We start from the raw sequence: 72089 nt of genomic DNA, 5'->3' as shown, positions 1-72089 counted from the left end.
CAAGAACACCAAATCAAATAACCTAAGTCCATGTTAGCTTCATCATAAGATCCATTGCCTTTGGACGTCGGCTAGAACTTGCACGCGCTCTCTTAGCCATATGCATAAATAAGACCATTAACAAATTTTAGTGTAAATAAAATAAGCACGTCATGTTTAACTCAACATAGGCTGTGCTCATTTCCAGCAATATTAATCCAAATTTACACTGAGTACAACCATGTTCATAACTAGCACGCCCATACTAACAAAAATCAAAATCTCTAAATTTAGTTGAACACGATAGTAATAAACTCATGCACAGTCGTGTTCAACGAACAAAACTTTGGAGAAAGGTACAAAATTCAATATTAAAGGCAAAGTAAAGCATTATGAGAGGTTCCAAACTATCCTAACAATTTATTACAATGTCTAGAAAAGTTACATTCACAATTTCTACCCGAATAAAATAACTTACATGTGAAACAAGTAGGACACATTTGAAAAACGTAAAGATTTGTAAAGGAATCAAAAAGTATTTACCCAATTTGTTAATTGGATAAATGACCACTTAGTTTGTATATTGTTGAAGACGAGGATCATCAAATTACACTGCCTTATCAGTATGATGGAGTATAATGTAAGGGTAATCGTTCCTTATTCCATTACGAGTAGTTGTAACTACGACTCGAGCACACCTCGTGTCATCATTATTAAGCATAATTGCGCTTAATAAAAAGGCACAAATGTGTTAATTTAAATTAAATATATTTTAACTAAATTTAAGAGGTCGTTTTACAAGTTTGCACGACCTAGGTGAAGAACTTGTCTATTAAGCACACATATGCTTGACACATGCACGCATAACAACTTATATTTTAGTTTTTCAACAAGCACAACTCATAAGTCGTACATACCTAAAATACTTATGTATAAATAAGAAGTCGTACCAAGGTTTAACGACTTTCAATCGAGCACATGCTCACTATTAGCATGGGGTGTGCTTGATCCAGTCTAGTTAATATAGAAAATTCGCTTAAGAAAATTTTTCATCCTTTCCAGCCATCTTCCATCTGCATCCATTTCTCTCCAAGTTGATAGAATAGCCCAAAATTATGCAGAACTGCAACGGTCTTTCACATTGCCACAAAGCTCAAACTCTAATGGGAACAAATCAACAAATCTGGTATTGTAATGGAATACACACTTCGGATTGGTCAAACACCCTACCCATATCATATCAAATGCATCAAAATCTGAGTATGAATTGAGACTCCTAACAAAAAGTGAGTGGAAAAATGATAAGATGGCTCATCACTGCAAATGTTGACTTTTCCTTTGAGTTGAGATTCTAGTAGCCGTACGATGATGAATTTCTGAGGTTCCAGCACCGCTTTCTATCTCATTCAAAATCTTTAGGTACAAAAAGGGTGTTTTGGAATTTGAAGAATACGGTAATATTTGAGTGTAGAGAAGAGAGGAATAAATAATAGATGTGGGTATACACTGTGAGCATCATATTGAGTATGACGTTGGAGGTTGAAGAGCGAACGACCATGGAAATGAGCTTTGGGAAATGTTGTATGCACTGGTGTGTTGGGAAGATGTTGTAAGGAGTTCTAAGTGCTTAAGCAAATTTTTCATATTTTTATTTTGTTATTCAGCTTATATTCATTTAAGTAAGGCTAAATTTGCTTTAAAAGAATTTAAAATTGGAGGTTCAGTTTTCGCGTTAACTGAATTGAATTGAATTCAGATATATGCTTGAGTATAATTCAATCAAACCTGATATGACTCGTAAAATTTACAAAATATTTTAATTTTGTGCAATTTATGTTTTAAGTTGAATTGAGATATTTTTAAAGTTTTTTTTTTATTTTAAATAAATAAATCCTGAAATTGATGTTGATTTTTTTTCTTTCTTTCGAGGAAGCTTGTCTATTTGTCATCGTTACGAAACACTAGTTTGCGAGAGTCAAACTGCAAGTGTAAGGGTTAGTGCTCAATTCTTTAGATGTGATGTGGGGAAAAATAAACATTCCAAAAAATGTGGTATTTCATAAAGAAACTGAGGAAATTTAATGAAATATTTTAAAATTTAGATTTAATATATAATTCTATCTTTTATATTGTATTTGGATGAAGAATTTAAATTTTTTTAAAATATAATAAATAATAAAATTATTTAAAGTGAAAATTAAGTATATAAGAAAGGAAGTATAAATAATTAATATAAAAAGTCAAGCATAATACAAAAAAAATTAAATTCTCTATGAAGAATAATCATTTAAAATTATTTTATTTGACATAAAAACTATCTAATTAAAATAATATAATATTTTAAAATTAATTTCTTTTTATCTAAATACATAAAATAAAATGTAAAGTTTTTAAATTACTCCGTCCAAACACAATCCTAAAGTATTTCTTTAATCTTCAAAAGTGTGCATCTCTACAAATTGGTCTGGCAAAGTTAATCATTCCATCCGATTAGTATCTTTAAGTTGTACGTGAAATGCTAACATGAAACACTAACTACACAGTATAATAATTGCCATTAGGTAGCCTATTGGGATGCAATGCATTAACCATACAAAAAGGTAAATTTTACCCTAATTTTCTACTGAAAATACACCTCCATTTTTTACCAGTATCCACCTACCCTTAACTTTCTACTATTGGAAATTTCCAATTTGAATAAACATTCATTTTAGGGTGAACACGTGTGCAAATTTCAATATTTTTCTAATGTTTTAGAGATGACATTATTATGGGATTTCACATAGGAAATTTAATTGGCAAATAATTTCATGCACCTATACTTGCACATCAACGTTTTTGTTACATATAATAACATCGATGCTCACTTCTTAGGAATACTTGTATCGATGCAAACTTTAGAAACTTAAATAACCCGAGTTATCACTTTGGGACCAAATAATATATTAACTTTAACTTAATGGATTTGTTAAGCACGACAAAAGAATTGTATTATAATTAAAGTTGTTTAGAGGTTATATCACATTTTCATTGGCCTCATAAAATTTTAAGGATTTTGAAATATGTCTTGCATTATTTTTTAAATTTAAAAAGTAATGACACTATACAAATTATATAAGCTTGTATTAATATTTCAAACAATAAAAGATGGATTAAAAATAAGATAAAATTTACAGTACCCTTTATAATTGAGAAAGTTTAATACATTCTTTTATACATAAAATAATCATCATCATTAATTTTATGCTAATAAATAGTAGAATAAATAGTTTAATTAAAAAAAACATATTAATACCTTTAATCTTTAAGACATTAGATGAATCTCAACAGTTAATTTATAAAAGAATATAAAATATTCTCTTAAGTTTACGAGTATCATAATAAATACCTAAAAATAAATAGAAATAATCTTAATCTTTATCGGGTCTAGATATATGTAAATTAATATGCTTATAATATTTTGTATTTATCTAAAATTATTTTATATTCTGTTGATACATCTTAAAACCAATACAACATGCTTTAAAAGTTCATAGTTTTTTCAGTTGCCCCATCCCTCCCCCCCCTCCCCCCCTCTTTTTTTTCAATTTAATCCCACAAAAGTCGTTTTTCATTTTTATTTAGTTAATGTATTAGCTATTTATTAACTTGTTCCGTTGCTTACTCACGTGACATTCCTTATGACTTAAATAATTTGACTTAAATATAACATGGAAACATGTCATTATTAACATTTTAAAATTGAAATTTGAGAGTATAAAAAGAATAAAATGTAAATGTCGCATAATTATTTATATCAATTTTACATCGTATTATATAAGTCAAGTTGGATGTCATAAATAAACAATAAAAAATAATAAATCACAAATATAAAAATCACATGGGATAAAAATAGGAAAAATATTTTTTAAAAAACTTAAAATAAAGGATCAAATAAAAAAATTATAATTTTTTAAGAGATTAAAAACTTGTCAAATCCAATATAAAACTATAAATAGTTTGATTGTATACTATTGTAAATTGTTTTAAAAAAAAATTAACGTCGAAATCATCTAGGTAGTTATAATTTAAAGAACGAAATAAACACAGTTGATATTATATAAAAAGTTGTTGAGGTATGTTTATATATGACTTTCGCACTAATATCAACATGATTTATAATGTTTATACCATAAACGTGTTAAATTTTATAGCAGTGTCAAATCTTATAAAGTGATAATCTTTTAATAATTTAAATTCAAACTCATACCATACTCATCATGTACATTATATAACACCCTAACCCCAATATAACTTTCTAAATAATCTATATTACGCGCATACTTCATTATTGCATGTACGTTTTACCTTAAATTCTATAAATTGTGTTATACTTTCCTTATCGAGAATGGATGTGCACAAGCTTACCAGGTAGTGGCATGAGTTCCTCCACTCAGAGTGAAAGGGATGTATGTCCAACCTACTCTTACTCGGATGAGGAAAAGATGAAGTCTTTCTTGTTTCGTTAATCGGTGAGTTGAATTTACTGTATATTACTGTAACAGTCATGATATTTGACATCTTTTGATGGTAAGTATCGGTAGACTTTTTTAATCTATGAATATTTGACAAATAAAGCAAGAAAAACGCATATTAATCTATGAACTTTTAAAATAGTTAAAAATTTATCAAAATTTATAAATGTTTTAATTAAATATCTGACTAAGATTTAGTCAAATACAAAACCCAAATGAAAATGATCGAATAATTTAAAGATTTACTAAATAATAAACTAACCATTTAATTCCTAAACTATTTGAAAATTTTCAATTTTGGACAGAACCCTAATGAAACTCAGCAAGGGGGCCCCATAAGTTTAAAAACTCAAATCACAAATATTTAAAGTATATAAACTTATTTAAAAATCTCCAAATAGTTCAGGAACTATGAGATTAATTTTACCGATTGTAATTTTGATTCTTAAAACAAATTATCGCATGCAGCACCACAATGAAGTACAAGAGAGAAAAACAGACAGTAATACAAGCAGGATTGCCTCCACTCAATGAACTAACTAAACAAAATGTAAATGCCACCAACCTTGAGGTAAGATAAGACATTGAAGCATTGATATCATTGAATTAAAGAATGACTTCCCAAGGTAAACTGATTGCTTGCCTACCCTTCCTTGGGGAGTCACCTCAAAATCTGGTAGAGTTGTCATAAGGATACAATATTTAACAAAGGGAAGTTTATAATACATGCACGAAGAATGTAATAACACGGGAACAAGTCCTAATACCACAAAATCCAGGTACTGTCTAGGAAATTTTTGTCATGGAGTTTGCAGCTCCATTCAATTACCCAAAACCGGCGGAAAGCTCCACAGTATAACATGCTTAATCAGAATCTGCATACACTTCTCCATCGTCGGATAACTCGTCAAATGATCTGATGTCAAGCTGGTAGCGAAGGATACCCCCAATACCACCAAACCCTCTGCAAAATTGAGATCCTTCTTGAGATTTGTTGGTCACAAATTCCAGCGAGCATCCAAATCGTTTGTACTCATTGGCAAACCACTCAAGCAAGGACATCTTTTCCTGAACCTCTAACTCTGCAGAGGTGGCTAAATCTCTGAAGTTACTTTGATTAGCCTCTTGTTCCTTATTCAAGTGTTTTATGACAATCTCACCAGTAGTGCTATTTTTCAGTACATATCTATTAACATCCAAATTTTCCCACACAATTAGTGTTTCGACAGCACCCATCTCCAGAGCCTTCAATGTGTCATCAACCCCAAAGACGTATTTCCCAGTGTCCTGGCTGATTTCTTCAAAATATTTTCCTATCAAGCGTTTCTCTTGTATGAACTTTACATTAGATAACAGTTCTGCGGATAACTCAATAGCTTGATTAAAGCCATTTTCCCCACCATAGGAAACATCAACCACATTTAATATTTTTGCTTGGAGACGAGGATCAAACATATCTGACTGACTCAGCTCAGTTTTGAAGTCAGCTGAACCAGCAAGTATAAGTCCTGAAACATTAGGCTGACTAGTAGCAGGATTGATGAAAAACTGGGTAGCAAGTTCTGCAGTCTTCCTAACATAATTGTGCCGCTTTTCCATTCGAAGACGAGCAAAACGCAAAGCTGACTGACCTCCTCTGCCATGTTTCTTCGGTAGATCAACAGTAAATTTATGAAGCACTTCCCGAGTATTTCCACTTAAAGTCCCAAAAAGGGTGCCATTACCATCCATAATAATAAAACCAAACTTGTCATCACTCTCTAAAAGTTCATTTAGAGCTTCTGTGTGAAACTTGTTATCACAGAGGTAAAGTGATGCATTGATAGGCTTGAAAGGTTCAAAATCAATTGTCACCTTTTTTTCCTTGCCATCTTCAGTGACAGTAGTGCCAGTATAAAGAACCAAACCATTTGGAGGAACCTTGTTATACAGTTTCAACCTCTGTTGAGCAGAAGTAATGGCAGCCAACACTGACTGCCGGTTCACCCTGCTTTTGATATTTGAAGCAGTTCCAAATTCATCTCCCAACATCTTAGTTACACGAGATATTTGATCACGTGGAGGCATAATCAGAGAAATCATACTGGTACCATTTCCTCTAGCAGACTCCAATGCTTTGATCAATTTCTTGATCTTCCATATCTCAATGTTCTTGTCTGATTCATGACCATCAGCCATTGTTGGAAATAACAGGAAGAGTGGCCTAGAAACAGAACCAAATAAAAGCAAATTTAGTAATATGGCAAGACAATTAATATACATGCAAATTGCACACGACAAAATGACATAGACGATACATCAACATAATCAATTTTCTTTTTAAGTAACAAAAGATTGCTTCAAAATGACAATAGAATATGTTTTTCCATTGCAAAGGAGAAGTAATAAATAGATGGTGCTTCGGGTCAAAGCATAGAAGGAAGAAACTAAGTTAAATGGCATTTTTCTTAGCATAGAAGTTCTTCTCAAAGACCATGAGAATAGAAATTTCAGAAGCAAGGCAAGAACGATGCAAAAACAGCATAAATGTACATATTAACAGAATGTTTTGGAATGAAATTATCTCCATTCCCCATAAGCTAAACTGAAGCATAAATAATTATCTTTCATGTTAAAGGCCCTACTCTTTGCAGCAATGGCCCAAAGATGACAACTTACAGGTAAATATCCAGTTAAAGCTTGCATATTATAGATGTTATATATTATAGCTAGAAGAATGATTAGATAAGTAGGTGCATCACACCAAACACCTTGCCAGCCAAACAAATGGAATGATATTCTTTTCACATTTAGTAAATAACCACAGAATATAACTGCAATACTTCCCCCCCCCCCCCCCAACAAAATGATTAAAACATGGAATATATAGAGTTGATGGTAAAAAAAAATGAACCATTAAAAAAAGAAAAGAAAAGAAAATGGCTTGCACAAAAAGCAATCCCATAAGTAGATAGGCAATTGCATCGAACCTTTTAAAGACAAGTACAACAGCAAAACGTTATCCCACTGGGTCAAGTTGACTACATTGATCACACGACCCTACCGGTGTCAGCCAAAAACCAATTAAAACATAGCCTTAAAGACAGATAAAATAAAATTAACTACGGGTAAATGAATATGATGAAAATTATTAGTCTAAAAGCTTCAAACACACAAAGTCCATCCAAGTCAATCACAGTCAACATTTTCCCCTTTCTTCTCCATTTCCTTTCAGAAGACCCAAAATTTGTTAGACCCATCTTCAGTATTCTCATTGTCCTCAGTTAAAGAAATAGAAAAGGAGTAGTTTGTAGTCAAACGCCGAAAATTCAAGTAAAATTGCAGTCCCAGATGCACTTGCTAACACTAATACCTACCAACGGTACCCAGAAACAATCAAATCAAATTTGAAGGGAGTGAAGGGAAAGTACCTTCGCGTGTGTGATGAATGAGAGTCTATCTGGGCTTAGGGTAGTCGCTTCTGCTTCCGTAACAGAAATGGTGAACGGGAAATTTTTTATATCGGAATTTTTGTATTGGAACTGTTGGCTTTCATTAGAGCTGGATGGGGCTCCAGTGCATAGCCAAGCCCACCTACTACTGCCATTTTTTTTTTTATTATTTACTTTAACTTTAAGCTCCAATTTATAAAAAAAAGGTGGACTAAGAAAAAAGTTAAAGCTAGGTTAATTCATTTTTTTATCAAAGTAATTAATAATTATTATAATATTTTTTATTAAGAGATAAATATTTTTTATTATTTTTATAAATTTATTTTATTTATAATTAATTAAAATTATATTTTAAATATGAAAAATATATTTTAAAAAATTGTAGAATTAGTGTGTCTCAATCTAAATATGCCAAAATAATTAGTAGTGTTATGTATTTTATGAACTATACTAGACCTTATATTGCATATATTATACGTTGAGTATATATACTCATAACTCAGTGGTAGACATTAAAATGTCCTTTATCAAATTATTTAAGTACTTAAAAGGGATAATGGATTAATGTTTACATTTCTCTAACTTTCCTGTTGTCTTAGAAGGATTTTATGAGGCAAATTGAGTTTTAGACAATGATGAGGTAAGTCCTACTTACAAGTAGCGGTTTATCTTAGGAGGTGGAGCAATATCTTAGAAATTAGGTAAACAAATATGCATAGAAAGATCTAAAATGGAATCATAATTCATAGCTCTTGAACTTGTGGTCAAGAAGTAGAATGGCTAAGAGGCCTAATGACAAATGTACCATTGTGGAGGAGACCTATACCTCTTATCTCTCCTTATTGTGATTCTTAAGTTGCTATTAGTGTAGTTAATAATAGTGCTTATAGTGGCAAAAGAAAACACATGCATAGGTCACAACGTTGTCAGACACTTCATAAAAAATAGTGTTATATCACTTGACCCAAAATATTTGTGTAAACATGTCATCGCGCAGCTATTACAATTTTAAAGTTAAAGTGCATGTTGTGAGGGTTTTATCCCGAGTCCATTAAATTCAATAATAATTCACTTTTTAGATTTAAGGTGTTGCCTCACTTCACTGTGTGTTAATTCAATCCTAAGGATATTAACACTTGAGCACAAAATTCTTTCTTTTTGTCCAAAGATTATAGTCACTTTGATGCCATTAGTGGAGGATTGTAAAGATAATGACATTCAAGTGCCATAAATTTAGTAACTATTTAAGATAAAATTTCATAGATATTACATTTTTGTTGCCATTATTCTTATAATTAGTCATGTTTTTTAATTAGTAATTATTTTGAATACTATTTAAAAGAAACAATTTCAAAGATTGACATCATTCATGTAAAATTTCAATTTTTGTAATAATTAATTGACTTTAAATAGTATTTATGGTACTATTGCCAAACGGAAGAGTATCGAGACATCTATTTGAGGATAATGCAACTTAAGCATTGGAGAAGGAAAAATTCACTCTTTTTACAATTCTTTTATTTTTATTTTCTTCTCTATTTTTCTTTTGGATAATTGTTTGTGTGGTTTCATAGTGTTCTGTCCTTGAGTGCACAAGTGATAAGTCTATATTTTAATATGTTTTTACAGCCTATATTTACGTACTCGACCCTTATTTGATTATGATTTTATATTGATTTTTATATTAATTGTAAAATTTAGCATGAGAAAGTCATAATTAGATTTTGAAAGCATTTTGAGCTCAAATTGGTAAAAAATAGCAACGAGCACATCCATGCTTCAACAATTAGCATAAAAATGCTTTAAAGCATATGCACAACCATGTATATTGGTGTGCATAGTCGTGCTTCTTGTCTAAATATTTAAATTTGATGAAATATTAGTGTTTCGAAACCTTATAAAAAAGAACCCTTGAGGGATGCAAATGAGAACATCTTGGTTTTGCCTGGCCATTGACAACTTTTGCAGCTTTGAGAAGCATGTCTTAGGATTAAGAACTCTCTTCATTTCTTCTCTATTATGAACTTATCTACTTTGTGTTTACTCTTTGAATGATTATGGATTAATTTTTTATTATTTTAATTTTCTATTACATTATGTCTAGATATATCTATAACTAGGGCTATTATAGATCATTTGCATAACTCTATGTGTTCTCTATGATTAATGATAATTTTAGTTTTCTTTTTTTTTATTAGTATTTATCCTATTGCACTATATTTGTATGCTCAGAATTGACTACTCTTAAACAAATTATAGTTAATTATATTGTAGGTGATTGTATTACATATAGTTAATGAATCTATAAGATAAAATAAGATAAAAAAATTAGGTAAACTAAATCTAGTTTTTCTATTTCAATCGTTATTAAATTAATAGTTCGTAGGCTCTTTATATTTTCTCTTTCTTTTGCTTTGCATGACCATTGAAAGTGATAGCTTAGAGAAAATAATGTTAACATTGTATGATCATTATATATTAATAAATTTAGTATGAGTGGTTGACAATCATAAGTAAACTAAAATTGAAATTAATCTAAAATTGAACATAGAGAAGCGTAAAGGTGAAAATATATGCCCTAAAATTCATCTCAAATATTGTATTGTTATAGGTTGTGCTACTTTCTTTATTCTCTAATTTCTCTTTAATTTAAATCTTTATTTTATTTAATTTCATATTCTTTAAGTTCAAACAATTGAATTAAGATGTTATTAATACTTAAAAATATTATAAGATGGTATTTTAAGAACTCATTTTATTACTATTTGATGAATATACTTATCTATGAACAATAAATTCATACACTTGTTGTGTGAACCTTAAAGAACAAAGCGAAGAATCGAATTATAGCGAAAGTCCGTCATAATTTACTTATAGAGCCATAACTATTACAACATTTTACTTTTTTCTCTCTCTTTTTTTTATTAACTGTCGTTTAGGTTATTTTAATTACTAGAGAACTATAAACAGTTTATATTAGTAATATGAAATTTTTCCTTTTTAAATTTTTTTTGCATAATTAAATTAAAATAAAGTCTTATAAAAGACTAAAACTTCAATACATTTAATTTGAACAATTGATAGTGGGTTGATTGTGAAATAATAATGTGAATATTTTTTAATAATTAATATATATATATATATATATATATATATATATATATATATAAAACTTAGCTAACATGTTTATTTTTATAATTGAAAAAAATTATACAAATTGGTTTGAAAAAGTTTCAAAAATAAAAAATAAGCAGTAAAGAAACAAAATGAACAGAGTGAAATAATTGTAGTTTGTTACAATAATAATAAAAATATTATTAAGGGTTTTTGTTAGCCTAAGGGTTAAATTTAAGCATTTATAAATAAAATATTTGTATAGAAAAAAATATGTATTTATGATGTTAAATTTAAAAAAAATATAACAAATGTTTATCTTTTTAACTATTATTAGTTGTTGCTCTTAGGGTTGAAGTTAATATTTTTTAATTTAATTATAAATAAAGATAAAAAAAATGAAGTTGTAATAATATTAAAGATGTAATAAATACTTTCTTATGTTAAAATAATAATTTTTACTACGCACAATTTTTGTCATCATTGTTACATGAATTCTAAATTTTAAAAAATAAACATGAAACAATTTATTTCATAAATATTGTTACTCATTTAAGTTATAGTATATTATGCACGGTTGAGATGAATATTTAAAGATAAAAAGCTTGTACATTCTTTGGTTGGAATAAAGAATAAGTAAAATTTGATGAAAATTAACGAGAGAAGAAAACAAAAACACTCTCTTATTTTTATATTAGTTGTCATCTATAATATGCACATATCTTAAGGAAAATATTTAGTTCCACTAATAATTATGTAGAAAAAATTAATTTTACTGAAAGACTCATGGTAAATGTGCTGAAGTCATTGCAGTTTTAAAGTTATTTTAGTTGTTAGTAGACAAATTTTTAATAAATAAGGTCATTATTAGAAAAAAAGTAATAAATGTTTTCTGGATATTCCAAAATGACAAATAACAATTTAAGACAAATAAAAATTCTCAAATAACAACTAATATAAAACAAAGAGGTAATATTTTGTCGGGCGGATAATAATAACCTAGTAAAATTATAAATCCATTCGTGCAATTCAAAACATACATATAAATATTAGAAAATGAAAAGAAATTAATAGTCTAAAAATATTAACTGCATGAATAATTAAAAACATAGTATAAAATAATGATAAATTATTATAAAAAAAATAGCAAGCTTCATTTTTCATTTGCCTAACAAAATTCACTATTATGCCTTTGTTCTGCTAACAACCATTAAAAATTATTAACATTTAATAAAACCAATCATTTACTGAATTTTTTCTATTTTTTGAGTTGATCCAAATTTTTAAATAAAACTATTACTGATACTACTAAATAACAATGATTATTTAATAATAGAAGAAAATATTTTATAATTTAAATGCAAATATTAATACATTATTATAAAAATTTGCCATCAATGTGATTCAGAATTTATAAATTAAATTATAATTACAAAGTTATTTTAAAGGGTATATGTTTTTATTTTGTTATCATTAAAAATTGCCTAAGATGAGAAAAGAAAAAAAAATCACAAACGAATTGTTCCGATTCAACTATTTAAAATTCAGTGTAAAAATAATCTAAAAGTTGGATGAAATATGAAAGAAGCATTGCACCCATGTAAAAGAAAGAAAGTATAAGTTTTAATGAAAGTTACTTTAAATAACTATTAGGAATGAAAAATACCCTTTCTTATATTTTAACTTGAAAAAATAACATAACTTGCAACCAAATTCAAGTTAAGTAATTAAAAGACTTTTAAGTTTAATATAAGAGTTTGAGTTTATTATTATAAAAAGAAAATTTTTATTAACTGCTCTTTTAGGGTTTCTTCAAGAAATGGCTCTCAACTTTTAAAGAATGAGGGTAGGTTTCCTTAGGGTTCTCACCCTAGCTTCTTGAGCAAGCACAAGCCTAAGTAAGTCTAGAAAAGTTGCAGAGGTTTTAAAAGGTTGATGTAAGTCCTCACTCTTGCAAGTCTTAAGGGATGAAGTGAAATGAAGGAGAAAAGAGATCTAAGGAAAAACTAGACTTGATGGATTGAAGCACAAAGAAGGTGAAGTTAGGCTCAGACGCCTCATTTGAACCAGTGGAAGGGTACATGCAAGAAGATCTCAGATCTGCAGATCAAATACTAGACTAGATGCTTTCTAAGTCTAGATTTCCTGAATCTTATTTAGATAAGGATAAAAATTTTGGTTCAAAGGACCTAGATTTAGTCTTGAATGATAATGGAATCATTAAATTGGTGTTAGAAGATTTTAATATAATATATGAACCTGAAAATAATGAAGACATATTGTGTAAAACTTATATCCTGACATCAAGATTCCTTTAGATGATTATGAGGAATGATGTGTCCTTTGGAGGTTTACTCTAATAATAAGGCTCATAGGTAAATTTGTTAGTTTTAGCTACTTGAATCAAAAACTAAATAGTATATGGGGAAAACAACAGTTTCCTATCATTTTTAAATTTAAATAATGAATTCTTTTTAGTAAAGTTTGAAAATATAGAAGACTACAAGTTGACCCTGTTTGAGGGGCCATGGCTTATTTTGGACCACTACCTTGTAGTTTAGAGGTGGAGACCTTTATTTAGGTGTAAAAATTATAACCTTAAGAAAATTGTTGTCTAGATTAGGATTCCTGACTTGCCCTTTGAACTATATAACAATAAAATTTTCTGGCAAGTTAGGGCTTACTTGGGGTCTAGTTAAAGGTGGGCCCCTATACATTCTTATAGTCTAGGGGAAAATTTGCTAGAATCTGTATAGAAATAAACCTTAGGAGGAAATTGGTCCCTGCTTTTAAAGCACTAGGTTAGGAATTAAAAGTAGAATATGCAGGATTATATTTGATATGTTTTAATTGTGATAAATATGGACATCGTCAGGAACAATCTGTTAAGAATATTAAACCTTGTCAAAGGGTTAGGTTAACTGAGGTTAATATGCCCAAGGTTTAGTAGGAAATGAGGATTTAATGGAGATTGTTTCCAATTTGAGTAAGGATATGGTTATTGACTGTACTAATAATGAGGTTGGTGCAAAAGAGGATCAATTTAGACCCTGGATGCTGGCTAAAAAACAAGTCATGAAAAAACCTAGCCCTTCCTTAAATAGTGGGCTAGCTTCCAAAAATGGGAAACCTAAGGAATTTTTTTCAAGGTCTAGATTTGTTATCTTAGGAATCCTTTATCAAGATCTGGAATAGGAAGCAGAATTTAACAACCATAATACCTCAGGTCCTTCTTAGAATAAAGTCTCTAACCATAAAGTTCATGTATCTAATAAGCAATCTAGTAAGCCTTAGGTTTGGCCTTTCAGTCTGATAAGCCTATCAGTAACAATAATGAGCAGGTACACTAGAAGAGGGACCTTAGTTAGGAGAATAAACAAATCCTTCTATTAATGAATCTTATCAATAAACCTTAAAGAAAAATAGAACTTGGGACATTCTGTTCAAGATCTCATAGGTCTTAATTTTGAGCTTTCTTGGAAGCGAGACAAATAGTTTTGAATTTGACTTTTTGGAGCATTGTCACTTAAGCAAGATAAGTCTTGGTCAAGCGAGATAAGATAAAGTTGTCTCAACTGTCCCCTCGCTTAGACGAAAAGGGGTCTTGCTCAGGCGAGAAGCAGCTCGACTAGGCGAGATGGAGCTTGCCCAGGCAAGGAGTTGCAGGAAAAACAGTTAGTTCTTTTTACCCATTCTCGCCTATGCGAGGATGGTCTTGCCTAGGCGAAAGTTAAGCTTGGTTAAGTGAGAACGTGCAGGTTTGAATAGTATTTAAGGGAAATCGTGTTAAGAAATTTCATTTTTCCTCCAAAACTACTTCTCGCTCTGTTTCTCTTCGTTCTCTTCCTCTCCCTTCTAAGAGAAAGCCTCCAATAACTCTGAATCTCTCTTAGACCTAAGCTTAAACGTCTATTCCACTCGAATCTAAGAAGAACTCTAGTCCTTGGGTAGTATTTTTGGTCAAGACCTGGAGTTTCTCTCTAGAGCTCATGAAGAACTTAGTTGTAGAGATTCATTTCTAGGTAAGAGGAGTAATGTATGAACCCTAGATTCTATTTTATATTGATCTTGAAAGAACTAAGTTACCTTATTCTAAATAGCAAATTCATAGATTTTTCTTGAAACTATATGATGAAAATAGATTTTTATGAAAAAAAAAAGGAGTTTTAGGACAAAGTTTACCATAAAAAGTCACGAGTAAGAAAGAGTTTTAAGAAGTTTTTATAGACAAGTTACTCAATATATATATATATATATATATATATATATATATGTATGTATGTATGTATGTATGTATAGCCAATATTGCAAGTTATTATTTTTGAATAATGTGTTAAATGATGAAAAAGTTAAAAATGCAAAATTTAGGCTAGAAGACTATATTAAGACAGAGAGAGTGTGATTTCCAACAGTATATTCCTGGACTGTATGATTTGAACTGAGTTCAAGGGTGTCACGACCCTCAGCATATTGGGTTGATTGGTATGATAATGTATTAGTGTTTTATGAATAAGTGTTGAAATGAAGAACTTGATTTAGTATGAACTTGACGAAAGTTATTTAGTTATTTAAATAAAGAAAGAGATGAAGAAAAATGTGATAGTGAATAGAGATGTATGACATTGATGTATGTGTGTATATATATATGAAAGTGGCTAATGAATGAAACTGGTGGGAATATATGAAAGTGCTAAGAATATATGAGAAAAATAAAAGGATGGCTAATGTGTATGATTAAATGATGAATGATGTATATAGATAATATTGTCTAGTTAAATTTGTTAAGAATGAAATGTTGCTACTTTTGTTACATGTTGTATTAGAAAATGTTTCTACATTATTTTGATTATTTTATAAAATAAGAATGTTTCTACACACAGGTGCGCCACTGCACCATTATCAATCCACACACACACACACACACACATGTGCATTCACTGCACGTAGCCACGCTCACTGTGGTACTGTGATCACAGTTGCAGACCATGGATGGTCGCTGGTTAGCCCCCGCCTCACGGATACAACGTGTGTAGTCACGAGCCTCTCGACAAAGGTGTTAGTCAGCGGCCGAGTCAAGAGGAGAGTGTGTGGCCTATGGTGTACCCACGTTCACTGTTGATGTCACCACCACCCTTTCTTCCCTAAGGTATTTCTACTGTCCCCATCTTCCACACCCCAGTGTATCCTTGAACCATTCATAGTTTCCAACATATCCACAATCGCATATAACATGCAATTCACACACATTTACAGCCACATTCTCAATCATAAATAGAATTCATGTTCACACACAGCACATAGCCCACACACTACCAGAAAAGCGCCATTTACAGATGATCGTTATAGACAGATTTTTATCCTTCTGTAATACAGACGGCTTTACAGACAAATTTGTGAATTTTTTTTTAAAATTTTCTGAAAAATCTGTCTGTATTACAAAAGAATTATGTAGTTTGCCCTCCATTTGACGCGAAATAATAGAGACAGGATTACAGACGAAATTTTCTGTCTATAATTTGAAAATGAGAGAGAAATTTGGAGCGGGAGTTACAGACGGAAAACTCTATTTGTAAATATTGCCCTTTTTGACTGACTTTTCATCTGGCGATTTACAGGCAGATTTTTTAGTCTGTAACTAGACTTGACAAATTTACAGACGAAAAAATTCATTTGTAAATAAACCTTTAATCGTTTAGTTTTTTTTTATTTTATTTTTGATGTATTTTAGAGACTTAAAATTTCTAAGATAGATTTGTAGGATTGAAGATTGTATGACTGGGGGGAAGGGCGTAGAGGTCCTTCTCCGAACCTGATTATTGTGTGCTGTGGGATTCTTTGTGTTTGCGGAGTTTGTAGAATATGCATGTTGTGGAGTTATAAGGGGATGTTGTAACATCCCTACTTTATTAATTATTAATTTTATACTTGATGTGAGTTATTAATGCATGCTGCTTGAAATTAGGAGAGTTTTAGATGGGTGAGTTGCAGGATTTTTCGCTGTAGCGAGAAATCAGCATCAAAATCAGACATTTTGGTGTTCTCTCGCTATAGCGAGGAGCTCTCGCTATAGCTAGAATGACAAACAACAAAGTGCAATTTTGTTTGGATGGCACTGTACGAGGCATTATATGGGAGAAAGTGTAGGACACCTTTATGTTGGTATGAGTCTGGAGAAGCAATTCTACATGCAACCGACTTAGTCCAAAAGGCAAAACGATTATATCAAGATAATCAAGGAGAAGATCAATATCTCTCAAGACAGACAGAAGAGTTACTACGATAACCGGAGAAAACCATTAGAATTTTTTGTGGGAGATCATGCGTTCTTGAGAGTCTCACCCATTATTGGAGTTGGTAAAGCGTTGAAAACCCGAAAACTATCTCCCAAATTCATTGGACCATTTGAAATATTGAGTAGAATTGGCCCTGTAGCATATGAGATTGCACTACCTCAAAATCTGTCTAATTTGCATCCAATTTTCCATGTATCTCAACTCAAGAAATACATTCCAGATCCCTCTCATGTAATTGAACTTGATCCAGTCCAAGTTCAAGAAAATCTCTCATGAAGTATTTCCGGTGAAGATTACTGATCGCCGAGTCAAACAGTTGAGGGGCAAAGAAATATCTCTAGTGAAAGTGATATGGAGTACAAATGATGAAGGAGATGCTACTTAGGAACTTGAGGATCAAATGAGAGAAGCTTACCCCCATCTCTTTCTGAGCTAGTGAGATGCTACTTGGGAACTTGAGGATCAAATGAGGATTTTCCGCTGTAGCAAGATGTTTCTCGTTGTAGCGATAAATCAGCATCAAAATCAGGCATTCCGGTGCTCTCTTCGCTGTAACGAGGATCTTCTCGCTATAGCTGTAGCGAGGAGCTCTTGCTGTAACTAGAATGACAGACAGCAAAGTGCAATTTTGTCTGGTTTTTTTGCTGTAGCGAGAGAATGTCTCGCTGTAGCAAGAATTAGCTCGCTATAGCGAGAATGTCGCGAGTTGATGGGTATTTAAGGGTTTCCAAGTTAAGAAACTTGAATTATAATCCAAGTCACGACTCTCATGCATTCTCTTTGACTTTTCTCCTTATTTTCTCAGCAAATCTTTGAAAAACCCCAATTTTTTTTTGATCAAAGTCTCAAAGATCACTTTCCTTGCTCTTTGGTAAGTTTTTGAAGCTTGGTTCTCCATTCTTTTGGTTATTTTCTTGATTCTCCTTCTCTAAATGTGGTCTCTTGTGATATTTAGGAAGAACCTCACGTTTTGAGCAAGAATCCTTAAAAACCCTTTACAAAACCTCTATTTCAAGGTAAAGAGAGCTCTATTTTGTTACCAATAAATTGTTATGTTTGTATTCATGAAAAGGTTGGGATGAAATGCATGATTTTGAGTGTATTTTGGATGAGAACGTATTTTTGTTATGTTTGAAACATGTTTTGTAGTGTTTGATGAAGTGTATGATCATTGATTTGAGTGTATATGCATGTATGTGGTGGACTGAGTCCGAGGGGACTAACTCTCGGCAATAATTGAATGATGTATGATATCATAATAAAACTAGAATAAAATAGAGAGATAAAAGTGTGAATAAAATATTAGTAAACAGAGAATGGAAAATATAGATAAAGGGAATATGATAAAGACGAGTATAAATAGTTCAGAGGTACACTGAGAGTGTGAAAGATGGAGAAGACTGAGAAGTTTTGGGAAAATGAGGGTGGTGAATGCTCCTCTTGAATTGCGCAACACAAATAAGAGTAGGAGCACCACATGCCTCACACTTATTTCCTGACTAATACTCCTGACCATGCTTTTGCTAAAAGGGGCCGGGTCGACACACGTTGTATCCGTGTAGCTGCGGCTATCCAACGACTATCTATGCTAAGGAAGACCTCAAGGGATCCCAGGGGCAGTGGAAATGACAATGTAATTGAGAATAGAATTGAATATGGAAATGAGTATTGAAAGGATAAATAGAGATAAACATAATTTGGATGCATAACTGAATTGTTATATGATGCATGTTGAATGTTTTATCTGTATTATTGAATTCTCTGTGTATGTATGCTTGGTAATTAATGTAGAGACTCATCCTTACGTAACCATTTCAAGAAATCTAGATGACAACACCCATACAGGGAATGAGAGTAGTAGATAGTTCAGTAATAGATAATGTTAATTATGTATTTGGCGAGTACCAGAGACTTAGTTACTTTAAAATTCTTGTTTATGATAGTGAGGTACCTAGTGAGGTAGTTATGATGGAGTTGGAGTTAGCTTTTAGCATCTCTTTTGATTTGTCTGTGTATCGAATCCATCATACCCTCTGTATTAATATCTTTTCTGGCATTGAGAGAACCCCAGCAGCAGTAACATATCTGGTCACGTACCATTATCATGACCATTCCAAAATACCATCGCGATGGACGATCGAGCAGATTACGGGTACTTAGGTCACTGCCGATCCGGGTGATCTGTACCTTAACTCAGATGACGAGCTGGATTCTAAAGACCTAGCGATGATAGAAGGTTGGCATGGGGATGACTAGTGCCACTTAGTCATTGGTGGGCAAACTGCTCATTAGGACCAGTACTATTTTGAGTATTTGTAAATGTAAATGAATGGTTCTAATGCATTTTGATAACTCTTATGTATATTTAGAAGTACTAATATCTACTGTACATTATGAAAACAAATATGACCATATTATTTGATGTTCTCTTAATCAGTTTTAAAGGCTAATGTCTTATTATTCAAGTTTTTTTTTTATTTAAATTTCTGTTATTTAGAGTTTTCTCTGATTTTATATTATTATTACGTTAATTAAGAATAAGGATGTTACAGATGTGCTCTAGAGCGGTTTAGGATTATAATGTGTATGTTTTTGATGCATTGATTAATAGATTGTTACATAATATATAGATTATGTGTAAAGAAAATTTAGATTTTTATATTAAGTACGTGTAAACAAATGTAAGGAAATATTCATATATTAGGAGATATTCTGCCAAAATTTACATTAAAAATTTGTTGTATTAAGTGTAAACAAATATAAGAAAATATTCATATATTACAGGAGATTTTGCCAAAATTTATATTAGAAATTTGTTGTATTAAGTGTAAACAAATATAATGAAATATTCATATATTAGAGGAAATTCTGTCAAAATTTACATTAGAAATTTGTGTAATGTGTAATAAAAGGTTGATACAATATTGTGTATTTGGTCTCTAAATATGTATTATATTTGATTCAGATTTGCCAGGTAAAGGTAAAAAAAAGTGTTGCTCAGCGTTCTAATCGTGGCAACACTCCTTCACCCACTGCTCTCACTTCCACCTCCACACCAGCTACTATGCAAACCTCGCAGGATAGGGGACAAAAGCAGTTTATCATGGTGCCTAACCCTGGATATGTTGCTCCTCCCCCTTCACTACCGACTACACATGTCACACAACCTCCTTCTACACAGGGCATAGGTGAGAGATCTACTGCTGTCCCAGTTATAATTGGGCAGCAATCATCACAGACCCAGACATCATTGAGATCACTTCCAACTTTAAGATGGGATGGATCTACTTGGTAAGTTAAATTTAAAATATGAATAATAACTATATTTGATGTGAATGTTATAATAATTGTACTATTTTATTGTGTTTTAAGTTGGATTCCACTGCAGAAGGGTCTCTACTAGGTGAAAAATACCATTAAGAAGATGTTTGATGCGCCTTACACAAGTTTTGCAAAGGTGCCTAAGGATACAAAGATGGAATGGTTCAAAGACTGGAAGGTAATAACAATTAATTAATTTCAGCTAAGTGTAATTAGATATTGTTTTTTTTAATTCTTCTAATGAAATTGTATTTATGTAGAGCAACTTATCCATTCCTCCCCAAGATGAAAAGATGATTTTCTAGGCATGGAAGAGTCGCACTGCAAAGTGACTAAGACAAATGTACACTAAGGCCCATCAGGATCCATCATCTGCTGATTGGATAGCACCCAACTTCCTTCATGTCTTGCAGGAGTATTGGGGTACATATGAGTTTAAAAATCTCTCCATAAAGAACAGGACAAACAGGGCATCCTTTAAAGGAGGATCATTGCATACTGGTGGTTCTATAACTTTAGCTGGCACTAAAGCGAACTTAGTATGTGATTTTTAATTTTCTTTTAATTGTTTTATTCAATCTATAATTGATATTCGAGATGGTGATTTAATTAAAATTGCAGGAAAAGTCACTGAAGAGACCACCAACACATGGAGAGGTGTTCAAGGAGACACATACTCGTAAGGGAGACAAAATCTTGTGGGTTGATACACGATCTCAGGTCACATATGTAAGTCATTCTTATCACTATATGTTATTATTAATAATTTATCAATAAATTTTTGAGACTAATATATAATTATCTGCATTGAACTATGGGATGACTATGTTCAAAGGCTTGAGGAGGCATCTTCTCAGGATTCAGAGTCAGTTGATGAGGATACTATATGGTCAAAGACGGTGGGTGGCCTTTATAAAGGCTGCATTTACGGCATGGGGAGCCGCTTTGCAGACTTCATATCCCCTGCATCTGTCACCGAAGATGGCCCTTCTCTTATACCTGAGGAAGTGGAGGACATGGTCTGCACTCAGATTTATGCCCTGAATGAAGAATTGCAGAAGCAAAATGAGGAGATGTGGACGATCAAGGAAAGTGCATGGAAGAAGAAGTGGGTGAAGAAAATGGAGAAGATAGAGAAGAAGGTGGCATCGAAGATGCAAAGGGAGGTGCAACAACAAATACAGCAGCATATGCAGATGCATGCATACTTTGAGGTCATGAGAGTAAGCACCTCTACACCTCTTCCTCATCCTCGACCAGCTCCAACACCACCAATTTTCAGCTCCATGTGTCATTCCTCCTCTGACTCTTCCTCTACTAATGACGATACTTTTTTGGAAGATGATCACACCGATTATTAGTGATATACAATGTTATTTTATATTTTATATTATTTTTTTAGATGTTTACTTCTTCATTTGTAATGACATTTTAATTTTACATTTTATAAATAATTTCTTATTTAAATATATAATTTTGTAGTTTTTATTATGCTTATAAATTGTGATAATTAGGAACAAGGAGGAATAATTATGTTTATAAAAAAATGAAACAATTTTTAAAAAATTTCAAAAATGAATTACAGACAAATTTTTCTATCTGAAATTTATAGATGGATTTTCAAATTTGTCTGTAATTATTTACCGACGCGCATATTACAGACAGAATCTGTCTGTAATGTTAAAATTGGTCTGTAATAATAAAAAAAATCTATCTGTAAATTCGTCTATATTTATAGATTTTTTAGTAGTGACATTCATTTGCGTTACATTCAAACGCCCAGCATTTCCATCACAATCTCAAGTACAAACAATCAATTCCATTAAAACACTCACATTCCAAACCATCCACACTACAAGTAACATGAAATTTCCATTAAAATTTGATCGCATTCAACTATTCTCATCTAAATATACCTCTTCCTACGTTTCATCCTAACCACATTACAATACACATTCAAATAAACAATTTCCAAGTACAATGAGATAGGGTAGAGTCTCCCTTACCTCAAATCGAAGATCCAACACAATCTAACGATAGAAAATGTTTCCCACACGAATTTCATCCCTAAAACACATGGAAAACGCAATGAGAAATCAAAGAGAACCAAGAAAACAGAGAAGAGGGACGAAAATCAAAACTCTAGCCATTAAAACTCACCTCCAAAAGCTCCAAACATGATTCCAACCTTCAATCTAACTTCCAAATAGCTTTGGAGGCAATTTAATTAGTGAAATAGGACTGGGATTTGAGAGAATCAATAAAAAGGTGAAGAGAAAAGAGTGAGAATGTATTTCCTAAACTCTAAACCCCTCAAATACTCTTCTAGTCGCGATAGTCTCGTTGCAGCGAGAATATCTTGCTGCAACGACACCATCTCTCGCTACAGCAAAAATCTCAAAGGAAACTGTACTTTAGTTTCTGCAGAATTTTATTACAGTGAGACTGCACCCAGAAATGCACTCTCCACTGTCGCCTGAGGGAATCCTCGCTACACTACTAGAAAAGCGCTATTTACAGACAGACTGTACAAACGGATACAAATCCGTCTGTATTTTTAGATTTTTATGTTTTTAAATTTTTTGAAAAATTTGTCTGTAATGTATTCATTTGTATTATAGACAAATTTGTATCCATCTGTAGTTGGCCCACCATTTGGCGCGAAATATTATAGACAAGAATTACAAATGAATTTTTTCGTCTATAATTTGAAAATGAGAGGGAAATTTGGAGCGGGTGTTACAGACGGAAAAATCCTTGTGTAAATATTGTCATTTTTGACCGATTTTTTATCTGACAATTTACAGATAGATTTTTCTGTGTGTAACTGTATTTGACGAATTTATAGATGGATAAATCTGTCTGTAATTGAACCTTTAAAACGCATCGTTTCATTAAACCATTTAGAGACAAATTTTTTTGTTTGTAATGTTTGAAACACAGAAAATCGCGCCTCCTCCTTCTTCTTCCTCATTTTGTAAAATTTCCTTTCTCTCGCCTCTCTCTTTCTGTCTCTCTTTAGGAGTTTTTCAGTTTTTTGGCCTTTGCGAATGATTGGAACATCCATTTGAAAGATAATTTGCATGATTGTGTTTCTGGTACAATACTTTAACTTTTAATCAGTTTAGTTTTTTTTTTATGTATTTTAGAGACTTAAAATTTCTAAGATAGAGTTGTAGGATTGCAGATTGTATGACTGGGGAGAAAGGACGTAGAGGTCCTTCTCTGAACCTGATTATTGTGTGCTGTGGAATTGTTTGTGTTTGCAGAGTTTGTAGAATATGTATGTTGTGGAGTTACAGGGAGATGTGCTCTAAAACGATTCAGGATTGTGATGTGTTTGTGTTTTATGCATTGATTAATATATTATTATATAATATTAGTTGTGTGTGGTGAAAATTTAAATTTTTGTAAAAAAGTGGTAAACAAACGAAAGGAAATTGACATGTATTAGGGAAGGTTCTGCCAAAATTTATATTAAAAATTTGTGTAATGTATAATAGAAGGTTGATACAACATTGTGTATTTGTATTAGGTTTATATAGTTCTTGATCCAGATGTTTTTCAGAAATTGTCAGTGAATGTATGGTAGGTTGCACCCAAGTCGGGGGAATAAAACCTAAATTCTTTGAGGGTGTAGAGGATTTCATACGTGTTTGTTGTAATTCACAACAATTCATCACCAACCAAAAAGTTAGGTATCCATGTTATAAGTGCAAGTGTAGAAAATTTTTGGATATCGATTCAATTAAGTATGATTTGTATAAGTTTGGATTTAAACATGATTATTGGATATGGACTGAGCATGGGGAAGTAGTTAATGTGGAAAATCAAGTAGGCAATTCAAATATATTGCAATCAAGTGAAGATGTAGGTAATGTAAGTTGGGAAGAAAGCAATAGTCGTTATCAAGAAATGGTTTATGATATTGTTGGTCCTAAATTTGGAATTTTTTGTGATTTTGAAGCTGAACAAGAACCTAATGGAGAGGCTGCAAAGTTTTATAATGTTTTAGAGGCAGCAAACAAGCCTTTATGGGATGAGTGCGTGCATTCAGAGTTATCTTTAGCAATAAGAATGTTAAACATAAAGTCATAAGGTAATCAAAGTCAAAGTTTATTTGATCAATGAGCTACATTAATTAGTGAGCTTAGTCCCAACCTGACTCAAATCCAAAAGACTTTTACTAAGCAAAAAAATTAGTTTCCAAACTTGGATTAAAAGAAGTCAAAATTGATTGTTGTTTGAAAGGTTTATGCTATATTACAAAGATGATGCTATTTTGACAAATTACAAATTCTGTAGAGAGCCTAGGTTTAAACTAAGAAGAGGTGGTAGAAGTGGTAAAGATAAAGATGTACCACAAACTAGAATACATTATTTGCCTTTAATTCTTAGACTAAAAAGGTTATATACGTCTATGAGTTCAGCTTGTTACATGACGTGGCATGCTGAAAATAAAAGGAGTGATGGGATAATGACTCATCCATTTCATGGTGAGGCTTGGCAACATTTTGATCAAGTGTATCCTTAATTTGCATCTGATCCTAGAAATGTAAGGTTAGGGTTATGTGCTGATGGGTTCACTCCAAACAATCAATTTAATAAACTATATTCTTGTTGGCCTATTGTGGTTACACCTTTTAATCTTTCGCCCGAAATGAGCATGAAAAATACATATTTGTTCTTGACTTATATAATCCCTAGTTCAGAAAATTCAAAGGCTAAAATTGATGTATACCTTCAACCTTTGATTGATGAGTTGAAAGAGTTATGGTGTGAGGGTGTAGAAACTTATGACCCATCAAAGAAGCAAAATTTTAATATGAAGGCAGCACTGATGTGAACGATAAATGATTTTCCTGCTTATGAAATGTTGTCTGGATGGATGACTCAAGGGAAAGTAGCATGCCCAATTTGTATGGAAGATACAAAGGCATTTGATTTGAAACATGGAGGAAAAAATTCATAGTTTGATTGCCGTAGAAGATTTTTAGATATGGAACATTCTTATAAGCTTCAAGCCTACAAATTTAGAAAAACAACTATTGAGAATGAGGACCCTCCTGTCCGTTTAAATGGTCATTAAGTATGGATAGAGTTAGACACTTGCCAAAAATAATAGAAGTAGGAAAATTCATTAGGTTTTCTAGTAGGTAGGGTATTGATAATACTCTAATTCTGTAAGATCTTGTTCATTCCTTTAATAAACTTAATCATAGTAGTAATTTCATGATTATTAAAATTGATCTAGAAAAGACCCTTTGTCATGATCGTGGTTACGACCCCTATGATAGACTTAGGTGGAGTTTCATTGATGATACTTTATAGGTTATTGATTTCAGCATTGATAAGACATTGTATCTCTTCCTCTTCCATTTCTATTAATTGGAATAACACTAGAACTAATACCTTTAAACCCAGCAGGAGAATTGGGTAAAGAGATTCCATTTCTCCTTATCTTTTTGTTATGTATATTGAGAAACTAGCTCACTTGATTGAGGATAGGATGAATGATGACAGATGAATTCTTTTCTCTTTCAGTAACAAAGGGCCTAAAATATCCCATCTCCTTTTTGCTGATGATATCATTTTGGTTATTAAAGCTAATAAACAGAGTGTTAAAATTATTTCTAAGGTTTTAAATGAATTTTGTTCTATTTCAAGTCTTTATGTTAATATGGATAAATTCTATATGTACTTTTCTAATGGTTGTGACCACCCTATTCTGATTCAGGATCTAATTAGGGGGCTAGGAATTAGGAGTTATCCTAAGTTTGGGAAATACCTTGGTATCCCTATTAGTCACCTTAATCATACTAGACAAGACCTTAGTTTCATAATAAAGTCAAGAAAAAGCTTTCTAGTAGAAAAATGAACTCCTTATCAATGATAGATAGAATTACCCTTGCTCAATCTTGTATTTTGAGTATTTCTAATTATTTTATGTAGGTTGGCTTTATTCCCATATCTATGTGTAAGGAAATTGATAAAATATATAAAAAATTTATTTGAGGCTCTCTTAATGGAAAAAATGAGACATTCATTTAGTCAAAAAGCTTTCATAATGAAACTTTGCTGGAGGCTTATTACCTCTCCCAAGGATTTATGGTTTTAGGTGATTTGTAACAAGTATAGTTTTGTCTAAGGTAAAACTCTTAAAGTTACTAACGTCAAAATTTTTCTCCTTTATGGAAGGGTATGGTTGCTATTGGGACTGTTTTTATCTAAGGCTAGGCTGGATTATTAGAAATGGCATGACTGTTACGTTCTAGCAGGATTGTTGGCTCCATCAGTTTCAAAGTCTATCTAATTTTGCAATTCACCCCGATTAGTAGAAATGATTTGGAGGATCATGTGGTCCTCTTTTCCCATCAGGACAGATGGGATTGGATGAAGATTAGGCAAGTTCTTCCCAGTTCCATTTGTGAGTTAATTGCTCAATCTACTCTGCCTATTCTTGCCAATAACCAGGATCAGGTTTTTTTAGAAATCTACTAGCAATGGTATTTTCTCAATTATCTTTGCTTATAATCTAATTTCTAAGTGCAATCAAAGAAGTAATATTAATAATCAAACCTTTGATTTAATTTGGAATTATAAGGGTCCCACTAGAGTTACTGTATTTCTCTAGAAAATGGCTCATGGTACTTTTTAACCAATGAGGAGAGGTTTAATCGTAGGATGACTAGCTCTCCTATTTGTTTTAGATGTAATGAGGCTTTTGAGTCTATGAAACATACTTTAAGAGATTGTTAGTATGCTAACCAAATTTGGAAAAGGATTCTTACACCTGATAAATAGACTGCTTTTTTTAATCTTGGCTTGGCTAATTGGATGTTGTTTAATTTATCTTATCAGAATTTCTCCATGTATCCTTTTTGGCCCGCTTCATTTGGCTTTGTAATCTATAATTTGTAGAATTATAGAAACTGTACTATATGTCAATTCTTTGAGCATTGATATCTTGCTGAAGAGGATAGTGTATGATTATTTTTATTCCTGTAGCAGAGTAAGGTGACTATGGCTACTAATCGTTTGGAGCCTCATGGTTTGGTTAGATGGCATCCGCCTTTAGAAAAACAATTCAAGCTCAGTACTGATGGTTCTATCTGGCATGCTTCGGGAGCCGCAAGCTGTGGGAGACTTATTCGTAACCATACAAGAGCTTTCATAGTTGGTTTCTACAATTCCATCTAGTTTTGTTCTTTGATTACTGCTTAGCTGTGGGCTATTGTTTAGGGCCTGAAGCTAGTTATATCTAAGAATATCCACGTTATTTGGATTGAATATGACTGTAAAGAAACTATTTCTTTAGTTTTAAACATTCATAGTAGAGGAAATTAGACTTTTTCTTAGACATATTAAATTTATTAGGTTCAATCACATCTTGTGGGAAGCCAATCAATGCACGGATTGAATGGCTAGATTAGGGGCTGAAGATGGACTGTCTTTTTGTTAGCTTGACAAAGCTCCTTCTTCTTTAGAGCCTCTCTTAAGGCTTGACTCTCTTAATTTTTCTTGACCTAAATATTTTAGTTAGTTTCTTGTTTATTTTTGAGCTTTGTTAAGCTCTATTAATTAATAAAAATAAAATCTTTTTTTGTGTGAAAAAGAAATAAATAAATTTTAACTATAAAATATTATCTTAAATAATTAAGATTAATACATAAAATCGTATGCCTAAAAAAGTCACATCATTTTAATTTACTTTTAATTTTGATCATTTGTATATAATTGTATGCTTAAATTTTGTGTGTAAGAGAGATAATTATAACTATTAAATCTAATTATTAATGGTTAAAATTAAAACATAAAATCACGTGATGTTGGAAAACATTCATGTGATCATGAAATAACTTCTAATCTTAATCATCTATACATCATTATATAATAAAAAATTTACTTATCTCACCTTCGTTTTAAAAAAAGTTAACACTAGATAATCTCCACAGTGGAAAATTTGTATTCAGGTACTTTTTTGCTTAATAATATTATAATCTATAACAAAATAATAGAACAAAATAATTTTACAATGAAAATGGGTTTAAGTTGAACTTAATTTCAAATTATAAGCCATTGTTTTAAGCAGAGTAAAAAACAAAACGAAAAATGCCAAATGAGTCTATTTATTTCTTGGCAAAAATGTAAATCTAGTCACATTAAACAAAGAGTTTTACGAAGAAAAGGCATCAGTTTATTTATAAAAAAAAAAAACATTATTTAGCATATATTTTGCGTTTGATGTGTACTTTATTTTTAAGATTTCATTCCAATAATTAATATTGATAATAAATTACTCACATTTATACCTAAAAGGAAGTCAAATTTACCCAGGGTTTGGCTAGTAGTATTTCTTCTCTCAGTTCGTTTCAACTTACAAGTAAATTGAATTCACAACCATATACGAAATTATTCTCTTCTGAATTTTTTTTTTACTGCTTCATTTATACATTTTTTTTTTTTTACGAAATTGATATAGTCAAGAACAAAATCAACTCCTATTATAATTATTCAAGTTGTTTCATGTGGTACAATGAAAAATGACTATGGATGTCATTGATTTCCTTTTCTTCAAAATCTCTAATAATTCCATGTGCGGATGATCCTTCACGGATATCCTGTACAATTTGAATAATTAAAGGAGGGCATCTATCCTAACCTGATTTTCAAGGGCCAAAATTGTGGGCATATACTGTACAGAGGAAAAATACAGAGAATAGTAATGAAAAATGGTGAGGCATTTTAAATATGGTAGGGCACCACAGTTGACCATACACGCAACTATACATACCTCATCAATTTACAACAGACACAGGTACCGTCAGGAAAAGACAAGGTGCCTCGTCAACTCTTGAACCTGCATGCTGAAACGCATCAGTTGAAGACTAAATTAACATGTTCATCCAGTGCTCAAGTTAGATTTGGAATGTTACGATGAGCATCCGCAAATTCCCGAACCAGCCGCTTTAAAACTCTGCCACCCTTCCCTTGCATATGCCCGAAATCACTCTTTAATCCGTCAGAGTTCTTGCTTTCGAGGTAATCAGATGCTGCATCAGCAAGTGCCTTGGACCATAGTGGCACTAGGGCCTCTGCTTCTCCATGGTTTAGGTATTCAGCAGGAAGAGCCTGAACCTGAAAACGTGGATTGTCAATCAAACTAAGAAAAATGGGGACAACAGCTAAAAAGAAATGAAAGCCACAAACTCATGACAATGGCAAAATAGACAGCAAATTTCATAATTGAGCAACATTGTTCAATTTTTATAGGACATGGCAAATTACTAATGAAGATGTCTCAGATAACACACAAACAATGTAGCAGATTACAACAGTTTCATATCCATGCACGTTACCATAGACATCTATAACTTACCAGCTTTATCTTGAACCCCAGTTCCCTGCCTAGGATGGAAATAGGCCGAGAAAAACTAAGCTTTGTATGGCCTAAGTCTGCCTTGACTCTTGAATTAAAGGCCCGAATCTGTCCTATTTACCTAATAAAGATCATTTTCCAAGACCTGACCTAGCCTTTTTAAAAGACTGCGGTAATAAATTGTTTCAAATAGGTCAAAAAACTTACCTATAAATAGTTAGTGATACTAAACTTGTTTGTAAATCATCATACTTAAATCATTAAACAAAATATAGTCTCAAATTTTTACTTTATTATTAATAATAATAATAATTGTTATGAATAGATAGAATAGACGTATTAGGATTAAGATTTACTTTAATATTATAATAACGGGCTTGACCTAGTAGGGTTACATATATATCCTTATAAATATAAGGGTCTCTACACATTGTAGAGTATCTAATTCCAACACACTAATTTGTCTCTCTATCTCTATGCTCTTTCTCTTAATCTCTACATGGTATCATGAGTCTTCTAGGTTCTCTCCTTGGTTGCCACCCCCGCACCACCACCCCCACTGTGCCACCGCCGCCACCATCGAATAAAAAAAAAAAAAAAAGCAGCTTCAAAAATGGCTAACCATGGCTGCTGTGGGAATGAAAAAAATTTTTGGTGACCAAAATATGCAGTAATTCAATGTTTATAATTTGAGTGTAGCATTACAATGTCTGAACGTGATAACCAGGATGTGCAGGATGCACAGCACAAGGGGGCTGTTACAGAGATTGTATTTCTATCCAAACTTACCGAGGTTAAGCTGGATGGAGATGGTATGAACTATATGGAGTGGAAGTATTTGGTTGAGATTAGCCTAGGTAGAATGGGAAAGGATAATCATTTGACGGAAATAGCACCCATCAATTCTAAGGATGTTGACACATGGAAGATACGCGAGAAAAAGATCCTTGCGTTGCTAGTAAACTCTGTTAATAAGCGAATACAAGCGATTATTACCCATTGCAAAACAGTGGAGGAGTTGAGGGATTTTTTGCAATTTATTTTTGGGAAATCTGATAATTTGAATCGGTTATATGCTCTCTTGCAGGAAGTTTATCGACCCAAATAAAATAAGCGAAAACTAATGGACTATTTTTTGAAGTTTAAGAAGCATACTGAGGAAATACAATCTCTTTTAGCCTGCAAAACTATTGATGAGATGATAGCGCAACAAAAGAAACTCATGGCTTTGAGTTAGCTCTCCGGACTTGATCTAGAATATGAGGTTTGATCTCAGATTCTGTCAAGCAAGCAGGTTGATAATCTTACCGATGTCTACCCAGTTCTCATTCTTTTGTAACACTCGCTGATGGCTCTATTGTCTATATTAAGGGCAACGGGGTGTACCACCCCAGTTTCAACCTTACCTTTATCCATGTTTTATATTTGCCTCAGTTTCCCTTAAATTTGCTGTCAATTAGCCAAATCACTTCATCATTAAATTGCTCAATAACATTCTTTTCTGATTCTTGTGTTTTTCAAGATCTAGTGACACAGAGGATTATTGGTAGAGGTAGAATATCTAATGGGCTGTATCTATTGGAAGAAGAAGGACTTTCGCAAGCTTCTATTGCGTCATAATTGTTTTTTATAAAATCTAGATTTGAAGTTTTCTATATTTTGTAATTTCTGTGTTGAAATTAAAACTCAATTTAATACTTGTATGCATATTCTTAGAAGTAACAATGCTAAAGAATATTTTTCTGCATCATTTATTAATTTTATGAATAAACATGGCATATTTCATCAATCTTTTTGTATTATTACCCCACAACAAAATGGAGTAGCTGAACATAAAAATCGTCATTTTATGGAGGCAGTCCGTACTTTAATGTTTAAAATGAAAGTTCCATTCTTTAAGTCCTCATCTTTTGAGTCCATGGATGAGGTAGATGAACCTTTCTTGACTTATACTCTTGTCCAATCTACACATCTTGTTGTATCTCTGGCTCTTATTGATACAGGTTCAAGTTCTTTGAGCAGATATACTCTCGCCGGCCAAAACAACCTTCAGATGATGTGCTCCTCGTGGCTAATGATATTCAAGATGATATTCAACCTCGACCATTATCTCCTCACGTGTCAATCGATCCTATGTCTGACCTTGACCTTTCTATTGCTATCCAAAAAGGTAAGAGATCTTGCACAAATCCTATTTCATCTTATGTGACGTCTGCTCATTTATCCTCTACATCTAAATCCTTCATGGCTGGTGTAGACTCTCTCTCTTCCAAAGACCCTTGCAGATGCCCTCAGTCATGATGGTTGGAGACATGCTATGGAAGAAGAAATGTTAGCTCTTGAGAAGAATTATAATTAGGATTTGGTTCCTCTTCCCGAGGGCAAATAGGCTATTGGTTGTAAGTGGATTTACACTATGAAAGTTAATCCGAATGGTTCTGTGGCTCGTTTGAAGGCACGCCTTGTTGCAAAAGGGTATGCTCAAACTTACGGCATTGATTACACTGATACGTTCTCTCCATTTGTTAAGCTCTCATCTATTTGCATCTTCATCTCTCTTGCGGCTATGCATCATTGGCCATTATTCCAGATAGATGTCAAGAATGCATTCTTACATGAAGAATTACAGGAGATATACATCGAGCAACCACCTGACTTTGTTGCTCAGGGAGAGTGTGGAAGAGTATGTGATAGAATAGGGATTTTGAATGTTGGAAAATGTATTGAATAGGCTCAGTCGAACTAAAGCACTCTGAATTGTTTAAGCTCTCAAGCGGCTCAATTGCCCTATTCTCCAAATAATACACGTCCATTCTATCTATCATAACCTTTATTTAAACTACCTCTAATGGAAAAACAAACATCATAACCAAAAGATAATAACAGAAAAATAAAAACAGAAATTAAATTTAGAAAGCTAATCTATTTCCTAACACCTTTCCTAAACTGTTGCCTTTTATAAACTTTTAAACCCTCTGGAAATTTGTCTCTAACAACACTCCCCTCTTGAACAATCACCTTGTCCTCAAGTTGAAATGCTGGAAATGCTATCTGAATGTCTTCAGCAACCTCGCACGTGCTTTCATGGTCTGGCAAGTTCTTCCACCTAATCAGCAATTCCGTGTCTCCTTGGCTGTTGGTCCTCAATGCCAGGACCTCTTCGTGTTGTACTATTAACTCCCAATTTTCATTAAGACTAGGGGGTAGGGGTTGGCTCCTTACTCCGGCTGCCACACATTTTTTAAGCAGAGAGACATGAAAAACAGGATGTATTCTTGCGTCCTCCGGTAGTTCTATCTTGTAGGAAACCTCTCCAATTTTCTCCATCACCTTGTAGGGGCTGTAGTATCTGGGGCTGAGCTTTTGATTGGTTTTGGTGGCTAGAGTCTTCATTCTATAAGGCTGGATCTTTAAGTAAACCATTTCTCCTACTTCAAGCTCCATTTCTCTCCTTCTCTTATTAGCTTGGGCCCTCATTCGGTCTTGTGCCCTATTCAGCTGCCACTTTAAATCTCTGAGGATGCGGTCTCTTTCCGCTAGAGCCGAGTTGACCTCCTCCACTGCAGATGCACCGACCTCCCCTTGTATGATAGCCGGTGGGTCTCTACCATATAATGCCTTGAAGGGGGTAGTTCCTGTTGAGCTGTGATATGTGGTGTTAAACCACAACTCAGCCCAACTCAACCATCTAGCCCATTGCTTCGGCTTAGTGCTGGAAAAACACCTCAAATAAGCCTCCAAGCACCTATTTGTTACTTCCGTTTGGCCATCTGTTTGTGGATGGTATGCTGAATTGAACCTTAGTTTGGTCCCTGCTACTTTGAATAACTCCTTCCAAAAGGAGCTCATAAAGACTCCATCTCTGTCTGAAACAATTGAGGCTGGGAATCCATGCAACTTCACCACCTCTTTGTTGAACAAATCAGCCACGTCCTTGGCTGTGTAGGGCTGAGCTAAGCCAATGAAGTGACTGTACTTAGTCAGTCGGTCTACCACCACTAGGATAGTATCCCAGCCCTGTGACTTCGGTAGTCCTCCAATGAAATCCATGGAGATATCATCCCAAACCTGTTGTGGAATCGGCAAGGGCTGCAAGTGTCCAGCCGGGCTTAAAGTTTGGTACTTATTCCAGTTGCAAGTATCACAAGCAGCCACATACTCTTGAATTGTCTTCCTCATTCCTTCCCACCAAACCAAGCTTGCAATCCTCTTGTAGGTTCTGAAAAATCTTGAGTGGCCCCCTATGGCGGAATCATGAAACTGTTGGAGTAGCAGTGAAATCCGGGGAGAATTTTTAGGGAGTACCAACTTTCCTTTATGGAAAAGCCTTCCATTTTTTAGCTCATAGTTGCTGGCTGTAGGCTCCCCTTGTATAATCTTTTGTATGATGTCTGTTAACTTCTCATCCCCTCTAATCTCCTCTTCTAACCCTGCCCATTCTTGGGAAGTAATCGTAGAAAGGGCCGCTAGTTGAAGCTTCCGGGAAAGCACATTTGTAACTCGGTTTTCCTTTCCAGCTTTGTATTTGATTTCAAACTCAAAGCCTATGAGTTTGGATATCCATCTTTGCTGCCCTTCACCCAATACTTGTTGATCAATTAAAAATTTGAGGGATTTTTGGTCTATGTGCACCGTGAATTTCCTTCGAAGCAAGTAGTGCCTCCACCTCTACACTGCCAGAGCAATTGCCATTAACTCCCTCTCATACACAGATTTCATTTGGTTTCTGCCTGAGAGTGTATGACTCCAGAAAGCAATACGCCTTCCCTCCTGCATCAAGACAGCCCCTCATCCTGTTCCTAAAGCATCGGTGCACCTCTACACTGCCAGAGCAATTGCCATTAACTCCCTCTCATACACAGATTTCATTTGGTTTCTGCTTGAGAGTGTATGACTCCAGAAAGCAATACGCCTTCCCTCCTGCATCAAGACAGCCCCTCATCCTGTTCCTAAAGCATCGGTTTCCAACACAAATTCCTTTTCAAAGCTGGGGGCTGCTAGCACGGGCAAGGAAGTCATGGACTTCTTCAAAGTTTCGAAAGCTGTTTGGGCTTCCATGTTCCAACAAAATCCATCCTTCTTCAACAACGTTGTGAGAGGCCAAGCGAGCTTTCCGTAATTCTTCACGAATCTTCTGTAGTATCCGGTTAAGCCCAAAAATCCCCTCAATCCTTTCAGGTCTCACGGTGCAGGCCAGTTAATTATGGCTTCAATCTTCCTGGGATCAGCCTCTACTCCTTCCTTAGAGATAAGATGCCCTAAGTATTCCAACTTTGCTACCATAAAACAGCGTTTTTTCTGGTTGATATACAGCTGGTTCTGTCGCAATAGTTCCAACACCTCCCTTACTTGCCTTACATGCTCTTCCTTAGTCTTGCTGTAGATTAGTATGTCATCGAAGAAAACTAATGCAAAACTCCTCAAGTGGGGTCGGAGTACTTGATTCATGAGGGATTGAAACATGGAAGGGGCATTGGTTAACCCGAAAGGCATTACCAAGAATTCATAATACCCCTCATGTGTTCGGAAGGCTGTCTTTTCAATGTCATCTTCTTTCATCCTACTTTGGTGGTACCCAGATTTTAAGTCCAGCTTAGTAAAGATTTTAGCTTCGCCCAACTCGTCTAACAGCTCTTCTATTACTGGAATGGGGAACTTGTTCGGTCTTGTGATGGCGTTCAGGGCTCGGTAGTCAACGCAAAACCTCCACCCTTCATCTTTCTTCTTTACCAACAACACAGGGCTTGAGTCCGGACTAATACTAGGCCTGATGATGTCAGTCTCTAACATCTCATCCACAATCTTCTCAATCTCATTTTTTTGGGAGTGCGGGTAACGGTAGGGCCTGATATTTGGTATGGAAGCTCCCTCCTTTAGGACTATAGCATGATCGCATCTCCTTGCAGGGGGTAATCCCCTGGGCATTTTACCGATGTCGGAAAACTCATTGAGCAGCTCACTCATGGTTTCGGGTATCTTCTGTGAGGTTTCTTCTTTGGGTTGAGGTTCCACTAGGGTTACCAAAACACCTTTGCCTTCCCCCTTCAGCGCCTTCAAGGCCGTCTTGAACGTGGCCCCTTTCTTGCTCAGAGATGGGTCTCCCTGTATCATCAGGATTTCTGCGCCTTGGTGCCACCTAATGTAGAGCTGAGAGATGTTTGTTGTGATTGTCCCAAACTTTGCAACCAGTCCATACCCAGTACCACATTCACGCTTCCCAGTTTGATGAGGAAGAATGTTTGTATTATTGTCACTCCCTGCACCTTGAGCTCGACTCCTTCGCACACTCCTGTACGCTGGTGCTGTGCTCCCGTTCCTAGCTCCACTCTGTATTCTGGGGTCTCTGTCACTTTTAGCCTCAATTGCTCGACCAACGTTGTGTGCAAGAAATTTTCTTCAGCGCCACAGTCCACCAGAATAGTGATGTCGCGGCCTTGAAGACTCCCCCGCACCATGAAAGACTTCTTGTTGGTGAACCCCTTTAAGCTTTGCAGTGAAATCTTCAATATGCGAAGTCTGGTTTCCATGGGAGGTGCTTCTTCTTCTTCTACCTGAGTCTCGTCTCCTTCCTCCCCCGTCCCTTCACCTTCACTTCCTTCCACTAGTTCGAGCCGAAAGTGTCTGTATTTGCACACATGCTCCTTATTCCATGGGTCTCCACACTTGTAGCACAGTCCTCGACGATTTCGATCATGGATTTCGGCTTGAGATAATCGTGGTCGCGACTGGGTATTATGTGGTGGGTCTCGTTTGGGTTGCAAGTAACGCATGGTGTTATTGGGTCAGGCTCTGGCTGTTGTCGGTCCCGGTTTTGAGTAGGGCGAGCTATTGGGCCTACTGTTGCTGGCCCCTTTGGCCCATTGGGCGACTTGGTTATTTCTCCAAGCTCAGTTTCTCTCTTCTAGAAGGATGGCCTTATCCTTCATCACCATCGACGACTCCAGCTCCAAGCTCCTTAGCTCTGCCCCGATTTCCTCTTTGAGTTCGTTGAGGAAGACTCTGATCTGCACCTCCATGTCCAGATGCTTAAGAGGATGCGAGAGTTTCTCGAACTCCTCTATGTATTCCCACACAGAGTTGGTCTGTCTTAGGCGAAACAGTGCTCCAAAGGGGTCCCTGCTCACACCTGGCTGGTACCGACCTAGCAAGGCGCTTTTGAACTGGCACCACGAAGGGACCGTCGTATGCTCCTCCCAAGCGTAAAACCAGTTCAGAGCCGCTGAGCACCACATCGAGGCGCTCATCACCAGCGATGCGTTGGAGGGTGAAGTACCTCTCAATCTTCACCAGCCAGTTAACTGGGTTGTCGTCAGAAAAAATTGGAAGTTTGATTTTCCGATCACAGTCTGAGGGCGGGAAGTAGTAGCGTTAGCGGTCTAGAAACGGGGAATGGTGGTGCCGATCACAGTCTGAGGGTGGGGAGTAATAACGTCGGCGGTCTCGAAACGGGGAATGGTGGTGTCGACATCTGGAGGAATTTTTAGGTTTGCGAGGGGATAGGGATGATTGTCTGTGGTGGGTCGGGGGAGGCTGAGACCTCTGATCTAGAAGTGGGTCTCCACCTTCCTGCAGATTGGCGGCAGACGACCCTGGGTGTTGTGCGGTCACGGCGGCACAATCAGCCCCACATAGTCATCCGCTGCAGCAGCTCTTCCAACGTCTTCTCCACACGCTCCAAACGTTCAGACTCCATTGTTTCAACAAAAAGGTATCTTCGCACCCTAGGACAGAGCTCTGATACCAAATTGATAGAATAGGGATTTTGAATGTTGGAAAATGTATTGAATAGGCTCAGTCGAACTAAAGCACTCTGAATTGTTTAAGCTCTCAAGCGGCTCAATTGCCCTATTCTCCAAATAATACACGACGTCCATTCTATCTATCATAACCTTTATTTAAACTACCTCTAATGGAAAAACAAACATCATAACCAAAAGATAATAACAGAAATTAAATTTAGAAAGCTAATCTATTTCCTAACACCTTTCCTAAACTGTTGCCTTTTATAAACTTTTAAACCCTCTGGAAATTTGTCTCTAACAATATGTCATTTAAAGAAGTCATTCTGGAATTTGGATTAGTGAGAAGTGAGAGTGATCATACAGTGTTTTACAAATAGACTAACTACAGTTGTATTTTACTTGTTGTTTATGTTGATGATATTGTTATTACAGGTAGCGACAAATAAGAAATCAGCAACCTAAGAAAATTTCTTCAAACCAAGTTTCAGACAAAAGACTAAGAAATTTTAAAATACTTCTATGTGTCTTAAACTTATTAACTGAGACCAGTTTAAAAGGAGCTAAACCATGTGAGACACCTATGGAGCCAGGAATGAAACTGACAGTAGATGGATTTCCTTTTGCAGATTCACAGAAATACAAAAGATTAGTAGGCAAGCTACATTACTTGACTATCACAAGGTCGGATATTGCTTTTCCAGTTAGTGTTGTTAGCCAGTTTATGTCATCTCCGATGAATACTCATTGGAAAGCATTAATTCGCATTGTGAAGTATTTGAAGAAAGCACTAGGAAAAGGAATTGTGTACAAAGATCATGAACATGCACAGATAGAGGCGTTTTCTTATGCTGATTGGGCAGGATCTGTGGACAGAAAATCTACTACCAGATACTGTGTGTTCTTATGAGGTAATTTAATTTTGTAAAAAAGTAAGAAGCAGAACGTTGTTTCAAGATCAAGTACGGAATTAGAATACAGGGCGATGGCTCAGACTACTTGTGAGTTAATGTGGTTGAAACATATGCTGGAAGAGATAGAATTTGGTAGCACTAGGCCTATGCAACTTTGGTGTGACAACCAAGCAGCGATACATATTGCCTCAAATCCAGTTTTTCATGAACAAACGAAATATATTGAGATAGACTGTCACTTTATTCGAGAAAAAGTTCAATACAAGCTTATATCCATCTCTCGACCAACTAGCAGATGTGTTTACAAAAGCTTTAAATGGGACACGTAGCAATTATATTTGTAACAAGCTGGGCATAATTAATATTTATGCTCCAGCTTGAGGGGGAGTGTTATGAATAGCTAGAATAGACATATTAGGATTAGGATTAGGGTTTACTTTAATATTATAATAACGAGCTTGGCCCAGTAAGATTACATATGTATCCTTAAAAATATAAGGTTCTTTACACATTGTAGAGTATCTAATTCCAGCACACTAATCTGTCTCTCTCTCTCTATATGCTCTTTCTCTCTTAATCTCTATAATAATAATAATAATATCTACGTTTTTTTAAATGGGTCGACTTGTTAGGCCTAAAGAGATTTGTGAATTGCCCAAAATTTGACATTTTTAATGAATAAGCTTTTATAAAAGCCTTAATTTGATATCTTTAGTAAATAAGTTTGGCCTAATCTTATGCTGGATGGAAGCTAAGCCAAAAGTCCCAGACAAGCATCCTCACGTATTTCTACCCTTGTTCAGGTATTTTGTTGAGATTAAGGAGTAATTGTGATCATAATATCTATATTACAGCTGTAGATTTTGTATTTTAGGAAATTACAATTGTATATATCAGATTACTCCTTAATCTCAACATATTTAAAATTAAAAGGTCAATACAACTTGTTCAGCCAGCACAATTTTTCTCACACCAGACATTCTATGAAAAATCCTTTCACCGGTTAAATCAAATAGTTATTTACAACTTATGACCTCTCTTCACAAATCAAGTTTCAGCTAGGCTTGCATTAAGCCCAGGAGCAAGTAAATCAAACCACTTGTGGCTCAAGTTGCCTATTCAATGAAAGCCTGAGCTTGATGCATTTGACTAATCAACTCAGGTGGCACACATAAAGACAAGCATGCATGTGTACTTTAATCCACATGTCAGAAAATGGTGCATTAAACCCAGACTCTTAATGCATGTTAAACCTTACAAAAATGTATGGATGAGTTAAAATTACAAATATATCATATAACTAATTTTCAATCTGGCTCATATCCTAGCTCAAAGTTGACAATTCCTCACAGGAGACTACCAAAGCTGGAGTTTGTGACATAGTCAACCACTTAAAAGCAAGAACTAATAATACATTGTCATTAACATAAAAGTGATAAAACTAATCAAACTAATCCCACTTTCAAATTATGTTAACCAATGGTATCACAACAACAATTAACTATGTATTTTCATTGATTGTTTCATAGTCCAACATGTTACCTAGCTATTTGAGCTTGATCATTCTCCCTTCTTCAGAAGTCAAGCTTCATCCTTAATTTTTCTCTTACACTGAGAAAGTTCAAAATAAGCTAGCTGTTGTTTGTCTCTCAGCTCAATTTGCCTAGACTCATGTGAAGACCACTAGGCCATATTCCAGTTTGATGGACAACAGTTTGAATGAATTGAACTATACATCCCTCACTGTTTGCAGCCTAATCAACTGACTGCAACCAGATGCACGTGACTATGTTGACCGTATGCCACTAGAGAACTTCACAGCCAACTCAAGTCAGGTCAAAAGAGGCCAACAGGATAAGTTGACAAGGTAAGGAGTATATCATCCAAGTACCAACCATTACCATTTATAATCAAAATATAAAATGTTGCAAATAATATGGGGATAGAAAAGTCCACAAGCAAGTCAGGACAAAAATAGGAAATTTAGAAGAAAATCGAACCCTAACTCTGCTTCATCTACATAGGACAAGTTAAAATTAACAAATCTTAAAAGGCAACAAGATAACTACATATGCAGGCAAAAGGAGTGAAAGAGAGAGACCGCTGACTGAAGCCAGGCATGAAGAGTTTGCCAGCAAAGTATAGCCTTCCACGCTGTTCTTTCAGATATAGTGCAAATTGCTGCTAGTTGTTGTAAAATTGTTGCACACTTGTGAACCTATCATGTGAAGAACAATTTTTTTAGCTGTGTATCAATCAAAACTATAAGCCTCTGTGAATTAGGCTAAAAGAACAATTAATGCTAAAACAAACAAAATAAGCTAGGGAGAGGAAAGGGGAGACAGAGAAAGGTATTATGAGAAAAACTTGACCCTTCAGATACTTTTGGGTTATGAACATATCAAGACACCAATATGGTTAGAAAAAAGGCAGTTATCATTACAATGTTCAAGTGAGGGATGAATCTGCATATTGCCAAACAGAATAAAATCAAAAACAGGTAAAACCTATTTTCAAATTTAAGCCATTTTGCTCAGTCCTATTCTTGCTTTTATAAATCATAAAAAGTTCTACAAGAAATTCTACTTTTCTCCTTAATAAAACCAGATGTTAAAGCCTTAGTTGACCAAGGGTCCTGAACAGAAAATGTAAAACTCAAAAATCTTGATGAGCAATAAAGATTCATTTCTATGCAAAATGCATTAGAGGAGAAAAGGGAAAGTTCCAACAAGAGAATGACTTCTTAAGGATAAAAAAGTAGCCAAACTTCATCCTAGAAGAATCAATTTCTCCATAGTTTACCATATTTCTCATTGCTTCTACTTCATCACAGAAAGTCATGAACATATATCTATTCATTGGCTCTTGAAAATATTAAAGCAATTCACTTACAAGGAACATTGAGATACTTACTCGTGACATTGCAGACACACCAAGCAATGCATAGACCACGTTAGATACAAGGCCCTCACCACTGTGAGATATGACATGAATAGCCGTGGTGTTGAATGATTCCTCAGCAATACAATTCATACCTTCTAACAAAGAGACAAGGCCCACATCCAAGAAGCCTGAAGAGTAAGGAAAATGGGAGTCAATCAACTACATGTAATAAGTGCAAAAAAATGAGTTGGCATCTAACAGCCTTCACAAAATATGAACAAATAACTCTTGGCAATATTATACCAAAATGTTTTACCAAAAAAACAAAACTTTACCCAAAAAAAATATTATACCAAAATTTCATAAAACTAGAGTTGAGATATCAATACAAGATTAAGTGTACATACAAATAGACTACAAAACCAAATATTAGCGTCATGTCACTATTCTTGAATTCAGTAGAATGTTGTGATTTATTCCTAAAGTTGGCATGACTACATGATTTTCCTAAACAGTTCTGATATTCTTCTTTCTCTTTTATTTATTTTTTTATTTAATTTTCATATTCTGTTCCCTTCACAGAAGAAAGGGTTTTACATTTTAAAACAAATGAGATGACAACAACAAAAAAGCAATATAGACTTGTCTTACAAGACAAATATGACATTGCAGCAAGAGCTGCACCCCGGTGCATGGCTGTGCAACATATAGCTGCTTTCTGGATAGAAACTTCAAGAAGAGAACCACAAGCTGATAGGGCTTCCTGTAATATATCATCTAACAGGTAAACATACTAAAACAATAGCCAAAAATATTAATAAAACAATTGAAACCAATTTCTTCAACCCCACTGAAGAATCCGAATCCCTGTTCTCACAATAAAAAGGCAAACAGAAAGAATGCAAAATACCTTGTTACATGATCGGATAAATGTTGATGCAAAATTAGTGTAGGCCTCCACTAAGTCAGGTTCTTGGTCACATACGTAGGAGGATGTTAGGGCCATTACAGAAGCTGCATGAGTAAATCTTTCAAAGGTGGTAACAAATAAAGGTCCATACTCCTCTAGGTGACCAAATTCTTCAATGACAATGGAAGCTGAAAATATTGTTCGAATTAGAAAATTAGTAAAGGTGCATCGCATAACCCAGAAGAAGCTCAATAGCATTATCAAAATATGGAAACTAACAGAAACTCCTGATTTTATGTTTCTTCATACACCAACACAAAAAATGATAAAAGAAAAAATAAAAAAATATATAAATTAAAAAGCCAAATATCAACTTACATAGGACTCAAGACTATAAAATTTGCATAGTAAAACATACAATGATCAACAATATAATAAGTATTCTAGTTTAAAACATGGGTTAGCATTTATTCTACCCCTCCCTTTCAAAAGAAGGTATGCCATCATCATCCACAAATTATGAAAAGGGGAAAAAAACACGGTGAAGGAATTGAAATTTTGTTTTCCAATTTTTAAAACCAAAAATGGAATATAATGCTTGAAAAGTTTTAAAGACAATTTCACTTAATTTTATATCTATGCAAATAATTTTAAATCTATGATTAAGTGGTTAATGAGTGCCACATCAACTTAGTTACTTGCCACATTTGCATTCTGGCAGCTACATCATCAGTTATTAGAAGGATCTATCATAGTATCATGGAGAGGCCTAAATAATAAACTTAAAATTATAAGTACCACATCAGGAACTTCTATACTTGGGAGACAAGGATCTAGATTAGCTAAATTCTCAGCTTATTATGCATGAAAGCAAAACAAACTACAAAACAACCCTAGCTTAATGAAAGGAGGGGATATATCATAAACTGGGATAGAGAAACGTATTCACAGCTAAAAACAGCAGCCAGGCCAATGGCTTTCCCATATGCCAATGTAACAAGTCAATTCTTCAATTAAAAGATGATGAGTATGTTATATTGTCCAAAAACATAATGAAAGACATCCAGAAAACAAGGAATAAATTGTTATTCCATAAAATAATGCTTTCTTGATTGACAATCACATGGAAACAAGCCTTTATGTAAATACCAGCTGAAATCACTACTTAAAATTTCCCAAACTATGCACGTATCAGTTTCTTTGCCAAAGTCATTAAGATATACCAATCACTTAAGCCAATACAGTGCCAACTGCCAAGTATCTTGCAACATGCATAATAGGGTATTAAATGAACAAGGCATATCATAATTCCCACCGGTTCTTATATAGCACTCATGACTCTGGAACAAAACAAAATTTGTCGAAAGCCAATCCAGCACTTTGGGCAGTAATGTCACAAAATGCTGACCTACACATTCAAAAAAATTGAAAAACAATATCATATTTATCATGGCATGGGAGGAACTTATGAACCATCAATAAATGTATCAAAGTGGGCCAACCTGAAGACTGAATAGCTAGTGAAAGAGCTCGGCAAGCTGCTACAGATAAATTACCACTCTCCATATGCTCAGAGCCAAAAATTTTCTCCAAGATGGGCCAGAAAACCCTTAGTAGTGAAAGTATAGAGTCATCTGCAGTAGTTTCAGTCACCACAGATATGGAAAGATGACTGAATACAGTTCCCATTCTGAATTTAAAAGATTATTATAGAAACAAGGATCAGAAAAAATGACCATGACAAATTTATAAAGTCAAGTATGAAATACCAACACCAGTAAAGAACGAACAAGAATAACAAGTTACAATGAAAAAGCAAAAGAAACTCAATCCTGCAAGCAACTACCTATTCTGTGTGCAAAATGAAGAGCAGGAGCATGACATGTGATGGTAAGAGATTGATATTGTGTCTAGACAAAAGGTGTTGAGAATATATCATAATGATTACGATTTATTGTAAATATTTATTGTTATTATCTCTATAATTATTTGTTATTATCTCTAAGATTATTAGAAGATATTCTAGGATACTCTCCTATGTAAATAATAGGATTAGATTCCTATACATACATGTAAACTGTAATGCATTAAAATAAGAATAGAATTTTAGTATTTACAAGTTGATATCAAAGCCTCCAATCTAGGGGTCTCTGCTTCTGCATGCCAAACCCTCGCCACTTTCATTGCAGCGCCTAAACCCTAGCTGCCATATTCACTATGACATACCAACAGCACCTTTATTGTACTTAGTTCTTTCGATCTTGATCAATGGAACCATCTGCCACTGTCGTGCCTCCAATGTTGTTCTACTTGTCAGGACCTCCTTTGTTGCTCCAACCGATTGTTTTTTCAACCTTTATATGTTTCCTATTAAAATCTAAGTTTTTTCTCACCATGTATGCAAGGGCCTCTTTTGTTTGGTAAGAATTTTAGTTTATCTTTTTTTAATACTTCATGTTTTATACTTAGAAATATTTTGGATAATTAACTTTGGTGTTTCCAATTAAATGACCCCCAACATTTTTTCTTTTACATCATATTTTACTCTATTTGATACAGATCACATCACAGTTGCAACTGTTCACAAATTCCAATTCTTGGGTGTGATAATATTCAACTCACTACCTCTCTTTCATTAAAAATGTTCTTCATATTCCTAAGCTCTTTAGTAATCTTATCTTCATTCATAACCTCACCCGAGATCTAAATTGTGTAGTAATCGTTTTTCATCTCATTGTGTTTTTCCGGATCTTGCCTTCAGAGGACGATTGAGTTGCTAAGGAACGAGAATGGTTATATTACTTTCACTCATTACGAAAACAAGTCCAAGACAATGTTGAAAGGAGAATGGTTATATTACTTTCACTCAATACGAGAATGGTTATATTAATTAGTCTTTTTCTGATTATGCCTCTTCTCAAATTTGGCTTCAACATAGGCATCTAGGTCATCCACTTATAATTTGCTTAGAGTATGTTTTCTTCTATCTTTTCTAAAGACTCAATTTAGTCTTTTTAATGTGATGTTTGTTAGTTTGCCAAACATCATTGTGTTATTTTTCCAAATAGTTTTCATAAAAGGTTGTGTTATTTTTCCAAATAGTTTTCATAAAAGTAATACACCTTTCGATCTTATCAATTCTAATACATGGGGGGACCTACTCCTATTATTAATATTTTTTGTGCCAAATGGTTTGTATCATTTATTGATGATTGCACACATGTTACTTGGATTTATTTGATGAAAGATAAAACCGATGTGACTCAATTGTTTGTGAACTTTGATCACCTAGTTCAAACACAATTGTTCATGAGTTGACGTATGTAGAGATACCCCTCAACAAAATGGAGTTGCAGAAGGTAAAAATTGACACCACTTGAAAGTTACTAGAGCTTTACTATTTTAGATGACAATGCTGAAATCATATTGGGGAGTAGTTCTAATGGCGTTTTATTTAGTCAATAGGTTGCCTGATTGCATTTTGAGTGGCTCTGGTCTTGTCCAGTCAATGTCTACCTTTCATCCTTTTGTTCCCATTATGAACAATCTACAGGTTTGTGCCTTAAGTTATATTTCCTTTGCTCATATTCACAATCAACATCTGGCAAGTTAGATCCTCATGTTGTTAAGTGTATTTTCATAATGTATATTCCAAATAAAAAGACTATAGATGTTATGATTCTTCATTGAAACATAGTCATTTTACTCTCATTCTCAGTTTCAGGATCGAGAAGCTAAATTTGTTGGTCCTCGTGAATCTTTGTCAATTTTTCCTCTTAATCCTTGTCATCTGCAGGAATTGGCTCGTCCTTCCTCTTTGACTCAGGCAAAGGTGACTTAGTACCAATGGAAGCAAGCACACCTACTTTGGTTTATCAGAGGAGAAGAAAACTCAACAAGGTCCAACAACAACTTCAATCCGCCAAATGGTAAACTAACACTTTTGTTAGTTTAAGATAAAGTATCTAGAAAAATTGAAGCACTTCCTAAGAATTGAGGTAGCCTACTCAAATTAGGGAATTTCTATCTCAAAAAAGAAAAAAAGTTTTAGATCATCTCAAGGACATGGGAAAGCTAGGCTGCAAAGCTATTGGAGTACCTACAGTACAGAACCACCAAATAGGATGTAAACAAAGATCAATACCAAAGGCTAGTGGGAGCCATTCTGTTTATCCAACACTAGATTTGACATTGCATATGTTGTTAGTATCATCAGTCAATTCATGCATCATCTCCGTAAAAGATATTTATAAGCAGCAAACAAGATCATCCAGTATCTAAAAGGAAATCTTGGATGTGGCATACTCTTTAAAAAGGGAGAGTCTCTCTCTTTATAAATATATACAGATGTTGACTATACAGGTTCCATCGTAGATAAAAGATCCACTTTAAGATATAGTATATTTCTGGGCTGAAATCTAGTAATGTAGAGGAGCAAGAAACAATGTGTTGTAGCTAGATCAAGTGTTGAAGCTGAATTTTGGACTATGGCCTAAGGAGTGTGAACTTTTATGGATGAAGATCATTATTGACGACATCAAATTAAAACTCATTGGTCCTATGAAACTTTTACATGAAAAATAATACTCATAATCATGTCGAACATGAACATGATAGGACAACATGTAAAGATTGATCAGCATTTCATTAAAGAGAAATTGGATAGTGATCTCATAGCTACTACTTATATCCCTTATCAAGATCAACTAGCGGACATGGTCACTAAGATATTGGCAGCTGAGCAGTTCCAAAATCTTTCTCGCAATCCAGGAATGATAGATATTCATTCACCCGATTGAGGAGTGTTGAGAATATATCATAATGATTACAATTTATTTAAATATTTATTATCATTATTTTTGTAATTATTTGTTATAATCTGTAAGATTATTAGAAGATATTCTCCCGTGTAAATTGTAATGTATGAAAATAAGAATAGAATTTCAGTATTTTCAAGTAAAGGTGTCGACGAAAATATTGTTTCTTCCACTTCTTTTGCTGGAAGCTTGGAATTGAGGAAAAATAATAGAAATGGAAGTGTTTCTTCTGAGTGGTTGAAAATCATCATGGAAAAATCTGATGATGAGGAATTAAGTTAATCATCAATTACAGACCAAATACTCAATAAAGACCGGTAGAGAACTAGCTATTTCATGAACCAGATAGTTTTGACTGTACAAATTCCATACCAGACAATGTAATGAATAAGAAAAATCTGACAACAACCTGTCCTCTAGTAAAATGAATTTAATTGGTTCAGGGGTTTAACATTACATAGTATTCACTGGCATACCTGTGCAACCCTCTTGAGGCAGCATTCAAAACTTGTGTATAAGAAGCAGGGTTCTGTTTAAGAGAATGACTGCTCTCTGGATCAACCTGAAGAAGTGCAGGATGAGATCCACCAATTTGAAGAGCACATTACATGGAATGATGGAAAATTCTCTCAAATAAATGCATTCAGAAATTTATAATGACAAAAGTTGTAACAGATCATAAATAATTTATTTTCCTCACAGGAGCCGGTAATAACTACAATTTCTTCAAGTAATGTAACAAATATTATGGACAATCTCAGTTCAACTGCAAAAAAAGCATCATAACTGTCTTGTTTGGCTGTGCTGTGATATCAATAAAAGCTACTTTTATAAGTTCTGTTCTTTTTTCAAGCGTGGTTAATTTTTGTACTGTATGGCTAAAGTAAAATTCCTATAATGTGACATACACAACAACAGAAACAGAAAATCTGTTGTTAAAGAGAAGCAAGAAATTGATGCCTGTCCTTGGAAGCAAAAGTAGAAGCAGAACAAAAAGAAATTAAAATGTTGTTTCTATATAATAATATTTTTTGAAAAACCTTTTTGAAGAAACCAATTATTAAGCAGAAGATGCTTCCCTTTAGAAATATCATGTAGACAAGAAAAACATGCCAGTTTAAGGAACATGAGATGGACCCACAATCATCATGTAATAGCATATTAAGCAAGTGTATGTGCCTATAGTGGTACTTTAGCACCTCGGGCATTCTATCTCTCTACTGAGAAAACAAATAAATTACAGGATGAACAATAGGCATTAGCCAATAATTTAATCTATTATATCTAGGGTTTAGCCAACAATTCAAAGGAAAAATTTACATTTTCATCTTCATAGAAAATTTGATTTCATTGTCCAGAAAAATCTTTAAAACCAACAACAGGTGAATCAGTACACAATGCTGATAGAATACAGTTGAAACAACCAACCCATTAGAGCTGGTCAAAGCAGTTATCACACAGTCAAAATCAGAAGTAGTGAACAAAATGGGAAAATAAAGGCTCACAAGTTTCCCAATAGCTTCGTAGCTAGATGAAAGCAATCTAGCCAATAAGTTGTTCTTTAATTCTCGGTTGGGAACAGAACCAAGGACCAAACTTATTGCATGCATTACTTCTTCCTCATCTTCCAAAGATAAATGCCACTTCTCTAACCCCTACAAGGACAAGCATAACTTATATGGCTAAATGATGATTCATATTTCAGTCAGATATTTGAGAAAAAAATTTCACATATCATGTACCAGTACCAGAAAGATATCATATACTGATCTGGAAAGTTAGAGGATATTGTATACAAAAACCGGATCTATTAACTTCTATTTACATTAAGACACTGAGCATCTTTGGCCATGTACATGTTGCATAGAAAAATTGAAATGGACAATAGAAGTACCAAACATGTAGAGAAAAATTATGATGTTAAACTGAAATTGATACAGGCAATGCATCATACAATTCAATACATGATATTACCATTCAGATATTTACCCCACTTTAAGCACAGAGAGTAACTCACCTCTCCTATCCACATTAAAATTTCCAAATTTGAAGGTTCATAAATTATTGCAGAAGCATCTTCGCAGACTTTACGCAGGGCAGATGCACAAGCATTTGAAGATAGGGGTTCAGAAATCCCAATAGCAAGAAATAATCTGAAAGTAAAAAGGTTGTAGCACAACATGAATATGTGAATACTGAAAATTGTCAATTAGCAATTAGTTAACCAAGTTCAACACGGTTATTTAGATTTCATAAATTCTAATCAAATGTACCTATTAACATAAATGAGCTTGATGTAATTAAAATAATAAAATGAGATGAGACGGGACTAATCAATCCATTAATCATGAATACCACAGAAAGATGGAGTTTTTCAGTACTTACAGCAAGGCTCTAAAATTTTCCTTAAAAGCAGATATCCACTTGGAATAAGAACCAATTGCATCTGCTAGAGATCTGTATACCTAAATTAAAAGTACACTTTTAAAAGGACAAGAAAATAGAACAAATACTCTTAAAAACAAATGCTGCCAACAAAGGAAATGAGAGAAAGTTCATATGTAACCCACAACGCAAATGAAACCCTTTAAGCCATCAGGAGGTTTAGTGGACAACATGGTCACCAGCTGCATGACTACAGAGAAATCATAACTTTGGCCATCCTGTATAATTACATCAGCAGCCTGGAGCAAAGAAAGTGTTACCATAAATATCATAGGTAAAACAGGTGTAGTCTATGATCTAAATTCAAAAGGTATGCAGTGCATTAGTTTTTCAGTTAACAAGTACAAACAATATATTAAACAACAACAATCAAGCCTTATCCTACAAGGTAAAGTCAACTAAATGAATTACACAATGCCATTAAGTTTGGTCAAAAACCAAAATTTCAAAAATCTGATTAATTAAAAGTCTCTTTTAATGACATGCTTAGTTCTTTTGAGTCTCCCTCTAACCCTTTTTACCAGACTAAACCTCATGTACTTCACTCTTCTCATGGGTGCCTCCATAACTCTTTGCTGCACATGACCAAATTACTTTAGACAGTTTTCAATCATCTTTTCCACTAAAGATGTTACCCCAATATTCTCACGTATACTATCATTGTTTATTCAATCATTTGTCGTGTGACCACTTATCTATCTTAACAATCTCATTTTTGTTATTACCACTTTCTTTTCATGTTGTTACTTAAAGGTCCAGCAATTGCAGTATGATAAAACTTCTCATTCAACTATATAGGTACTTTACAGTCACAAAAAACAGTATATTGAAGTCACAGTAAAAAGTATATATAGCAAGATCCCCAGTTAAAAGTTTTCATTACAGAAAATTGACAACGGTACTTCCAAACCAAAGAACAAAACTTTGGCATCCATCAATATACAAAGAAACAATAGACAGAACCCAATCTTAGAAGCATGTATATATCACAGATGTGAAATAGAATAAATTGGCATGCTGGGAAGCAAAGGAAAAATAAGCATGTCACAAAAGGTGACTCATATTTTATTCATGATGGTATGATACATTGCATTTTCAATTTCAAATTTGAATCAAAATGAACTAAAAGAAGTGAGTGAGATATAATCAAAATGGGTGATAGGAGTAATGATTAGTTATGGCAGTGGATAATACTTGCCAAATATTTGTTATTTAAATATTTATACAGGAGAGAATAAGACTGTCTCTTAACATTATATTATACATAATTGAAACCTATTGAATATTCTTTGAGGCCACTTATGTGCCTTTTCATTTAATAGAAAAGCAGACAACAAGTTTGGAAGCACGGTTAAGGCTAAAAAGCATCCAGAGAGATGGATTGAACAATTGACAGACAGGTAATAATTTGAAACCCCTTCCTATATTCTTCTCACTGGCCTATCCACAAAATCCATAAATTACCATGTGTCAACTATTCTCCACTCCATTATACTCCCAATTTGGCTGATGTACTTTGTACCCTATCAATGTAAGATCCCCAACTATCAGGTTCAATAGCACACATGTCAATATTTGTTTGAGTATCAACAGTGAGATCCAGAAGTTATCACTTTGTTGCATGCCAAATCACCAGTCTGAATGTCATAATTAACAAGCCAATAAAGCATCCCAAGTGAAAGCAGCAAGTGATACTCACTGCATTAAGAGCAAATAGCTTGCTTTCCACTTCCTTCCAAGGGATTGATAGATTCTGAGATGCCCTCCCACCAATAAAGAGCTGTAATTAAATACAACAATATTCAAGTGGAGAATTGAGACTTCACTGACTAAATAAATTGACATGATGCACTAATGTTAATGATCTGTAAGACATTTATGAACAAAAATCTGTCTTCCATTCAAATCTCAAATGAACAAACCAATTCACAATAAATAATTTGCAATTTTTTCCAAAGTACAAGCAATGGCAACACCAACAACAAAGACTTATCACACTAGGTCAGGTCAGGTACATAGATCACACAACACTATTGGGTTCGATCAAAAAAAGAAATTCTCAAAGATATTAAGATATTCAATGCAACTAACAATGCAGCACAAATATTCAAAAAAGGATGACTAAGGAGATCTTGGTTTTGCTTTATTTATAAGAGGTCATCATTTTTGTCACTTTTAGATAAAAGAGCAATGAGTCCAATATAACGAAGATAGAAGTGATTAAGAAATTGCATTATTTAACCCAGTACTGTTACTGTAAAAAAATACTATAGATGATATCAATTATTTATGATGATACCAGAATTCATAGTTCATTAAAAAAAATAAACTGATTTCACTCTCATATTTCAAAGATAGGCTCATATTTCTAAGATGCCTCTGAGGTGAAATTCTTTAGCTTTTGCTTGATCCTCCTATTATTGGTTTATTAGTTCTTCAGCCATATTGAAATGAAAAGATAATTTTCTTCTGTGACAGACAAGGATATATATCAACAACTTATTGGATTAGCTTCTCATTGTAAGCAAGATTATAAATTTTCAAATTAAACTATGCCAAAAGTTTGGATGGAATATTCTTTTTATCTATCCCTGTCAGTAGTATCCATTTACAATAATAATCCAGTATGATCAGACAAATTCATAATTATTGGATATCAGAGTCATCAGACAACTGATACCAAAGTAATTATACTATAATGAAAGGTGTATGATATAAAAGAAAGTCAAGGAAATAAAGTCATAAAAGAAATATATCAAACTTTCTAAAAGCACCTTTTGGATAAATGTTGAAGACCCTAACAGGTGACATATATCCACCAAAAGTTCTACAAGGTTCATCCTGAAATGGATAAGGCCATCGGGCAAATCAACTACTCTTCTCTCATCATTGAAAGTAGAATCATCCACCTGTTAAGTACCCAGAGGAAAAAAAATGCAATTTTACTCAAAAGATTAAATCCATTTAAATTTACAAGGAATCTCAACCACATATTATTAAAAAGAAAGATCAACCAGTGAAGCTATGCACTTGAATAAAGGCTATGCTTACAAGCAAAAATGAATTCCACAGTAAAGATTTGTTTTATACGTAGTCGGTTGATATTTTCAATGGGACAATTAATAGACCCAATATTCATCAAATATGGACCATCAATTAGGCCACAACAACCAATGCAAATTTCTTTCATCCTCTTTAAAAATGGAGCAGTTTAAGGATTATTTTGGAATTAAATTTTCCCACCAGCACCAATTCATGTTCAAATCCCAACAATGAAAAGTAAACAGGTAAAGTGTAAGAGTTTAGATACTCTTAGGCAATATATAATTTATAATGCCCATGCTGAAAAATGCAAACAGAACACCTCCCCCAGCCCCCCCTAAAAAAAGAAGAGAAAAACAAAAAGAGCAACATTGCATGAATCCATGCCCACATTGGGAAAATGAAAAGAGATTAAGAATAAACCTGAGAACGCAATAACAGTGAATCAAGTAATGCTGAGAACACAGGTGCAAAAATGTCTTCCACACGTTTTCTACTTTTTGCACCATCTTCATCAATGCCAAGTATATAGCTAGCAAGAGTGGACCTGTGACAAGATATTTTGTGTTTATGATGAGTGAGGTACTAAGACATCATCAAAGAGAGAGGGAAAAAATATCTTGAAAGTTAAGAAGCTCAATTACAACAACGCCTTTCAATCTCTTTGCACATCAGTACATGACACTTCTGAGTTTTTGGCCAAAAAAATCGGTTAAAAAAGTCACAGATAAATCCTAAACACTGCAAAAAATTGTCTCCCACTATGCTTAATTAAAGTATATCACCAAAAGTAAGAGAACACTCAAACTAACCAAATGGTTGCACTTGCCTGCCTTCCCCTCTGTTCCAACACCTCCTTTTCCACTCCCCTGCTGGCTCATGTCCAGTCTGGTAGAGTCCGATATAACAGACTCCTATCCTCCATTTCCCATGTCATTTCCCATCCTACCCTGATTCCTTTTCCCCTGTACACCTTAACTGTTGGCCTATGATGATGCCCATCAGAGTTGTTCAAAGGACACTAGAACCATAGGACCCACATGTCAAACCTTGAAATGGGAAAGATAGGAGCCAAAGGGGTTTACGAAGTCACATGCAGGTGACTTACACAAGTCATGGAAGCGTGACACTGATGCTATAAAAGTGGCTCATGTTCCCTCAGACACTAGTGAAGATGTTCAAGGTGTAGTGGACTTCAGGTAGAGTGCACAGAGAGGCTACCAGCAGCAATACTTCAAGGTTTGGAAAATCAAGACTTGGCACTTCTAATTTCAAGACTGGATATGAAATTCTGATATCACCAGAAAGTTGATTGGTGGTGAGAACTTTCCAGAAAGAATCATAGCAGAAAGGGCATGCTCATATTAACACATGAGGAAGGGTTTTTCACTAAGCAGGGGATACAGTGGATCAAGGGTTTTGTTGGGAGAGACAAGATGAAACCAGCTCTGATACCAACTAAATAATTCCAAGAAAAATATGATTAGAGATAAATTGTGTGTCTGGACAGTCCAACTAGGTCAAATTTATTACCTTATATATTTGATTATAAATCTGACCATCCATGTCATTCTCTAATTTCATTTTTTCCTGTTCTCAGTGGCATTTTTGTATTTCTGTGTAGGTGATGGACATTTTAAGATAGTTAGTTTTCCATGTAAATACACAGGTACTGCCCCTAATATTAATTACAATGACTCAATCCTATATTAGTTCCTAAAATTGCTCTTAATTGATTTACCATATACGATGTGCTACCAAAAATAGAAAAGATATTTTAACATGAAGTCATGACCTATGAACATTACCAAAGAAGAGATAAAGTTCTATCATATCTCAGCAATCAATTAGCACTGTGAACAACAGCCAAGTATTCAACATGCTCAGGAGCATAAATGGCTGGCTACGAACAACTATACCATACAGAGGTTCAAAAAAAAAATGATAATTTTCTATCATATCTCAGCAATCAATTAGCACAGTGAACAACGGCCCAGTATTCAGCATTCTTAGGAAAATTAATGGCTGGTTACAAACAACTATCCACACAAAGGTTAAAAAAAACAGAGAGAGAGAGAGCACACAGATAGAGCAACATAGAGATATCACAAATACATATCTACAACAATTGACATGAGCACAGATAGTTAAACAAAATAAACAAATTGTGAAGCCTTACTAAAATTGCATTACCAAAACTGCAGTGTAGAGTCTGCAATCTCCCAATCTTCACTTGGAAATGCCACACAGCTGCTAGCATATTCAACAGTTCAATCTCAACACCAACCAAATCAATCATAATATGCTTTATGCAAGTGTGCTTAATAGAAATATGCAAAACTAACATGACATGAGAAAGTTGCTTTTCAAATATGTTAATGCAAGCTCCCAAATTGCAAATCTTCGTCTCAGTTATTAACCAAACAATTGTATCCTTTATATATTCCTATTTCAATGTGAGAGCATCTTAGGTCTACAAACTATAGCATGAAAAGTTCACATTCAATAATTATGTGTACAGAACATTATGTCATTATGTAATAAATCTCTAAAATTCTTGATTTCTTAGAACCCAGAATGAGCAGAAAAGAGCACAGTAATGAAAAAATTTAAACAAATTGTTGAGATCACCTCAAAAGTGCATCTGCCAGTGCAAGGGCTTCTGCACTTGCTTCTACAATTAGAGACGGAGCCTAGCATACATTGAACAAGTGTGACCAGTTAAATTAGGCATGCATGGTTTGCACATGGAAAAATTAAATAAATGATAATAACCACAAGTAACTAAGTTATTCTCATACCTCTAACATGTAAGATTAAATAAATGACAGTCACCATAAGTATGAATTTGATTAACAAAGCCATTCAAACAGATAAGTAGGCAGAAATAAAATAAAAAAAAAAGTACCCATAACAACAATTGTGAAAATCCTTGCGAAATCAAATATCCAGTCAATACTTACAGCCTGCCCAATTTCTGACAACAAGCAAGCTAAGCCACCAATTACTTTCATGTCTCCCCTATTAAGAGCTGGAAAAAGAAGTACTTCCTTCAGATACTGTACTCTGCATAGCAAAATTTGGGGCACTCCCTAAAGAAAAACCAAATCAAAATCAATATATGACCCATTTTCAGAGAGATTATGCATAGAAATTTACAATAAGTGAGATGAAAATAACCACTACTAGCATAAGATGCCTCTAAATAACCAATTCCACTGTTATACTGGATCTAAGCTGTCCCCGTACACCAGAAAGAAACTCAGTTCCTTGACTGTTCTATTTGAAGAATATAAATAGTACGAGAGTAAAGCCTCAAAGTTAAAACATGCTAGTTTAATAACATATTATAATTTTAAGGACCTACCAACATAAAAATACAGTAGATAACTCAAAGCCTTGAACATATTAAAATTCTAAGACTACAAGAAAGTGCATCTTGAACATTGTAGTAGTACAATGACGTTTTTAAAATAATTACAGCACAAGCACTTAAGCTAATTGACCAATACTCATGACTGAATGGTGTTCCATCAAAGTAGGCAACCATACCTCATGTTTAGTCACAAGTTCAACAAGAACTTCAATGGCTAGATCAAATGATAAAGGAACCTACACAAAAAATGAGATGTAAATTAATCTTGAGTAGTCATGAATGGTCCATCTCAAGAAACAAGTGCAAGGGAACTGGATTACCTGCAATGAGTTGAATACAAAATTTAGAAGCGGGTGAGCAGGCAATGTTCCGGGAGAAATCTCAGAGAAGCAACCTGCTTTAACCTGAACACAAGGAAACCATGCTAGAATAAACTCAGACAACAGCAAACTTCTGATGAAGCTCAGAATAGATGAATATCCATATTAAAGTAAAACAGAAGAACCAGACCACAAGATGTCTAGTCCAACAAAAAAACCACAAACAACCATGCTCAAAAATAGTTCAATTGCAAAAGTACACACTGTAGCAAAATTGCAAAAACCAAATGAGTCATCAGTATAATCACATACCCAACTCAACAAGCACCGTAAAATTTTCCTGTTCCTTTCATGTTGTTGCACAGAACCATCAAAATTTCTTTCAGACTGCTGCAACAAGAACTCAAGAACCATGGGTGTATGGGAGAGAAGCTGTAAAACAGACATAACAGAGTGTGTACAAGTCAGAGTGAGAGAGAGAGAGAGGATGCATAGAAACACATGCATAAATGAATGTATCAAAGAAAAAGTTCCTGAACCTCTTGGGTATAGTGGCTTTTGTGTAACGAACTAACTTTAGAATCAATACGTTGGTTGTCAACAACTTCCTCCGGCAAGACAGTGAGCATCTCCAGGACAGCAATATTGCCATCATCCTGGCTCTGCAGATTCCGGAGACTGTAAAAAAGCTGCTCGATAGGGTTTCCATGTGCAACAACTTGAAGTACAAGTGCAGAGAGTGCAAGACAGATTTGTGTCAAAAGCTGTCATGACAATAACAAAGATCAACCAAATTATTTTCAACATGAAACCATCTGTAAGACGACTGAATGTCCACATAGCACTTCCCTCGAGAATATATCTGCAGAGTCATAAAAGAAAGAAAAAAATTGCACCTGGGGTGGACCACTACTGAATCTTTTAACTGCAAGAAGAAGGGCATTTAACAAAGCATCCTTAGCTCCTAATTGCAGTAGATAACCTTCATTTTGTATCTGTATTTTCAAACATGTAAGTGTAACAATAATCAACTGATTATTTTGAAGCATCATTCATGAAATTTTAGTGGATTTCTATTTTTCTGTCAGGGAAGGGTCCCTTCAAAGTGAGGGAAAAAAGTCAGGAACAGGAACAAGGAAAAAACATAAATATGAGCTTCACACTTTATACATTAGTTACCACTAAACTCCTCACAGTGACTGTAAAAGCAAGATGCCCCCGGAGAAAACTACTTTTAGCCTAGAAGTCAAAAACCAAAAAGATTATATGCAGGTCAAGACAATTGAAAAGAATAACGAAAGTTCAGAACTATAATTCTTCTGCCTCGCATATTTTCATCACACATTAATGATACTGACTCAACTATACTTACTAACAAAATCGATTCAATCTAAAACCCAAATTTAGCATATTTTTCAATCGAGAAGGAGCAACATTCCTCGTTATTTCAATTTCCTAACTAAACCACCAGAGTTCACAACACACTAATAAGTGAAACCAGAAACTTCAATTACGAAATCAAAGTTTGCCACAATTGGTGAGAAGACTCCAAAAAAAAAAGGCATCAGAACTCACAAGCCTATATATGGCTAGAGAGATAGAGAGAGAGAAGCAAATTCTAGAGAGATAGAGAGAGAGAGGACCTTGCGTTTGAGAATCTGAGCGGCGAAGAATTCGACTTCGAAATTGGAAGCGAGGGGAAGGCGGCGATCGGCTGTGAGGATGGCGGTGGCGACGTCCCATGCGGCGTGGGTTTGTTGGAACTGAACGAGCCACTGATTGGCTGCGACGCGGTTGCAGGATTGGGTATCGTGGTTGAGCACATGGACAGCCTCAGCCACTTTCATTGCCAATTCCATGTCCTTTTCCTTTTCTTTTTTTTTTGTTTTACTTTCTTTTAAAAATAAAATAAAATGGTTTTAGAAAAAGGAAATTGGGAAAAAAGAGGGTGACGATGATGATGATGATGATGATGATGGAATTGGAAGGAGGGTGGAGGGAGCGACGCCTGGAACAAGTGCAACGGATTCAGTTAACCGTTGTTCCCCTTTCATCGGACGGCTACGGACTATGAAGGAGTGACAGAGCAGTGGTGAGGGTTTGGCTCTGTTCCTCTGCAACTTAACCCACCATACACCAACTCCTCTTTCTTTCTCCTCATTGGCCACTTCTACTTAGTTCCTGTCCCAACTTACGTTCAAATCCTACGGTTCCCTTTCTTCCCTACTGCTATCTCTGTCTTTCAAACATTCTACTTTGTTTTTTAGCTTTGTAAATTTTAAGAATACTTCACTTTTAACCTAGATGTCACATCGATACTATGTATGAGTTTATAAGATCAATAATTCAATTAATGAGTTATTATGTATTATTTTAAAAATATTAATTTTATATTTTAGAGATTTATTTAATATCAATTTAGATATTTGAAAAATTATAATATCAAATAAATTGTTTAAATAATATTAAATAAATTGTTTTGTTAAGATATGAAAAAAATTAAAATTAATTTTATATCTTTTAATTTTTGAAAAAAATAATATCACGATTATTTAAAAGATTACATATTCATTAGATTTAAAGTTTACTTAGAATTAATTTCAACAGAATAATTTAAGGCCACTAAATATGAGTGTTACACACTTAAAAATGATAGTAAAATATTATTAAAATGTCTTATAATATTGAATATTATAGTTGTAATCAATGAAATCAATGTCTCAACTAAATTGTATGAATTAAATTCTAATCTATAGAATTGCAATGTTATTGCTACGTTTATATTTAATCAAAACTAAAAATGTGAAAATTTAAAAAGCCAAAATGTTAATGAAAATAAAAAAAAAATAGGAATACAAAATAAAAGAAACTAACTAAAAACGACAAAAAGCTTAGTAAAGTGAAAGGAAAATTCAAATTGTAAAGAAAATTTAGCAAAACTAAAAGAATTTAATATGTGAAAATAATATTTAAAATGAAAATTAAAAGTTAAAGAATTAGTTCTAAACAAAGAAAAATAATAAATAAAATATTAAATATTAAAATTGACAATATTATAAAAAAAAGGAAAAAAAATTCAAAAAAAATTAAAAGAAAAATTGCTCAAAGTAAAAATTCTTTGAAATTTCTTGAAATTGGAATCACAATCCTTGATAATGATACAAAAAATTTGGTGGCATATTTTTGAATCACCTACAAAGCAGCAGATGTAAACAACTATGACTCATCCATTAATCATTTTAATGGCTATAGAAAAGTTATTGTTTTCATGAAAATTGAACCAAATAGTTAATAACACTTCGTTAAATTTCTAATTGAGCTTAGAAAGAAAATCAAATTGTACATTAACCTATTAAAAACTACTCAAAATATATTTGCATTTGAAGAAATTGATGTTGAGAGATTAAAATGCAAAATAAATGCAATGAATGTTGAATGATGCAATAAATGAAGAATTACATATTTGATGCAACACAATACAAAACAAATGTAGAACGATACAAATAACATAACACAACAAACTCATGAACACATGTAGATATCAATTTATGCAAAATAATTGTCCGTTTTAGTATTCACATAAAGATTACATAATCTCTTATTATAAGTGTATTGGATAAGATGCTTTGGCATCATCATAGTAAAAGGAAACCGAATATCCATTCTACCAAATACCAGGTCAAAAGGTACCCACACCCTCTTAGCCTAACCTCAGGACAAACACCCTCTAATAATGTCAAAATAAGATAATTAAAGAATAAATAATCGATAATCAATAAGGAAAAGGCTAATTGCCTAAATAATCAGAAGACTAAGACAAGGCTGAATCATAAAGTTCATTAGCCCAATATCTTGTCTATAAAAGAAAAGTAAGAAGTACAGGAAAAGGATTGACTTCTGATATTAAAATATCATTTATTATCATATACCGAATATTAACTTTACCATCAGAGTGCCTTTGCAGATACCCTCCCTCTTGTATCGTAGTAGAGAAGAATCTGGCATATTCCATAAGGATGTCACATCAGAGTACAAGAAGAGAAACTACGAAGGACAAATGTATCCTTAGCAGGAACATTTTGGCGCTCACCGTGGGGCCTGATTCACCTCAATTTCAAGAAGATACGGTGCTAACTAGGAGTTAACAGGGAGGCCCTAGCCAGTCATGGGGAATGTCGCGTCAACATGAAAAACATGTGCAGAATCCGCCTGTACCGGACGTTTTCATTGAAAGGGGAGAGGACAAGGACCTCTTCTTAAATGTAAGGCAGTTAAAGGAAAAAATGATGGAGATACAACATCTCCGGGAAAGGGATGCCCTCAAGTTGTCGGCCCTGCGAAGGGAGAATGCCAACTTGAGAAGTGAATTAGGACTTACATCCCATCTCAAGTTACACCTCTCGTTCAGGAACATGAAGTCATCAACCTTGCAGGAGAGACCAAAAACAGTTCAACAAACAACGACAGTCCCTCAGTTGGACGGGATAAAATCTCAAGCCGTATTCATTTTTCCCAATTAATTCTAGAAGCAAATACGATGGAACTTCCAATCCGGCCTTTACACCGATGATGATATATTTACTACCTAAGTCGGCCTTTACACCGATGATGATACCTTGCTATGTCGAATATTCCTAACATCGCTTCAGGGGCGAGCCCTCAACCGATTCACTAAAATGCCACCTATGTCCATTGACTCATTTGCCACACTGGTCGAACACTTTAATCTATAGTTCACTACCAATCGGCCCCATCAATTAACCTCAGTGGCTTTAGTCAACATCTGACAAGAGAAAAAGGAAACACTTAGAGCATTTATGGAACGTTTTGAAAGAGTAGCTCTGTCTATCCAGAACTTGGAGCCAGTAGTTATGATGCATCATCTCACAATAGCTCTCAAATCGAGCCTATTTGTTAACAGTATATGTAAAAAACCTCCAGCTGACTTAGATGAATTGCATAGCCAAGCAACTAAGTACATGCAGATGGAGGAGCTGGTTGAGTTCTGTAACCAAGCTAGAATAGAACAAGTATCTAGTAGAAAGGAACCTGAAGGGGAAGACCACTCAAGGAACAGGCAGGGAAATAAAGACCGAAAGATCAAAGCTAAACGACTCCCGAGGCAGTCAATGTAACATCCTCGTTTTTTCTAAACAGTTAATTTGTTAATATAGCTATAATTTAGATTATAATTCTTCAATTTTTGGAAAAAAATAAATAAAAAAAATACTCGTTTATACCGGTTAAAATTGCTCTATGAGGATAAAAATAGCATTTTTAATCTAGAAGAATTATTTTAAATAATAAAAAATTATATTTTAATTAGAAATAATATTTGGAGTGTAAAAATAATTATTTTGGCAATTATTGCTTATTTTTGAATTTTTAGTTAATACTGTTTTATGTGTTCACAGGAACTGTGTGATTATTTTTTTTTTCTTTTCTTTTTTTCCTTTTCTTTTTCTTTTTAAGTGATAACCAAAGAGATATTGATGTCAAAAATTATGTTATAATTATTTTAATTGTTTGGCATAAATTATTTTTATTTTTGAGTTTTATTCATAATTATTTTATTTAATTACATTAAAATAGTAAAATAATTGATTATTATATTATTATTTCTTTATCTATTTGACTAAATTGACCATTTTCTTACGTAAATCTTCTTCTTCTCCAAGTCCATAACCCCTTCTTCTTCCTTTCACCATTTTCATTTTCTTCCACTCATTTAAGCTTGTTTTAAGGTATGTTTTTAATATATATCCTTAATTAAGCTTAATTAGTTGTTAATTATCATTTCATCCGATTAAAATTTTAAATTTTTTCTATTTTTGGCTGTCATGAACAGTAAAAATGGGTCTTACTTTACTTCAAAATTATTGGTTTTTAAACTTACTTTCTTTTGTACTATATGTAGACTATGCATGGCTTATATTGTTTACATAATTAGTTTTTCAAAAATGTGATTAAAAAGCACTAAACCCTCACAAGGGTTGGCTGCCATGTAGTTTTAGAGAAGGTGAAGTGAGTGTTTTTAAATTCCATTTTATTCTTTTATATTAGTTAGATCATAGAAACTAATTTTGTGTTAATCGGACTTTTATAGCAAAAGTTAGAAAATTTCAATTTTTACATATACATATAAGAGTATAAAATTAGCATCTCCTTAGTATTAATTATGTTTAGGCATGATTAATTGATTAGGTTGATCATTTTGAAGATTGGATTGTTCGAGTTTTCTAAAGAATCAGAAAAAAATTCATCCATATCTTCATCAAAGAATACCCGTAAGGTAAGGGGTGGGATAATTTTATTTCAATAGGTGGCATTAAGAACCATAAGGGAATGATTCTCTATTGTTCTAATCAAATAAAATGAATTTGGGTTGTTTTAGAGCTATCCCATAATTTTTAGAAGATTTTGTTATAGCACTTGACATGTGTGAAAGGTTGCCTTAGACCAGGAAATTGATTGAACAAGGACTCTCCCTTATATGTAAGGTCTTTTGTGTATTTAAATTAATGTATTGGAATGATTTATGGTTGAAGTGCTGTATTGAAATATTTCTTTATAATTGGTTGAATTCTCATTATGTGCTTGTGTAGATATTCTTGTTGGTAGGAATGCCATATAATAGTAAAGATTGGAAGTAATATAGTTTCATGTGGTGTGAGCATATAGATTGATATAATCTAAATGTCCATTAAGACTTGTTGGAAAGAAGAAAATATGTTTTTAAGGTATATATATATATATATATATATATATATATAATTATGTATTTTATATATAGTACAAGTATCTTTTGACTTCTTTTGAAAATAGATTTAATAAAAATAAATAAATAAATTATATTACTGAGAAAGTAGTATTGGATATTTGGAAGGCTTGAATCATTTTTAAAATGATTAAGTTTTAAATTTTTAAGCATAAAAACATATTTAAAGAAAGAGGGGAAGATACGATTTCCATGGATTTTGAGATGATGGAGGTGGAATTTAATGAATTAGAAGTATTCTGGATTTTTCTGGTTGTTTTACAGGAAGAAGAAAATTTTGGAATATCTGATTTACAGAGGAGACTCTGTCAAATTTTATTGAAAAAAGAAAAAGTTAAGGATTGTACTTAACAGAAAAGAAAAATTAAAGTTTTTCTCTAATTACATTAATTAGGAGTGAAGACATGCATCATGAACATGTGATAGTGTGATGAGTGGACAGGGAAGTATAAGAAATCTAGGGGCGGCTCCAGGGTAGTCTTGGGGATAGTGACGTGTGATTGAATTTGACAGTGGCCAAGGCTCGCCATCTTGTGCTGTAGACTCTCACTGCAAAACTTTACTATCCTGACTGGTCCAGAGAGATTCTTGTATTAGTAGAGCTGTTACTGTATTATGAGATGAACAAAGTTGGCAGATAAGTAACAGTGAAACTCCTGATCCTTCCCTGAGTAAAAGAAACATATTGATGGTTTTGGGCCCACATGCATGTGTCAAAATGTACTAAGTTATAATAATGGACTTGCATCACTTCTCATTCATGGCATATGCATTTGCTTGGTAGATTATGGGTGTTGATAATTAATTGTGTGATTGAAACCCTTATATGTCTTTTGCTGCTGGAGATTGAATTAAATTGTCTCACCCTTTTATTGCTATGTGTGTTGTGTGTGAATATGTTTATTAGGTGAGAACATTGATGGCTCGACCACTATACCAATTCAGCGTCTCGATCAGATATGATCCTGAGGGAACATGGGTGCACGACTGGGAGCAACAACGATTCACCCACACTGGCTCTATTACCTTTTTGTTAGATAGAAATGGCCCAGGCCCACGAGCTTACCCTATCCCCATCCGAGTACCCATGAGACTTACTTTTCCATTTCCTCCAGATGTACAATTTGTGAGACCCCCTACCCCACCTCCTGTTCTTGTATTATCACCCCCGGTATTACCCCCAGGTTTTCTTAGACCTTTACGTCCTTCTATACCATATTTACCACCTGTGCAACGGACTAATTTAGTTGACACACTTTTAGCAAGACCTATCTCTATCTCATCCACTTCCTCTTCGTCTTTCTCTAGTTCTTCAGACTCTCCTGATTCTTCTCACTGCTCAAACACCTCTTCTGCTATCGGAAGGAAGAGGACTGCTTCTCAAGCAGGACTCCTTCCTAATTTTGCCCCTTCTGAGTAGGAATCTAGTGAAAAAGGAGAGTAGGTTAGAGTTGAGTAAAGGATAATCTATATATATACGTAGGTGTAAGTACTTTTGACTGAAAAGTAAAAGGGGTATATAGGAAGCCTAACCTTACCGTTGTTGAATTTTGAAAGGAAATGGGCACTTTGGTGATCAGGGATCCAGGGGAAAGCTCGTGAGGTCTTCGTTTTGGGTTGTCGTCTCTGATATCGTGACCCCACTTTAGTTTGTATGTAATTCAGTTATGTATATATTTAGATAACTGGATGATTGTATAAATTAACAGATGATGTGTATATATGAAATGAATACTTCTAGTAATGGTAGTGTATTTAATTTCACTATATCTGAATAGATATAGACCCATGCATGTGATGTTCTTACTGCTTGGTTATTATATGATTATATTTATATTTATTGCTTAGTAAGTAGTAAGGGTGTCACAGTCAAGGTATACAAATTACACAACGCTAAATACTAATCAATCCAAAGTACTTGAGCAGGCCTTGATGACGAAGATACTGACCATCCTTAAGCGTACGAACACCCCCTCAAGCAGACAAAACCAAGACGTGTCAATATCATCAGAATCAACGACATACTACTGAAGAATGCACAGCCCTTAAGAACCACATAGAGGATTTAACTAAAGTGGGACATCTTCAAGACTTCGTAATGAAGCACACAGAAAGGGGGAAAGGTCAACAGACCGAGCAATTGAGATGGCGTCATGACATAAGAGAAGAACGACACCGTAGTTGATCAAGAAACCCCCAACAACATCGTAATAAGCGCAACAACCAGTCTCGTCGCATTATCAATACCGTAGCAGGAGGATTTACAGGAGGAGGTTCTACCAATTCAGTCTGAAAAAGGCACTTACAACACGTCTGATCAATGAATAACATATCTCTAGGAAGTGGAGTCTGGATCCCACCTATAACATTCACAGATCAGGATTTCCAAGGGGTAGACCTGATACAGGATGATCCTATGGTCATAAGTGTTGATATCTACAACTGTACTGTCCAAAAAACTCTAATCGACCAGGAGAGCTCGACCGACATCCTATCTTAGAATACTTTTAAGAAGACGGGAATACATGAAGAGGAGTTAAGAGAATATAATGAACTGCTTGTTGGGTTTTCAGGAGGAAGAGTAGAAACCCATGGATGCATTGACCTGTACACCCTCTTCGATTCTAAACGGGAAGCAAAGTGCATCAAGATAACATACTTGGTGGTTCACATGAGTACCTCATACAATATATTGCTAGGACGCCCTTCCCTGAACAAGTTAAAGGCCGTAGTTGATAAATGCTTTCTATACTTGATCCTACATTGTAATTCATGAATGATAATTGAGAGTTTTAAGCTATTCATTGAGAAAATTTAGTATTATTAATTTCATTTTATTCATATTTCAGAAAAAAAAAAAGAGCTTAAAAGATATTGAGAATTGAAACACACAAAGAACCAGAGATATACATGGGCAAGTACACGCTCGTGTATATGAGCGTGTATCTCACTGGTCGCGTCAATTGAAGTGTATCATCAAAACCAGAGATGTACACGGCCAAAGAACATGGCCGTGTACATGGGCGTGTACTTTTCAAGAAAGCTGTGAAGTGCAATTATTAGAGACCAGAGATGTACACGGCTAAAGTACATGGCCGTGTACATGAGCGTGTACATTTATGGAAAGCTTTGAAGGGCGTCTTTTAGAAACCAGAGATGTACATGAGCGTGTACACTTGCCTAGTAATCAATTTTTACACACCAAGTTTTTGGCGCCGTTGCCGGGGACTAGTTATTTAGGATTTCTTTGATTACGTCTTTACTAATTTTCTTTATTTCTTTAATCTTAAATTAACTTTTCTATTTTTATTTATTATTATTATTTTTATTTTTATTTTTTTCCTTTTATTATTTTTTTAGGAGTTGATTTTTCTGGTGCATGACCAAAAACCTGCTATATTATTCGAATTTGACCCAGAGATAGAGAGAACTTTGCGAAAAATTTGGAAAGAGAGACGACTGCTAGCACAGAAGGAAAACACACAAAACCACATGGAAGGAATGGCGAACAATGAAGATCAACCAAGGACCATGTCCGATTATGCTCGTCCATCATTAACTGGAACAAAATCTAGCATTATCTGTCCGGATGTGCAGGGAAATTTTGAAATAAAGCCCAATGTTATTCAAATGGTTCAGCAATTTGTCCAATTTGATGGGTTACAAGATGAAGACCCCAATGCTCACATTGCAAATTTTTTGGAGATTTGTGATACTTTCAAGATTAATTGAGCTACTAATGATGCAATCCGCTTGAGGCTATTCCCATTTTCTATCAAAAGCAGAGCAAAACAGTGGTTGAACTCTCTCCCACGAGGATCTATCACTTCATGGGAGGCTATGGCAGAAAAATTCTTGGCGAAATATTTTCCTCCCGCAAAAACTGCTAAGATGAGGAATGATATCTCTTCCTTCTACCAATTGGAGTCAAAAACTTTATATGATACATGGGAGAGGTTTAAGGAATTACTACGGAAGTGCCCACATCATGGGATTCCAGACTCGCTTCAAGTGCAAACCTTCTACAATGGGTTGAACCCAGCCACAAGACAAATGATAGATGCTGCAGAGAGGGACACTTTGAATAGCAAGACACCAAGGGTTGCACAAGAACTGTTTGAAGAAATGGCAATGAACAGCTATCAATGGAGCTCCACTCGATCCAAACCTGCGAAATTTGCTGGAATTTATAGTCTTGATGCAGTAACATCCTTGGCAATGCAAGTTGAAGCCTTATGGAAGAAGATTGATGGTTTATTTGTTAACCATCCGGTTGCTTCGGTGATGAGATGTGATATTTGTGGAGGAGGCCACCCTAATCATGAGTGTCGAGCTACTCAGGAAGAACATGCCAATTTGATAGGAAACATACCACCATACCAAAATTATAATGGCATGAATAATCCAGCCTGGAGGAACTATGCAAACCCACCATGGAATAACAACCAACAGCCAACGCGGAACAACACACCCTCAGGATATCAACAAGCCCCACATCAACTACCACCCCTAGCTGAAAAGAAGTCAAACCTTGAGGAGTTGATGACCAAATTCATTCAAACTTTAGAATCTCGGTTTCAATCTACTAAGACAGCACTAAGAAATCAATAAGCCTCTATCCATAATCTAGAAATTCAGTTGGGTCAAATTTCTAGACTCCTCTCAGAAAGACCCCAAGGAAGCTTGCCTGGCAATACTGAGACTAATCCTAGGGAGCAAGTTAATGCAGTAACATTAAGGAGTGACAGAACATTACAAGAGAAAAGGAAGCAAGAAACAGAAAAATATGCAGTTGAAGAGGAGGATAAATGTCAAGAGGAGACTGTGGAAAATCTCCCTGTAGTGAACATGCTCCCACTTCCTTACCCAGCAAAATTGAAGAAAGACAAGGATGATGAATAATTTGGTAAATTTCTATCCGTATTTTGTCAACTTCATATTAATTTACCATTTGTTGATGCCTTGGCACAGATGCCCAAGTATGCCAAATTTCTGAAGGATCTACTGTCCAATAGGAAGAAATTAGAGGAGTTGGCCACAGTAACTCTGAATGAAGAATGCTCAGCAATTCTGCAAAATAAGATGCCCAAAAAATTAAAGGATCCAGGGAGTTTTACTCTTCCTTGTCTCATTGGCAGATTGATAGTTGATAGGGCTTTAGGTGATTTAGGTGCTAGCATTAATTGATGCCATATTCTGTTTTTAAGAAATTAGGTTTGGGAGAACCTAGGCCAACTAGAATGAGTATTCAACTAGCTGATAGGTTAATTAAATATCCTAGGGGTATCATTGAGGACGTGCTTGTAAAAGTGGACAAATTTATTTTTCCTGTTGATTTTGTGATTCTTGATATGGACGAGGACATTGATGTCCCCTTGATCTTAGGTCGTCCATTTTTAGCTACTGCAGGAGCTATAATTGATGTGAGGGATGGAAAGTTAATTTTGAGGGTTGGAGATGAAAAAGTCATTTTCAAAATTCCTGATGTAATAAAAAAGTCTTTGAAACAAGATGATTCTTGCTACTTTATTAATGTAATTGATGATTATGTTTCTGATTGTGCACAGGAATTCTTGATTTCAAACCCATTGAAAAGAAGCTTAGTTCATGATAGAGGAAAAGATGATATGAGCTTGGTAACTCAAGAACAGTGGTGTCATTTAGAAGCCACTAAGCCATTATGGAGAAAGAGAGACTTCAAAGTTTTGGACTGGAAATTAGAGAAGCAACCCAACCCATCCATCAATGAACCACCAGATGTAGAATTGAAGGTCTACCATGATAAAAAATTCAAGGGAGGTAAACTATTTCAAAAAGGTGATTTAGTATTGTTGTACAACTCTCGCCTCAAATTATTCCTAGGTAAATTCAAATCTCGTTGGTCTGGACCGTTTACTGTGCATGAGGTATTTCCTTATGGTACAATTGAATTAACTCATCCAGCAAAAGGAAATTTTAAGATGAATGGACATAGGCTGAAATGCACCAGGGGCGTCAACTGCAAACTTTTGCAAATGAGGAGTTTAAACTCCTTCATGTTGAATGTTAAATTACATTGAATAGTTTAGGTTAGGTAGGTTTAGTTTATTTTAATTTAGTTATTTATTTGCTCATTTATTTATATTTTGAATAAGCGTCCTCGCTCCAGCATGAACCCCATCTCCTTCTAACCACTTTCTTAGTATAGATGATGAAGACTTAGATGATGCTAGTACAACAGTTTAGTCTGCAATTAGGATAATCTTAGTTGTTGAATTTTTTACTTATGTTATTTTTAGGATTTAAATTGCTTTTGTCTGTTTATTGCTTTTGTTTCTTTATTGCATTATTTTGATCGTTATACCCCTCTTGTCATTCTGAACTGAGTTAAATCTCCTTATAAATCAATTTTAATCAGGTTTCCTCTCCAATTGAATCTCAGATTAGCTTTGCTTCCCACGACTCTCTGCTTATTTATTTACTTTTCAGGGAAGTTTTAGTTGCACTTTAATTCTTATATTTGATTGAGGACAATGCAAATCTTACAATGTGGGGTGGATAATTATAGATGCTTGAATTGAATTGTTGTTTTATTCTCAAGCAATATTGAGTCAATTTTACTGTTGCATTAGAGATGATATTCTTGAAAATATAATAAATAAATAAACATCACACGCAATTATTCTGGTTATTCGAATTGTGTTTTTAATTGTTTCTCGATTGAAGTATCAGTAGACTTTTCTGAATTGAGGACCTTGAATCTATGCCAGATGTTTAAACAATTTTATGCAATTAATAGAATAATTAATATCTAAAAAAATTGGGGCTCTGCTCAGAAATAAAAAAGCATGTCATAGAAGCATATCTAGTTGAATGTGGATTGCAGGCAATGTTCGGATACCACATCCTAGAACCCTGAAGTTGTTTGAGGTACCGATGTGGAAAGTAAGGGATGGAATTTCTATTAATACCTTGTGCTAATTGGGACAGAGCATAAAATGCACCCTATTAGTCGATCATGGCTCAAAGTGAAGAAAACTAAATAACACCTTGTGGAAGAATTCAATGTTTTGAGTTGATTTTTTAAGAGCTAATGGTAGAGAGGTCCTTATTCAGTTCTGTCTGAAGTTACAAAGGTTGAGAGCAAAAGAAGGCACAATTTGATGTTTAAGAATTACTGTCCCTCTAAAAATTTGAGAAAAAAATAAAATAAAAATAACAATAATAAAAATTCAGGAATTTGATTCTTTGTTGTCAAGGGTAAAATTGATCCATTTCTTTGCTTGGGGACAAGCAATCGTTCAAGTTCGGGGGAATTTGATAAATGCTTTCTATACTTGATCCTACATTGTAATTCATGATGATAATTGAGAGTTTTAAGCTATTCATTGAGAAAATTTAGTATTATTAATTTCATTTTATTCATATTTCAGAAAAAAAAAAAGAGCTTAAAAGATATTGAGAATTGAAACACACAAAGAACCAGAGATATACATGGGCAAGTACACGCCCGTGTATATGAGCATGTATCTCACTGGTCGTGTCAATTGAAGTGTATCATCAAAACCAGAGATGTACACGGCCAAAGTACATGGGCGTGTACTTTTCAAGAAAGCTGTGAAGTGCAATTATTAGAGACCAGAGATGTACACGGCCAAAGTATATGGCCGTGCACATGAGCGTGTACTTTTATGAAAAGCTTTGAAAGGCGTCTTTTAGAAACCAGAGATGTACACGGCCAAAGTACATGGCCGTGTACTTGGGCGTGTACTTTTAATGTGCGTCACAATTTAAATTTCTGCGAGAAGATGAGCCCTTGGGCCATCATATAAAAGGGAACTTGACACAGAAACGAGACAATTTTGAAGGGAAGAAAGACTCAGAGATGGCTGGAGGATGGGATCAAGCATTTTATTTCATCTCTTTTGTAATTTTAGTTTGAAGATGTTTAGGTTCTAATTTTCCTTTGAGTATCTAGACGTAATGAATCCTAATTGACCAAATTTTCTGGAATTCTTCTAATGCTATTTCATGTTCTTTTCTTTTGGGTTTAATTGAGTATTATCAATTTTCTTCCATCTTGTTTTCTTGTTTGAATTTGAGTAAAATTCCTACTTGAAATTAACATTGCTCAATTAAAAAGACTTGAATGTATTTCTAGAGATAGAAAGACGTAAGTTTTCTGTATTAGAATTAACCCTAATTATGGAATTCATAATGAACTTAATGCAACCTAGGGGTATTAGTTAAGAAAGAGATTCCGAATGATCAACCGAGGGTTAGAAATCATTATCCTTGAGAAAGGTATTGATTTAATTCAAAATTTTCTGCAGCGATAAGGGTTTGGAACTAAGTAATTGAAGAAGAATTTCAGTTATTTGGACACTTAGGAGGATTTACAGTCTAGATACTTGTCTATTTCCCTTGAATACCTTTAGTCATACTTTTCTATAATTTATTATTATAAGAAATTTGTTCCTTTCAATTTATTATTCTTTTATTTTTAGCAATTTTATCAACAAAATTTATTTTTTCATATTCATTAACAATTTTGCAATTAAAGAAGTAATTCTTAATAACAATCCTTGTGGATATGACACTTGGTACTCTATTCTTCATAATATTACTTTGACAACGGGTACACTTGCCTAGTAATCAATTTTTACACACCAATAGTCTCACTAAGAAATGTTATTTTGCAAGCCTACATTTAAAACCATTACCTAATTCGAACAGGGATGTCAATATAGTATCCCTCAGTTAGAAGTAAACCTCTCGCACATCGAGCTTGATCCAAGAATAAACAAAGAGTTTCGGGTGGAACCTAACGAGGAAAAGACATCCTTTTAGTTGGG

The 72089-nt window shown here is 34.1% G+C and overlaps 3 protein-coding genes and 1 non-coding gene across 6 annotated transcripts; 1 reads left to right on the top strand and 3 right to left on the bottom strand.

The window, feature by feature from the left end:
* Positions 1-4938: 4938 nt before the first annotated feature.
* On the bottom strand, positions 4939-8018 carry LOC113862966 (eukaryotic peptide chain release factor subunit 1-3). The gene is made up of 2 exons (XM_027496300.1): positions 7905-8018; positions 4939-6698 (listed from the first exon to the last, which is right to left on the bottom strand). The coding sequence occupies exon 2, from the start codon at positions 6669-6671 to the stop codon at positions 5358-5360; it is 1314 nt and encodes a 437-aa protein (XP_027352101.1). The 5' UTR covers positions 6672-6698; positions 7905-8018; the 3' UTR covers positions 4939-5357.
* A 21115-nt stretch (positions 8019-29133) lies between these two features.
* LOC113860967 (transportin MOS14) lies at positions 29134-58550 on the bottom strand. 3 transcript variants are annotated; one of them, XM_027493550.1, is made up of 24 exons: positions 58121-58550; positions 57374-57472; positions 57017-57241; positions 56790-56909; positions 56478-56561; positions 56334-56393; positions 55745-55873; positions 55413-55474; positions 54975-55031; positions 53205-53328; positions 52514-52648; positions 51439-51519; positions 49865-49978; positions 49680-49759; positions 49312-49447; positions 48800-48949; positions 47771-47856; positions 43980-44167; positions 43793-43885; positions 42478-42665; positions 42219-42330; positions 41598-41755; positions 40786-40902; positions 29134-29790 (listed from the first exon to the last, which is right to left on the bottom strand). In XM_027493550.1, exons 1-24 carry the CDS (start codon positions 58334-58336, stop codon positions 29566-29568), a joined length of 3039 nt encoding a protein of 1012 aa, XP_027349351.1. In that variant the 5' UTR covers positions 58337-58550; the 3' UTR covers positions 29134-29565. The 3 variants fall into 3 exon arrangements, with proteins under 3 accessions (XP_027349351.1, XP_027349350.1, XP_027349352.1); XM_027493549.1 differs by having other exon boundaries at positions 29136-29790; positions 54975-55034; XM_027493551.1 differs by having other exon boundaries at positions 29302-29784; positions 54975-55034.
* An 8545-nt stretch (positions 58551-67095) lies between these two features.
* LOC113862248 lies at positions 67096-70215 on the top strand. The gene is made up of 6 exons (XM_027495343.1): positions 67096-67829; positions 67911-68094; positions 68227-68425; positions 68470-68705; positions 68823-69054; positions 70121-70215. Exons 1-6 carry the CDS (start codon positions 67096-67098, stop codon positions 70213-70215), a joined length of 1680 nt encoding a protein of 559 aa, XP_027351144.1.
* On the bottom strand, positions 67144-67250 carry LOC113864015. Its single transcript, XR_003504624.1, has one exon. It is a non-coding gene; the product is annotated as a small nucleolar RNA R71 (small nucleolar RNA).
* Positions 70216-72089: the final 1874 nt, after the last annotated feature.

Source organism: Abrus precatorius, unplaced genomic scaffold (assembly GCF_003935025.1).
Source record: "Abrus precatorius isolate BTA unplaced genomic scaffold, Abrus_2018 Scaffold3, whole genome shotgun sequence".
Classification (NCBI taxonomy): Eukaryota; Viridiplantae; Streptophyta; class Magnoliopsida; order Fabales; family Fabaceae; genus Abrus; species Abrus precatorius.
The sequence above is the reverse complement of the archived record's forward strand: the minus strand, read 5'-3'. Positions and strand labels throughout refer to the sequence as shown.

Bases quoted from the DNA above. Each gene is read 5' to 3' on its own strand.
- LOC113862966 (XM_027496300.1), bottom strand. From the start codon at position 6,671: ATGGCTGATGGTCATGAATCAGACAAGAACATTGAGATATGGAAGATC.
- LOC113860967 (XM_027493549.1), bottom strand. From the start codon at position 58,336: ATGGAATTGGCAATGAAAGTGGCTGAGGCTGTCCATGTGCTCAACCAC. The intron at 55,475-55,744 runs GTAAGTATTGAC...AATGTATGCTAG, and splicing joins TGTCAGAAATTGGGCAGGCT to GCTCCGTCTCTAATTGTAGA. The intron at 47,857-48,799 runs GTGAGCCTTTAT...GCACTTCTTCAG, and splicing joins ACGAAGCTATTGGGAAACTT to GTTGATCCAGAGAGCAGTCA.
- LOC113862248 (XM_027495343.1), top strand. From the start codon at position 67,096: ATGGCAGAAAAATTCTTGGCGAAATATTTTCCTCCCGCAAAAACTGCT. The intron at 67,830-67,910 runs GTTTCAATCTAC...TCAAATTTCTAG, and splicing joins ATTCAAACTTTAGAATCTCG to ACTCCTCTCAGAAAGACCCC. The intron at 68,095-68,226 runs GTAGTGAACATG...GCCTTGGCACAG, and splicing joins AGACTGTGGAAAATCTCCCT to ATGCCCAAGTATGCCAAATT.